Source organism: Carassius auratus, chromosome 49, assembly GCF_003368295.1.
Source record: "Carassius auratus strain Wakin chromosome 49, ASM336829v1, whole genome shotgun sequence".
NCBI classification, from domain to species: Eukaryota; Metazoa; Chordata; class Actinopteri; order Cypriniformes; family Cyprinidae; genus Carassius; species Carassius auratus.
Genome location: NC_039291.1, coordinates 2480213 through 2552301, shown reverse-complemented (window position 1 = coordinate 2552301; position 72089 = coordinate 2480213). Strand labels below are relative to the sequence as shown.

The 72089-nt window shown below is 38.6% G+C and overlaps 4 protein-coding genes across 5 annotated transcripts; 1 reads left to right on the top strand and 3 right to left on the bottom strand.

Moving 5' to 3' along the window:
• Positions 1-6083: 6083 nt before the first annotated feature.
• On the bottom strand, positions 6084-8706 carry LOC113066038 (transcriptional regulator Myc-1-like). The gene is made up of 3 exons (XM_026237617.1): positions 8473-8706; positions 7512-8128; positions 6084-7075 (listed from the first exon to the last, which is right to left on the bottom strand). The coding sequence occupies exons 2-3, from the start codon at positions 8119-8121 to the stop codon at positions 6513-6515; spliced, it is 1173 nt and encodes a 390-aa protein (XP_026093402.1). The 5' UTR covers positions 8122-8128; positions 8473-8706; the 3' UTR covers positions 6084-6512.
• A 5273-nt stretch (positions 8707-13979) lies between these two features.
• On the top strand, positions 13980-34392 carry ankha (ANKH inorganic pyrophosphate transport regulator a). The gene is made up of 12 exons (XM_026237615.1): positions 13980-14683; positions 18334-18550; positions 18628-18746; positions 19191-19274; positions 22950-23120; positions 23200-23334; positions 23410-23502; positions 24281-24373; positions 27400-27529; positions 27615-27738; positions 28100-28199; positions 33924-34392. Exons 1-12 carry the CDS (start codon positions 14588-14590, stop codon positions 34050-34052), a joined length of 1491 nt encoding a protein of 496 aa, XP_026093400.1. The 5' UTR covers positions 13980-14587; the 3' UTR covers positions 34053-34392.
• Positions 34393-36349: 1957 nt separating this feature from the next.
• Positions 36350-51750, bottom strand: LOC113066034 (fibrous sheath CABYR-binding protein-like). Of its 2 annotated transcripts, XM_026237613.1 has the most exons (11): positions 51401-51728; positions 47065-47483; positions 45471-46556; positions 43444-43614; positions 42270-42539; positions 41762-41847; positions 40337-40443; positions 40076-40219; positions 38869-39000; positions 37847-38116; positions 36350-37742 (listed from the first exon to the last, which is right to left on the bottom strand). In XM_026237613.1, exons 2-11 carry the CDS (start codon positions 47214-47216, stop codon positions 37527-37529), a joined length of 2634 nt encoding a protein of 877 aa, XP_026093398.1. In that variant the 5' UTR covers positions 47217-47483; positions 51401-51728; the 3' UTR covers positions 36350-37526. The 2 variants fall into 2 exon arrangements, with proteins under 2 accessions (XP_026093398.1, XP_026093399.1); XM_026237614.1 differs by lacking the exon at positions 43444-43614 and having other exon boundaries at positions 37509-37742; positions 51401-51750.
• Positions 51751-52489: 739 nt separating this feature from the next.
• Positions 52490-55444, bottom strand: otulina (OTU deubiquitinase with linear linkage specificity a). Its single transcript, XM_026237616.1, has 3 exons — positions 55165-55444; positions 54796-54917; positions 52490-53377 (listed from the first exon to the last, which is right to left on the bottom strand). Exons 1-3 carry the CDS (start codon positions 55273-55275, stop codon positions 52945-52947), a joined length of 666 nt encoding a protein of 221 aa, XP_026093401.1. The 5' UTR covers positions 55276-55444; the 3' UTR covers positions 52490-52944.
• Between the last annotated feature and the right edge of the window lie 16645 nt (positions 55445-72089).

Sequence of the window (72089 nt, the reverse complement as noted above, 5' to 3'; positions counted from 1 at the left end):
AGCTTCACTTAAAGGGGGGGGGGGGGGGGGTGAAATGCTATTTCATGCATACTGAGTTTTTTACACTGTTAAAGAGTTGGATTCCCATGCTAAACATGGACAAAGTTTCAAAAATTAAGTTGTACGTTTGAAGGAGTATTTCTGTTCCAAAAATACTCCTTCCGGTTTGTCACAAGTTTCGGAAAGTTTTTTCGAGTATGGCTCTGTGTGACGTTAGATGGAGCGGAATTTCCTTATATGGGTCCTGAGGGCACGTCTGCCGGAAGAGCGCGCGCTCCCGTATAGCAGAGCACTGAGAGAGCACAACAGGCATTCGCTGATCAGAGCGAGAGCGTCGCGAAATGTCACAAAAGGAGTGTGTTTTTGGTTGCCAGGGCAAGACAACCCTGCACAGATTACCAAAGAAAAAACAGCATTAAGGGACCAGTGGATGGAGTTTATTTTTACAGAGCATCAACGGAGTTGTGCAAGTGTTTGTGTTTGTTCCCTGCATTTCTAAAATGCTTGTTTTACAAACAAAGCCCAGTTTGACGACGGATTTGCGTATCGTTTATTTCTTAAGGATGATGCAATCCCAACGAAAAAGGGTGTTTTGGAACCACAGGCGGTGAGTAAAACTGCTTAAAATATCTCTGCCTCCTTGTTAGTGCGTCCGCCTCCCATCGGAGACCCGGGTTCGAGCCCCGCTCGGAGCGAGTCCTTGCTGCTGCTGCTCTCGTTCAGTTTCAGCCTTCACAGCTGTCACAGCTTCCAAACGCTCTCAAAGCAACTGGCGCTCGTGATTCTTTAGCTCCGCCCACACGTCACGCCTCCAGGCGCTCATGTTTTTCCGGGAAAAATCGGTACAGACTATCTTTCTCTTATGAATATAATAAAACTAAATACTTTTTGGAGTTATGAAGGATGCAGTACTACTCTATAGGTACTCAAGATTAACATGATATTGAGTGAAAACGAGCATTTCACCCCCCCTTTAAATGAATGTGAAAATGTGAACAACATACTTTCCTCTTAATAACACAGTAAATGCAACAGCAAAAATGACAGCAGTGTTGATGTTTGCTGGTCACATTGCTTGTCATAGCAATGTGGATGTTTGCACCAGCTCTGCAGTTCCAATCACATCGTGTTTAGTTATATAGTGCTTTATACAATATATTATTTTAAAGCAAGAAGCTGTATAGTATTAAACATGATAAAACAGTGTCACTGTTAATTAGAATTAATTCTGATTCTGATTCTGCTATCAAGCAGCTCCACACTGTGTTGCTTCTGTTTAAGTCTGACAGTGTCAAAGAAAATGAAGCCTCAGAGCACAGCTATGAATTCGTCAAGGACCAATGTTATTTTGAAGATGTTTCTGAACCAGAGTGAACTTTTCCATTTAGTTTTCTTTGGAAAGCTGTTTGGAACTCCTGGAATTAACTTTTTATGGTCCGTCGGTCTGATCAAATAGAATAGTAATGGCACACCTTTCCTCAACAAGCTACAGGATTCACGGCATCATTAATGTCCATATAGCACAAAACCTTTTAATATTTTCCGTTAGGTTTGTTCAAAGTTTGAGAAAAAGTAATAGTGCAAGTACTACTCTTAATTATGTTTAATTTGCTACATAAACAAAGAGAGTTTAACAAGAAAACTCTAAATGTGCCAAGTAAAGCAGGTCACTTGAAATAAAGTGTCTGCCAAGAGGTATTATCCACTACTTAGAAAGTTTATTAGTGATTACTGGTTCCATTTGTGGGTTGCGATAATTATATAATAGCTTACTATTTCAGTCCTATATCAGAGGCCCCATATATTTACATTTATATTCATAGCAAAAACATTTGACAATGTTAAGCAAGTTCTTCTGTACTGCATCGTATACTTTTGTCTCAGACCAACCCTGAAGCCGAGACAGACCTTGACTGTGTGCTAGTGTGTGGTCTACCTCCCTCAGTCAGACTTGTGCTGTGACTGCCAAGGGGAACCATGTGAACCTGGATGGGTCAGGCCAGGGGAACCAATTTCTTTTACTGCTTACAAGCAGCTGCTTACTTGTGCTGAAATAGAATACTTATGAAAGAGCCTTACTGTAAATGTATTAGATGTGGTTTTGCTTTTGCAGTCAACTTCCATGTATACAACGGTTGTTTAATATTGCATACATTGCATACTGAATATTAAAATGGGTTGTACATACCAATCTGAGCTGACCTGTGCACAACACCTTAGCAATGTACAGCTGTTTGCAGAAAAAAAGTCTCTGCATACATTTGTCAGGTGACAATACAAATGAAAAAAATAAAAAAGATAGCCTGTTTGGGTGCATGCTATATGTTCTGCAGAAATATTATTTGTTTATAAATATTATGGGCTGAAGACGAAACATGCTTTGTTCATACCTTATAAGAAATATATTTACCAATGCAGAATGCTTTCAACCATTTCTTGCAATAGTTGATGCATGCCTAATAAAGGTATATGTTAGGAAGGCTTAAAAAATAAATAAAATCTGCCTATTGAGTTGCTATTGGAATAATATTTTAATAGAGGGTGGTCCTTTTATATAAAACATTTAAGGTGTAGTTGAGCAAAGTGGCTGCACACTATCTCTATGTGAAATACAGACAAAGGAACTCAATCTGAGCGAACTCATTGCAGCTGTTTTCTTAAGAACAATGGGTGCATGCATGAATTATGGCAGTTAAAAGATACAAAAGTACTTTTAACATTCTATAATATAGACAAGACGATACGTAATGGATTATACATTTAATTCATCAAATAGATGATTACCAGACATTAGATAACATAAAATGTAAAATGATAAGATAAACTACATTTAAAATATTGTTACCAGAATAATAGCCTTCCTTTTATATTTGGCAGGTGGGAATATAACATTGTTCTTTGTTTCTATTCAAGCAGACTTACATAATTACTTGATTCATAAACGATGCATTCCTAGTTGCATTCTGTGAATAAGCATTATAAAGCCATTAACGTCAGCATATATGTAATATATCTAATACCATGCACATGTGCCCTATTGTCAAAGCATCAATTTTATGCTTCATTAATAAGATGAACACATGTGTTCTTCTAAAATAAAATCAAAATTATAACGCAAGGTAAGGGAAAATAATACAACACCTACCCCCTTTACTCCAGATTTGAATAATTTGTTAATGATATTCCATTTCAGGTGTGGAGTATTTCTTTGGGCACTTCGTCTCGAGCCCTTTTCCATGTGCTCAGAGCACGCGCTCCGCGGCACGCGCTGCGTACAGTCACTTACAGTCCATGACGTCATATTGCCCTAATACAGCGGCGTCGGGAAATATCACAGCTTTGTTTAGTCGACTTGGAAATAGATTCGTGCAGAAGCCAATCAATGCATTCAATTGCACTAAGCACCGAGCGTTTTGAGTAGACAAAGCATGCAAAATGATTAAATGCAAGAATTGTTGTTTGAATTGGCAAAAAATATCATAATCACATATAATGTAGATTTAGATATGATAGATGTAATAATGATATATAATCGGCTAGTTATAGACGTTTAGATCAGCATGGGACTGGTAATTCGCTATTAAAAAACACTTTACAGTGAAGATGTGTCCACACAGAGTGTCTGTGTTCTGTGATCTATCTATCTATCTGTCTGTCTATCTATCTATCTATCTATCTATCTATCTATCTATCTATCTATCTATCTATCTATCTATCTGTCTGTCTGTCTGTCTGTCTGTCTGTCTGTCTGTCTGTCTGTCTGTCTGTCTGTCTGTCTGTCTGTCTGTCTATCTATCTATCTATTTTTGCACATTATGCATGCCCTACTTTACCATATGCCCAATTTTCAAAGCATCAATTACAATGCTGGGTAACCGAAAATAATACCATGATGCGATTTCTGTTCGTGATTTAGGCTAAGGTCTACAAAATGTTAACAATGATTAACGCAAATGTGACGATGAAAGAAAGTGGCAACCCAAAGGCCCACTTGGAATTTGTGCTCCACATTTAACCCATCCAAGTGCACACACACACAACAGAGTGTTGAACACACACTCAGGGCAGTGGACAGTCTTGCTCAATCTTTTCACATCAGTCATGGTATCAGGGGATTTTCTGCTTGACCTGAGACTCAAACCCACAACCTTCAGGTTGCAAGTTTTACTCGCTAACCATTTGGCCACAACTGCCCCAACCCAATGCAACTTTGTTACCAACAGTCCTCAAAATACCATAATTTATGTTGCGCAAAAAAGGGTCATACAAGTTTGAAACAACATGAGGGTAAATGATGCCATATTTAAAATTTCTGGGTAAACTATACCTTTCAATTTTTTTATAAACTCTAAATAAGAAACTAAAACTGCCAGCAATGGCCTGCCTATCAACTTGTCACAGTTAACATCCTCCACATATTGGAGAGAAAAGAAGTAGCACGTTGATTTGCGAGCCATGGGTCTTCATGCAGAGAACTCCGCTCGTAATTTCTGCATAATGATGCATTTGAAAATTAGCGAACAAACAGATGTTTATAAAAGTTACATTGCTGTTGCAGATGAAATATAACACAGATAACATTAAATATTTTTTACCAGATTAAATGTTGATTATAAGTAACTCAAATCCCTTTATCTAAACCTCTGCACTTAACCATCGGTCACGCGTATCTACCATGTTTTTTTTGTTTTTTTTTAATGCTTCTTTTTATTTAATGCTTTTTATTCAATCATTCAACAAAGCACAATGGATTGTGGGAAATATTAGCCATTTAGAGTGTGCACGGATCCACACTTCAGATATCAACCTGAAATAGTAGACCATCCAGGGTCTTATTTTTTCAACATAATATGCTTTGGGGGACACTGATGGACCCTTTTCACAAGATTCTGATGATGCATTTAACGGTCATCAGCATCATAAATCCTCAGTTTTTCATATTTGTATTTGAAAAAAGATATGTACATTTATAACACTATTATTTGCATTATATTACCTTTGCATCAAATGACTTATGTATATATATATATATATATATATATATATATATATATATATATATATATATATATATATATATATATATATAACTAGTTTACGCTAATGTGCAGGTGTTTCTAATACAGCATCTATGGGAGGGACAGTAAATTTGACATGGTTGTCTCTTCTGACTGTCTCTCTCAGTTTTTTTTTCCCTTTTATTGAAAGACAGGAAAACATGATCATGGCATTTTTCTTTTGCTTTTTGAGCAAATGGGAATGCAAAAAAATATATATTTGTGGTACTCTCCCATTCACTGCTCTTCAAGTTAAAGCAACTATGATGACTTGCTGAGAAACACAGAAATGTTATATATATATATATATATATATATATATATATATATATATATATATATATATATATATATATATATATATATATATATATATATATATATTTGTATACATTTTTGATAGCTTAAACATATTGGACCCTAAAAAAATATTTTAAAACACACTCTTAAATTCTAAAAGCATTTGTATAATTCAAGTCAACAATACACCTGACACTGCACTGATTTCTGAGTGGTTTGTATCTATGTAAACACAGCTCTATGAGCAACATGAGCCCAGCATCTAGACTAGATTGAGGACTGAGAGGCATCAAATTGGTGTATCATCTGAAAGTGTATCTTTTGCTGTCAAAATCCCCTTTGTTGGATTACCTGGCAGCGGTCCTCACAATAACTTTGCAATGCCTATTATTTTTGGGCAATGCTGCTTATTATTTCAATGCCAAATATGAAGGAGTTCAACTTTCATCTAGATGGGGATGTAGTTGAGCATTTTTGTCTTTTCTAAGCCTTTCTTTACTGATATCATGAGATAAAGTGCAATAACAAGCAGTTGAAAACTTAAACTGAAATCTACTGGGAAAATCCCTGAAATAAGTACCAGTTTGTCAAAAAAAAGTAACAGTATCATGCTTGCTGGACTAACAAGCAAATATCAGATTTCTCTGAATATTCCCCAAACTTCTTTCAAAAGTGTCTAATCTATATGTGTTAGGAGCTCAGTCCAAAGAAACCAAGAGACCAGAGTCAAGTTCAGAAAGAAATTCATTTATGATTTAGTGAAAACATGAAGAAAACCATATGAAACCGAATATGGTTTATGAGAACATGTAGCTGATACAGATCCAAAAATATCTTTCTTAGGAAATCTTAATTCATTATGTACAAAAACATACAAAAATGTTTTACTTTAGGGTTGTGCAGCCCTATTTTTTCTCATTTTATTAATAAAAATAAATGACTTAAATACAAATTATTTTAACAACCTTAAATTTTAAACCGTGGCAGTTTCAAACATGAATAAAAAACTGGCAGTATTCAAAGAGAGAGAGAAAAAAATGCATTGGACATGCAACATCAACAATACACAGCAACAGTCTTAAACTTGCATAAAAAAGCAGGGGGAGGGGGTTTCTTAAAAAGTTTTTTCACTTTGACTCTTGTGTAACAGATCCATTAATGTGAACTTCGCAGCAGCTGCAGCTTGTGTTTTAACTGTTCACTCTTTCGCCTCAGGTGTTCTTTGACGGACAGCAGTCTTTGCTCATCCAACCGCATGCTGCGGATGCACTCTGTCGCCTTTTTTAGGATAACCACTTTAGCAGCTTTCTCATTATTTGCAACTTCAGGGATCTCATCCCGTAATGCGAAAAAGCTGAGTTTGAGTTCGTTTCTGCGTTGGCGCTCCAGCACATTGTGAGTCTTGCGTTTATCATTGTCCTCAGAATCCGATGTCCGGGGACTTGTGCACTTGCGTTGTTTCACATGTCTGCTGCTGTTGTTGCTGCTGGCCTCTAGTCGTAGCCTCTTGACAGCCGGCTGGTCATGTCGTGTGGAGGGGTGGGCGGCGTAGTTGTGCTGGTGAGTCGAGACATGACAGCGCTTCAACACCAGAGGACTGGGGTACCTTGAATCTGACGCCTCCGTCTCGTTCTTTTTCTGTCGCCTTTCCACAGTCACCACATCAATTTCTTCCTCTTCCTCGTCTTCATCCTCCTCTTCCTCCACTTCTTCATCTTCTGCAATTGAATTAAAACAAGAAAAATAATTAACTTAATTAAAACATCAGCTGATTTGACACCTCATACAACAGCGCAGTGAGAATTGAATGGAAATTGGTTATTGGCAATCCACAAAGGGTGGGGTGTGGGGTTGGGGTCTCTGCTTTCCAGTCCCCGCCTACTTTCCTCGTCAGATGATATTTGAACAGTGCAGTTTTTCATACAGATCTGACTCGGGTCTAGCAGAGGGGAGGTGGAGGGAATTTTATACAACTACAACTTGCACCGATCAGTGCATCAAGTTTATGAGGAAACAGTCAGGTGACTAGTACTCCACCTCACACCGGTGGTCAATTATTAAGGTCACCTAAATAAAGCAAGCACTTGCACATGTAGTAACCAGATAAATAAAGATAATGCATGTCATAAGTAACAAAACATATGCATAACATACCAGAATCGCTGCCACTGCTGCTGCAGCTGTTAGGTGGAGTGTCCAGGACAAGCATGGGCTCTGATGGAGCAACCTCACTCGATTTGACGGACTCAGGGAGGGGATACGGGAAGACCACAGAAGGGTCTATGCATTCTGATGCAGAGGTGCTCAGATCCTGCAAATAACTTGAATTGGGTCGATTTGAGCTGCTATCAGACACCAGTTCCTTTCTAGCAGCGTGCAGGGACGCTAATCTCTCAGAAACCAACTTGGCAGCAGCTGAGAAGCCGCTCCACATGCAGTCTTGTATGATGATGGACTTGATGAAGGACTGGGAATAGTCCGCGTCGCAAATAAAGCTCTGGTTGACCACGTCGTCTCCCAGGAACTCGCTGACCATCTCCAGCTGTTCGGCGGTGGAGAGCGACTGTCTCCGGCTGGGAGAGAGGGGCGGCGTGGGCAGCAGCTCGAATTTCTTCCAGATGTCCTCGCTGGGAGCTGGAGGTTGAGTCTGTCCTTGCTGATGGTGATAGAAGTCCTCATCGTCGTTGTCGAAGTAGAAATAGGGCTGCATGGAGTCGTAGTCGTAGTCGTAGTTTTTATTCGCCAAACTCGCACTCACCAGCATTTTGACACTTGTGAATAAAATACACATCAGATTTATTATCGTGCATATGCAACATCTAACTATACATCACAACACAACGCTTTACTTAAAATGCACATATTTAAACTACCCATAACACGCATGAGGTGGATAAAATAGCTAAATAGTGGAACTAAGTTATATGACAGCATGTGTAAAAACGGAGCGATTAAACCCCAAGGCAGGGTTACTATTAAAACATTAAAAAACAGCCCTGTTTCAAGTGTATTCTATGAGCGTGCAACATGCAAACTCCCATTTAAAAACATTTGAAAAAACAAAAATTTGCATTCATATTAAAGATTCATGCAGCATCAAATGCCGGTTCCTTACCGTGTATTTAACGAAAGCAGTTTCAGAATGATTTCTTTCGAGACGCAATGCAATGAAAAGAGAGCAAAAAATAAGGAACAAAAAGTAGAATCCAACAGTTTACTCCGGTCTCTTGCAGCATAAGTGTGATCGGAGTCCTGGCCAAATTGAAAGTAATGGAAAACGTAATCAACGCTACACACTCGTGCGGCCCTCAGATGCTGGACAGACTAATAGCCTGTGTGTCACTGTAGGACGAATATATTCTGTAGCTCCCGCGAGTTGAAGAGCAGCGCCCACTGACAGTATGACTGCGCGTCTGATGTTTCCCGCTAACAAAAAAACCCGAAAAGACGCCACCGCCAGGCTCACACATAAGACATAAAAACACAACGAACTATTTGAAACTATAATTAGTCTTTAGTGGGTTAGCAGACATGTTACAGCTATTTTTCTGCATCGATACTGTGGAACTATTTTTCTCGCGGATGCACCGGTTTCTGTTCTCGCATGAGCAGAATCCGGTGGGCGGGGATAACTTTTTTGAAAAAGATTAATTTTCATCTTAGTAAACAACGATACAACAAAATAAGATCGTGTATATTAATGTCTGTCTTATTCTGTTTGAATAGGACAAAGATAAGCAAAATAGGTTGAAAAAAATCACCCTTTTATTGTTTTAAATATTATTTATATGTTGTTGGTTTGAAGAAACCAAACCAAAGCACTGAGCACTGTTTCAATGTGAAAAATATATATCTTCTTATACACTTGTTTGTTTTTATTTCCTTTGTTTATTTTTATCTTATATTTTCTGACTAGAAATTGTTTCTGTGACAAAGCATATAAAAAGACCAGTGACAGCATTGGTTGTAGAAAACATGTTCGCTGAAATCAACAAGTTTATAAGCATGCAGACGTAGGCTATGGATTATGCTATTGCAGCAAAACAATCAAGAAATGTAACCATCATCAACTACCAACTCAGCATGTCACAAAATGTTAATCATCCAGAGCAGTGTCTCTGAACCAGGGGCCCGGGATCCACTAGAGGGCCTCAGTAAACATCCAAGAATGTTGCAAAATGAATTAAATTATTAGGCTATATCATAAGAATACAAAACTATCCATTACTGTCATAGAAAATGTGTGTCCTTCAAGACAAAGAGTATAAACCCAATACAACGTTGGAATGAAATTTGTTTCAAATAAATGAGGGCTAACTGAAATAAAATAAAGCCAGTAATGGGAAATAACTTCTGGGTTTATGCCTAAAAATTATAAATAATGTGTATAATCTCGTGAAATGTGAGAGTGATTTCTAGGTTATACATTCAAACTGATTTATGGTGCTTATTTTTTTACATAAATTATAAAGTAGTATTTATTTTTTTCAGAAACCATGATCATTTAGGAAAAGATTACAGATTGTTTCACTTCTAACTAATATGATATAAAAGTTTTAGTTTGGTATAGTGATCTGTGGATAGAATTACCAGTTGGCTATAATCGGGCTACTGAAGGCGTTTAGGATTACAAAGACCCCACAACAGGACGGTTGGTATAATAAATTGGTATGTTGCGCCATCTGCTGTTAACTACTATTTTGAACACGGTGATCAACTTGATAATTAAATAAATGAATCTCCTTTTTTTGAATAGCGCTTTATTCAATACGAATTGTGTCAACGCAGCTTTACAGTGTTAAACAGGAAAATAATTTTTCAATGTCGCAAACAAAATTCAGTTTTGCTGTAAATAAACTCTAAAAAGAGGATAATAGTAAACGAGTCAATTCAGTTTAATAACTGTGTCAAGTCCATCGATTACGGACTGATTTCAACTCATCTATAAAGCAGCTGTGTAGAAAATAGTGTTGTCGTCACCCAGCTCAGTTGAGCTCTCGTCCAATAGTGTCTGTGTAGTCAAGTTAATAATATAGGCCTACCAAAGGTTAAGTAATATAAAATCCCCAAAGAAGCAAGCCAAAAGGCAACAGTGTCAAGGAACCCAAACTTCATCAGTGACAGAAAAAAAAAAAAAAAAAAAATCCTTGGGATAAACAAGTGCCAGGTCTTGTCTAGTTCCTGAGGATTTGTGCCAATGATCACCTGGTTGTTAAATATATATACAATCTATAAATACTAGTTTTTGTCTGAAATATTGTTAATATTCATTGCTCAGAATTTGAAGGAATATTCGCTGGTATATCACTGTCCAATAACATGTTTGACAAAAAAACAAGACATTTCAACAAAAACAAAAAAACAGTAACCACTGTGGCACAAAAAAATTCTTACAGCTTAAATTTTGTAGGGTCATAGCTGTCAGAAATTATTAGGAAATGTAGAAACCCTTGCTTTTAGTGACTTCAGCACATCTGCGGCTGCTGGACATCATTATTTTCTCACACTGCGCTGGTGTGATCCTGGTCCACTCTTCTTCCAGTCTCTTCCATAGTTCAGTAACTGAAGTGGGTTTTTTAGCCATAACTTTGCCACTAAATAATTGTCCAGAGATTTTCAGTTGGGTTTAGATCAGGATTCTGAGCTGGCCATTTCATTATTTCAATATTCTTGACTTCAAGGAACAGCTTTATCCCTTTTGCAGTGTGACAATAAGGACCTGTATAAATGACACTTCCTCCTCCATATTTCATGGGCTTCAGTCTTTCCCCAGTTCCCCACACAAAATGTTTCCCATCACACCCAAATCAATTAATCTTGTTACCACTAAAGTGAACTTTGGACCAGTTCTCCTCTCTCCACACAACATGCTCCTCAGCAAATGTGAGCCTAGCCTTTTGATTATTTCTTCTAATGAGGCTGGGTGACTGCAGAATGTGCTTTCAGTCCGACTCCTCTTAATCATGCTGAAACAGATCCATACCCTGTTCATATCTGATCCAGCTGCATTGTTGAACCAGCATTATTTTGTCCTCCTGTGCACTTGTCTAACATGGACAACCAGCCCTTTGATACTAGAAAGTCAGATGTCTAGATGTCAAAGATACTAGAAAAGGTAGTTTCCTCAAAACTATGTTCTTTCTTAGAAAAAAAGGTCTCTTTGACGATTTCCAGTCAAGATTAAGAACATAGTACAGGCTACTCTCATCAGAAATTGCCTGCTCTTATCATCGAATAATGGTTGTATCTCTCTATTAGTGCTACTGGATCTTAGTGCTACTGCTGCATTCCATTCTATCGACCATTCTTTTCAATAGACTAGAACATTTTGTTGGGATTTGTGGAATTGCATTGGCATGGTTCAAATCATTTTTATCTGACCATCATCAATTCACAGCAGTGAATAAAGAAGTTGTTCACAAGTGCAGTATGGAGAAACACCAGGCTTAGTAGAAGATCCGTGTTTTTTTTTTTTTTTTTTCACGTTTTACATGCTACCCTTGGAGGATATCATCAGCGTTCCCTGTTATGCTAATGATACTGAACTCTATTTATTCGCAAAACTAATGCATAGTTGATATAAAAAACATGATGACTAATAATTTCCTACTGCTAAATTCTGGAAAACATAAAAAAAAAACAAACAAAAAAAAAAACAGATGTGTTAATTATGAGACCAAAAATCTCTGCTCTGTCTGTTATAATCTAGAACACTGTCTATCACTTGATGGATGTGCTGTTCATTCTTCATCATCAGTTAGAAACCAGGTGTAAAACCGCATATTTCCAATTTCAAAAATATATCTAAATTAAGACCTATGCTCTCAATGTCAGATGCAGAATTGTTAATTAATTTGTTCATGACCTCAAAGTTAGATTATTATAATGCTTTTATCGGGTGCTTGCTCTGTCCAACTGATAAAAAAAAAAAAAAAAAAAAAAAAAAAATCCAACTAGTCCAAAATGCAGCAGCTAGAGTTCTTACTAGAATCAGGAAGTATGACCATATCAGCCCGGTTCTGACAATTTTGCACCAGCTCCCTATTAAATATTGTATACATTAAAATCTTACTAATTTCTTATAAAGCTCTGAATAGTTTTAGCTCCTCTGCATTTGAGCAAGCTCTTTTAACATTATAACTCTTCACGTCTGGAATCTCAAAAATTCACCCATTTGATAATACCTAGACTATCAAAATAAACTGTGGGCCCAACCTGGAACAATCTACCTAGCATTGTTCGGGATGCACACACATTCTGATAGTTTAAATCTAAATTAAATACCCATTTCTTTAAAGGGGTGGGTGACTGTTTTTTTTTTTCTTTTCTTTTTTCTAGGCTTGATTTGTGTTTATGGGGTGCAGTCTAACATGTGTTAATGCTTCGTTTAATTTATTTTTCACATTGTTTATGCACAAACATCAACACTACAAACTAACTAATGTCAAAAAAGTGAAATTTCAATCAACCACCCCTTTAAACTTGCGTACACATAAAACATGACAACTTTTCTATAGTTCAGATCCAATAAAGGATTGCTAGGCTGCATTAACTACAGTAGTTAGTTTATCGTAATAAGAATGGCATCTACGCTAATATTAGACTGTTTTATGCTTATTCTGAGGTCAGCGTAGCCACCCAGATCCAGTCCTTATCCAGATCAGATGGTCACTGCAGTCACCTGGATCTAGTATCATCCAGTCCAACTAGACGAACCCTAGAGACTGTGAAGACTTCATTGTCCATCAACACAAGACCACAAGTACCAGTCCAGATGACTCTTCTGCTCAATCTGATGTGCGTTGCAGCCTGGAATTAAACCACACTTTTTATTTTTACATTTCTGTCTGTTGTGGTTCCTTTCCACTGTCGCCTTTGGCTTTCTTAGTTGGGGAGACAATTTCTGGCAACACTGTTGATTTGACTGCACAGACACTGTTGGAAGAGTACTGAACTGAGCTGGATGATGGCATCACTGAATCAACAAGTTTCCTGTTTAACACTCTTAAACTGCTTTGACACAATCTGTATTGTATAAAGTGCTATATAAATAAAAGTGACTTGACCTGACGCAACAATTACAAAACTGATCCCAGTTTATATTAATACCAATGATTTCTTAATGAGGCATACTCTTATTTAGGATACAGTGGCTTAAATTAAATTAAATTAAATTAAATTAAATTAAATTAAATTAAATTAAATTAAATTAAATTAAATTAAATTAAATTAAATTAATGCATTTAGCAGACACTTTTATCCAACGTGACTTACAGTGCATTCAGGCTATCAATTGTTACCTATCATGTGTTCCCGGTGAATCGAGCCCCCAACCTTGACCCTTGACATGGCAATGCTCTACCACTTGAGCTACAGGAACACTTAATAAAATAAACTTAATTATAAATATAAATAATATAATATGTAATATAATAATAATAATGATAATACTAATAATAATAATAATATGCTTAATGAACATACTTGCAAATGCTGTAACAAGGGCACTATATACTGCATTAATTCACTTCTATGATATTTTATGAAAATGTTGAAGGTACTGAAAACCTTTATTAGAACATCAGGCTGTGTTTGCTTACACTTAGGATGGCAGGTTGATTTATAGTTGCCTATGTTGCCCCGGTCTGTCTCTCCACATAACATCCAGAAGATGGAAGCAGAGATTAAAAATAATATACACATAACTTTTCATTTTAACTTATTAAACCATTTCCGTTGACATTATAAACCATTATTCCGTTGATATTATAATAACATTATGTTAAGACGAAGACAAACTGATGTTCCACAAGAAACAATGAATCAGTCCTCATCATTTTTGGTTCCATCCCAGCAGACTGACGCGAACAGCTGGAGAAGGGAAAAGGGCTTGATGTTGTGACACCCCACGTGTGTTCTGCACGAGAATAAATAGCACACACGGGCGAGAACACACGGCCGAGAGCACTTCAGCCTGTTAGACACAAAAATGCTGAATTTCAACGGGTTCCTGCTTCAGCACTTCGTGACCAGATTTAATTCGCGGGTGACTGACATAATGATATAATGCGAAATGTCTGGATGACCTTCTCATCGGAAACGCTGGGAATGACAAGGTCTCCAGTTTTTCCAGTTTTACTTCAGGCAGCTGGAATCCGCAAACAATTAAGCGACTCTTAGGTGCAAACCGACACGGACGAATGCCTTAAACATTATTGTCATAATTTGTCATGATGGACTGTCTATCGCGCAGTGCTTACTGGCCTCTTATTCGCTTTCTGCTGCCGCTAGCCATTACTAATATAGCCATCGATTTCGGAGAACAGGTGAGTTATGATGTCTTTGAACCTGAACACTCTCCTATTTTGACATGCAGCCCCTTTTTATGGCACGCACACCAGTATATTTGTAAATATACACGTCGGGCTTGTTTTGGTGCATGGGTGTCTGGTTGAGTACAGGGTTAGTACTGATCATGAATCTTAGGGTGGCATGGCATAGTGGTGTACTAATAGGCTAATGAGTTTTAGGTTCGAATCTTGCTAGGTTTGATCCGTGACGTGCCCTTGTTTCCGGAGTAGGTTTTCAAAGTTGATCTGTGTTGGTTGTTTTTGTAGCCTTTGTTATCTTGTACATTTGTATTATTAATTGTTTTGTCCTTGGTACTTTAGCTGAAAAGGTTACAATCTAGAATTTTGAAAGTCTAGAATTTCCCGAAATGCAGCTGGTTTCAAGTCTATTTTTCTTTTCCCTGACAATGATAGTGGAAATCTTCAACAGTTAGGCCGTGTTTTTCCAGATTTTAAGGTATGCATCTGAATTGACTTAAAAACATACCATGAACTTGTTTAAAAGTGTGACAGCTAGCCCAGACCTCCCATAAGTCTAAGTTGCTTTGAAGCATCAGCCAAATTATTAACCAAATTGACATGTTGTCCAGATGCCTTTTGTCAGGAATCACTTTAAATAAAACTATGTTCTTACTGCATGGATAACCATTTGCTTTAATTATTGATTTAATTTCTCTGAATGCAATGAGCTTTAAGTCATTTAAATCACTTTTAGTGTTCCTGTAGCTCAATTGATAGAGCACTGCGCTATTAAGCACAAGGTTGGGGGTTTGATTCCCTGGTAACACATGGTAGGTAAAAATTGATATCCTAAATGCACTGTAAGTCACTTTGGATAAAAGCGTCTGCTAAATGCATAAATCTAATAAGTCATTTCTCAAGAGCGTCATCTCTGTGTATGAGTATTCCCTTTGCATAATGTTACCAAGACTGCCACTCTTTATTAAAGTAAAACACTCTAAATCGCAGGTTATGTTCTGGTTATTGAGTCAGAGGAAACTGCAAAATACTTCAGCTTAGAATAAAAACCAGTTACAGTAGATTCCCTAAGTGAAGTATGGGGTCAAGACCTACTTTTATCTTTAAGGGGTGTGTTTTTTGTATGCATTGATTACAAAAGAAAATTCAGGTAACAACAAATACATAGTGCACAAAAAATATACATGCATATATATATATATATATATATATATATATATATATATATATATATATATATATATATATATATATATATATATATATATATATATACTTGCATACATACATACAATTTGCATAATCTTTACCCTTTTCAAACTACAGTTAACCCTGTGATAACATCATTTTGAACCTGTTGTTAGGACCATAAATGACACAAACTGTCCTTGTATAATGTCACTACTGTTAAACCACCATGGATATATGTGGAAAGGCATGTTAGGAGCTCTGTTATGTCTTTGTTGTTTGATTATATATATGACACAACTAGATGCTTCTTGTCATACTGTAATTTACAGTGGGCCATATTTAACTGAAAGACTGTGTACCGGTAGATAATCTCTGGAATTTTTTAAGGATGGCCCAGGCATTCAGTATTAGAGGGTATTAGTTTTATGCTATCAAGACGTTCTGCAGATATACACTGAATGGTTAGCAATCAAAGGATGGTTTATCAAGTTCATTTGGGTGCAAAGCTCAACCAAGTTGGGTTTGATAAATAGTTTCAGGCAATATTTTATTTTTGCTCTTTCAGTCTGTGGTAAACATTGAAGTTAACCATGTGTCTATAGGCTTGTGTCCTTTAGTGTTAGCAAAGTGACAGTCTTATAAAGTACCTGTGTGTGTTCATTTGAGCGAGGAGTAGACGGGGTAAGGATTAGTCTTATGTAACTAACGTGTGAGTGTATTTATAGCGGCACTCATTATCTCTTTTGTTCTTGCTCCGCTATAGGCAGCTACATAGATAGAACTGAACAGAAACTGTTTTCCATGAGTTTCAATAAAAGTTGAGTTTTTATATACACACTGCTCAAAAACTTAAGGGAACACAAGATTCTCACATTGAATCTTGATAAACAAAGTTATCAAAGTATTACATTGTGTAATTTTTTGAGAACAAAATTGTGACAATAGTCAGTGTAAGCCAAAAACATTAACCCTTTGAGAGCTTGATTCAAAATCACACTGAAAATCTAAGTAAAAAGTTACAGACCGATTCAACTTGAATGAATTCTGTATTCTGAAAGTCTGTATTTTTTTGGCCCTACTGTATGTGTCTGCAGTATGCGTTCCTGATAATGGCTGGGCATGCTCCTGGTGAGATAGTGAATTGTTTCCTGCAGGATCTCCTGCCAGACATGGATCAGGGCATCACTAAGCTCCTGGACAGTCTGTCGTGCTAATTAGCAGATTTGGATGTTCCAATACATAACATACCAGAGGTTCTCAGTTGTATCCAGGTCTGGGGAATGTGAGGGTCATTCAATGCCCTCGTCATTCAGGAGCTGCCTACACACTCTTGCCACATGAGGCCACATAAGATTTGACAGTGGCTCTGAGGATTTCATTCTAACAGTTTGGTCAAAAACATGCACACAAGTGGCCAGCTGGAGGTAATTTCAGAAGGCTGTGTGCTGCTCCTGTTCCTTCTTGCACAAAGGAGCAGAGACTGGTCCAAATGCTGGGTTGTTGCCCCTGTCCTGCTCTCCTTGTGTAGCAGCCTGTCTCTCGGAATTTCCTCCACAATTTCTTGTGGGCATTAGTTATATTATTATATTATTTATATTATTATTAATTATATTGCTGCCATAACTGCTGTAGAACTGCATTTTTTAACTACGTGCAATCCTGCACCACCATGGCCAAAAAAAAAAAAAAAAAAAAAAAAAAAAATTGTATGTACAATGTTGGCAAAGATACATTGTTGGGTTTTCTGAGGTACATGTTTTGTTAAGACTGTTACACCGATGAAGGTATTTTATTGACCTATTTAATTTTTTTCCAAACCATTGATTGATCAATTACATGAGACTTGATTGCATTAATTTTATTAAATTGTTCTGATTTTTGTCAACATGCCTGATATTCATTAATGTTTATTTAGTGCTATAACTAGTAGAAAAGAGGAAAAGATGACTGATTCATCGCATGAACTGAGGTGAATACAATGATCTCAAAAACATTAAAACACATTATTTGTTTGTAGTTTGTGATAAAAATAACAGGATTTGCAATTTTTGGGTGGCCGACGCGCTACTAATAATAAATGGATTTCAAAAGGTTAAGTTATATTTCCAGGCATTTATATTATCAATAATACAGCTTGTGTCAATAATTTATATACATAAAATACATAATTTTTTCACAGAAAATACAGCAATAAGCTAACTTAAGACAGGAAGGACAAGGAGAGGGCAATTGTCTGTGACCACCACCTGCAAAACCATTTCCTTGTATTGTCTTGCACCTGTTGTCACTTGCACTAAAGAAGATAAAACTGATTCAAAATCACTTCTGCTTCCTTTCCCTGTTTAATTGTCTGGTGTTATACTGTGATAATCTTAATTTTTGAGCTGTCGTTGTACATGTACACACACACACACAGCAATGACATGTACCCTTTCTCTTTCTCATGCCTGATTCAGGCACTAAACAGGGGCATCGCTTCTGTGAAAGAAGACAGGGTTGAGATGTTGGCCAGCTATGGTCTGGCATACTCGCTTATGAAGTTCTTCACTGGACCCATGAGCGACTTCAAAAATGTGGGACTCGTGTTTGTCAACAGTAAGAAGGAGAGAACAAAGGCGGTTCTCTGTATGGTTGTGGCTGGGGTCATTGCCATCATCCTCCACATCCTAATAGGTGCTGTGAATACAGTTTCTAGATTACTAGGTTTCATCAATGGAAAGCCTTTATTAAAAATGGTCACATGTCTCCAGCTTACACAGATCTGGGCTACTACATCATAAATAAGCTCCACCATGTGGATGATTCAGTAGGAAACAAGACGAGAAGGGCATTCCTGTACCTCGCAGTATTTCCATTATTAGATGCTATGGTGAGTATGAACTTCATATTATAACTTTAATACGAGATTCAAGATCATTGTTTGGATTAGAATTGGGATTATTTTTTCAGCATACTTTTCTTACAGATAATTATTTAGTGATATAGCATGGGCTATGCAAAGAAAATGATTTGTGTAAAAATACAGTTAATCCTGCAACCAGAGGTGTAACAAGATGTGTAAAAATGGCAGCTAATACTACTTTTTTAATTATAAAATGCAAACAGAAGGTCACAGTGAGTGCATTGTATTGTGGTATAGAGAATTTTGAGTAATATATTCTGTATACTGCAATTGTTGGCAATTTTATTATAGTATAGTTTCCATGTGGTATTCCATGCAGGCAGATAATACACAGAATGCACACTGCAGAAATAATCAAAACAGAATGGTGCATACTTTTTTAATTTGTCCTAATTTGATTTTGCTCAAAAGGCATGGATCCATGCTGGAATCCTCCTGAAGCACAAGTACAGCCTGCTAGTGGGATCTGCCTCCATCTCTGATGTTGTTGCACAGGTTGTATACTCTATAAATGGTTGTATGCTAAGTTCCTGTCATCACCCCTTGTGCCACAATTGAAAAAAAAAAAAGTGTTGTATTGAATTTTTTATTTTTTTTATTTTGGTCTGATATTTAAATGTTAAACGTAGAAGCGTAAAAGTATCTTAACATAAAAGAGGCAGAGAAAATGAATTAACTTTTATTTGTATATGCCCACACTGCAGAATATAGAGTTCCTCACTGTTTGCACATAATAACCACTCTCCTTCATGGTTTATTTATTTGTTTATTTGCGCACACATCAACCCAATCACTTAATTTAGCGTTCATGTAAACACTACATTAAGATTCATCAATCAAAATGAGTACGATTGAACCAAAAATTGTGCATGTAAAAGATCTCAATGGCTTTATCAATGCCTAGAAGCACAGTAAAGTCTATTATTAAGAAGTATAAGCTATTTGGTACAACATAGACCCTCCCTGGATCAGGACGTCAATCCAAACTGGATGAAGGAGCCAGGAGGAAACTGGTCAGAGAGATGACCAAGAGGCCAAAAGCAACTCTGAAGCAGTTGCAGGAATTTATGACAAAGAGTTGTCATTGTATGCATGTGACAACAATATGAACATTTTTCCACAAATCTGGCTTGTATGAGAGGGTTGCACTAAAAAAAGCGGTAACACTTTAGAATACTGTTTCTTACTTACTACATAACTTGTAAGGAATTATTGAAGAACTAACAGGTGATTATTAATTAACACTTAACTCACTACTGTTAACTACTAAGGAAGATGTGTTAATTAATCAGTATGTAATATAATTTTATGATTATGTTAAGTAACAGTTAGCTAATCAATAACTAATGTATTCTGTCATACCTCCTGAAGAACTACTATTGATTAGGGTTAGGGTTAGGGTTAGGGTTCAAGAAAAATAACTATGAAGTAACTACTAATGAACAGTTTTACACAATTACATTGAATTGTGACCCTTTCATATAAATGCTATTAGCAATAATAGTAGTAGTATGAAAATGCAATATTAATAAATGCAATACATTTTATAGAGGTTTTGCCTATGTAGTAAATTGTTTTGTGAGTCTGTTTTGTAAGAAATCACCTTCCAGTAGGAACCCCACTCCAGTGCCTTATGATAACTTACCTTAGTTTTTATATTTTATAAACAGTAATGTATGTGTGCATCCTCAGCATTTACCACATTATATATATATACCAGTAAAAGTGAAAATGCAGGTACCCAATTTTTAATTAATAAAGAATTATAAAATAATTATGCAGGACTTATTTTGAACCTGAAACATTAGGCCTATTCTAATGTGAAAATATTGGTAACCCATTAGTAATTAATAAAGAATTATCAGATAATTCCTGAAGAATTACTTAGAATCTGAAACAGTATTCTAAAGTGAAAACATAGGCAACCCATTATTAATTAATAATTAATTATCAAATAATTCAGCAGGACTTATTTTGGACCTGAAACATTAAACCTATTCTAAAGTGGAAATGTTGGGAACCCATTAGTAATTAATAAATAATTATTAGATAATTCCTCAAGAATAACTTAGAATCTGAAACAGTATTCTAAAGTGAAAACATAGGGAACCCATTAGTAATTAATAATTAATGATCAAATAATTCTGAATGACTTATTTTGAACCTGAAACTTTTTGCAATATTTTGCTGTGTGATTTTCTCCTATCCAATGAGTGGCATTACAACCATAGATACACAAAAGCACAGCATAAAATTACAAATCACATCCATTTTATTTGTTTGCTGTACTCCATATCTTTAGAATCCAGATGTTTGCAATCAATCGATCTTCATTCTCAGTAACAGCGACCGTCACATAGTCAAAGCCCGCACTCGTTATGATATGATTTGGATATGATTTTTTTTTTTTTTTTTTTTACTGGTATGTTGATGTTTAATCTGTCACTTGGATTATATAAATTGCACTGAGTAAATACAGCTGGATAAAACAAAAACATTTTTTCATCTTCAAAATGTGTGAATCAACAAAATTTGATAATTTTGAAGGGGGTGATTCTTTACAACTTTCATATTTACAGAGCTCAAAAGAAAACACATACGTTTAGTCGTTTTAAAAGCGTTTATATATTAAAACGTATTTATACAGTATGTTTACGGCTGAATTAATTTTGGAGTTTGGAAGACAGCGTTTACATTATCCAAATGAACCGAACTCTGATGTCAACTGAACCCGGGTGTGCACCAAAAGTGTTAGTGTGGAAGCACCATTAGTGTGCATATTTTGTATTTCATACAAAAAATTTATTATAATTCGTATACCATAGATATTACAATAACTAATTAACAGCAAAAGAAGGGCAATTTTGGCTGTGTTTACACTTGGCATTAACATGCAACCTGTTTTCGGGTGTTGTCCACATACACATTAAAAAAAAAAAAAGAGTAAATGTGCTTCTAATCGTAATGTTATAAGATCAGCGTGTCCTGGTCCAGAAGTCAAGGACGCATTGTGATTGGATCTCAGTGAATTGTAAACTCAATCCAGCCGGGTGGATGTCACACAAAACCCCACCCCCTGTCTTGCAAACTGTCCCGAAGAGAAACATAGAACATCCGTGTGGAGCACTAGTTACACTCCTACACTTGTCTTAGATTTGCAGAATGTCCCGCGACTGAAAATGCTTTTCAACAGAAAACCCACTCTTCAGGTCTGCAGGCTTATTTAAATATTGCGTGGGAAAGACAGATCCGAAAGGTTATCCAGATAAAGAAGTCAGCTGATGTCGCCAAGTGTAAACGCATCATGTTCTGATTGACTGATGATGCGATCTGCCTGATCAGATAACGGTGATCGCATGTTAATGCCAAGTGTAAACGCAGCCTTTGTCTCTAAAGTTCTCTCACTGTAAACTGCTTTAATTTGAAGCAAAATAAAGTATAATTTATTCCTTTGATAGCTAAAAAAGTAAAATATTTATCATCCATTACTTCAGTCGTCAGTGTCATATGATTATTCCAAAATTATTTCATGCTCAAGAAACATTACTGTTATTCATTTTGAAAAGCGTTTGCTTAAGTTGTTGTTAAATACTTTTGTAACATTATTAATGTCTTTACTGTAAATTGTAATGCATTCTTAAGTATTCATTTTAAAAAATTATTTACGGACCAAACTTTTGAATGGTAGTATAAATAAGTAAAAGTTAAAATATGACATTAGTTTTAAAAAAAATGGGTAATTGTAAAAACAAAAATGTAATACGACAGCAAAATACGCAAAACACAAATCAAAACAAAAAATAAGACATGGCATTGAAACATTTTAATGTAATGTAATGTAGCTTAAAGATAAAGATTATCAATAATACTATTTATTAACCAACATTATTTAAACTAATATTAAATAGTTTAACATACATCTTTTTGCACATCATGTACAGTAAATGCAAATCTTGCAGTATTTATTATTTTTTTATGTAAATGTGCTACTTGCCAAAGGACTATTTTGAGCACTCATTTTGCATTGCAGATTTGCATAGCATGTAGCAGCAACAGTGTATCTCTTTTTTTAACTATTGGATACATAAATATTTTTGCAGGTCATGCGTTGAAACGTATTTAAACTTGCCCAATATTTAATTGATTCTTGACTCTTCTGTTCGCCTGCAGATAATATTTGTGGCGATTCTTCTCCAGAGTAATCTGGAATGTTTAGAGCCTCTTCTTATTCCCATTCTGTCTCTGTACATGGGAGCTCTGGTGCGGTTCACTATCGTGGGACTGGGTTACTACTGTAATGTCCATGACAACATTCCTGAATCAAGCAGCCTCGAACAGGGGGTATGTTTATCAAAAAAGATTTTTGCAGACAGATCAGAAAGTTGCTTTCTAGATTCAGAGTACTTTTGGTCACTTCCAGGGCGATGTCACCGTAAGGAAGATGCTTAAGTTCTGGTGGCCACTTGCCCTCATTTTGGCCACTCAGCGCATCAGCAGGCCCATTGTCAATCTGTTTGTCTCTCGGGATCTCAAAGGCAGCGCCGCATCAACTGAAGTGAGTACTGGTGAATTACAGTATGCACTACAACACACAGCAGCCAGTTCTAACCAAATAGTTTGTGTTTGCTAGGCGGTAGCAGTACTCACAGCAACATATCCGGTTGGTCATATGCCCTACGGGTGGTTAACAGAAATGCGTGCCATCTATCCAGCTTTCGATAAGGTAGGTGAAGGTTTTGTCTAGCAACTGCATATTAGCACCCTGGCAACCATCATGAATGTCACAGCATGTTTTTTACAGACAAAAAAAATAATAAAGAATGTGTATGTTGCTATTGGTGCTGTCCAACTTCTTAATGTATATTATTGTCTTTTGTTGTTTGGTAAGAGATTTATGTAAGACCTTAATAGCTTTTTTTTAGTTTGGTTTGTCCTGAGGCTTTGGAATGTTTTTTAGTCAACACCTTATGGCTAGATTTCACAATAAAATGCCTCGTCTTCCAGATAATTATATATCATTCAAAGCCCTACAACTGTCAGACTAACATTTTTCTGATTCCGTGTGTTTAGTTTTTGCCCCTTTCTGATTAGAGACCAGTATCAGCTTTCTGTTGATTAAGAGGAATTAGGTTTTAATTTTATGATAGTGTTGGTGGGATTGAGTGAAAGATTTAGTTTGGGGAGAACTTGTCTTGTATCTTCTACTCTACTCAGTGTTCTCCTGCTAGACACGAAAGATAACAACATGGTTTTCACTGTTGATGCACATAGTTGTGTAGTGAGTGTGAAAACATCTTTCTCGTTTTCGATGGCCTGATGGATGGTGCCAGATTGTTTTAAGCGTGCATTTGAATGTATTACAATATCTTATTTTTCAATTAAATCTTTAATTTTGTATTTGTATTTTTTTTTTCAACACAAGCATAATGGCTTAGCTGTATTATCTTAACCTGTATCATTTAGAAGATAAACAATATTATCTGTATTTCTTTTTTTAACAGAATAACCCTACTAATAAATTAGCCAGTGGTCTGACTGTCACCAAATCACATATCAAGAGGTTCACACTTTGCTGTTTTCTCCTCTCCTTAACGGTAAGATCTATTAATCGTTGAATTAGTCATTACAATATATATATATATATATATATATATATATATATATATATATATATATATATATATATATATATATATATATATATATATATATATATACATACACACACACACACACATACGTATTATATGCATACATTTATTAAAAATGACATTAAAGGCACCTTGTGTACATATTTTGAGTATCATATCAAAGTATCCTGAAAAAAAATATGTTTATAGCAGTACAGCAGTTTCATCAATGTTATTAATAAGGAATAAGTTACACTTAATTCTATATTTAAAATATATTATTTTAAACTGTAATATCATTATTATTACTGTTATCACTGTATTTTTGATTGACTATAGGCAGCCTTGGTGTACATAATATAATTATTTATAATAATTATAATATAATTATTACATAAGATAATTATTTTCAAAACCATTAAAAAGTTTTACTCACCCCAAACTTTTAGATTGTAGTGTAGGGCTTTTTTCTAAAACTTTAAGATAAATCATACATTTTTAGCTTTAGGTATTTATTACTACCATCTTAAATTTAATCGTTTACAGTATCTTTTATAATTTAATCATTTACAGTGTCTTTTTCTAAAAGAAAGTGTCAGAAATTCTGCATATATATATACACACACACACACACACACACACGCACACACACTAAAGTGCGCAATATCATGGCACAGTGGTCACTGCTTAAAAAAAACAACAAACAAAAACAAAACAAATACTGAACCCGAATTGCATGTAGGCCTACTCAGAGGATATTTTCATAATGTTTTGCATTTCAATTGGTATGTCAAGTCTGAGTCTGTTCAGATCAGGTGCTCAAGTTCCAACATAAAACATGGATCCTCTCCTGCACATGAAAACAGTGTGCATTTTTCACATTCCATACAACCAGTAAACACTGTTTTCAGTTCCCACGTTGGTCGTAAACCCATTTTTCTTCTGTTTACTTGTCCTCCTCTGACCTCAAGACCTGCAGACAAAAACAACAAAAACAAAAAAAACTACAGGTTAAAATGAGTCACAATTTATGTACTGCAAGTCCAGCGATTTGTGTCTCAAAACACCAGCAGGTTTTTTGGAAAGTAGATTGAAAGTAGAAAGAAAGTTTTACTTTATCACGGGCAAAAGATTATATGTAAAATCAAAATTATTATTACTTTTTTAAGATGCAATGAGAATAAACAATGTACTTATGTTGGAAACAGAAAACTAATCTCAGAAAAAAAGAAACTGACAGGCTTGACTGGACAGGTTGTAGATTTTACCATTTGTTTTTTTATTCCTGTCACATGATTTATAGGTGTTTGTTGTGTAATTATGGGTTAGAGTAGTGATCCTTAAATCTGGCTAACGAGATGCACTTTCCTGCAGAGTTTAGCTCCAACCCTAACCAAACAAACCTACCTGTGATTTTCAAATGAACCTGAAGACACTGATTAGCAAACTCAGGTGTGTTTGATTAGGGTTAAAGCTGGATTTGAGGAATGAAAAAAATGTTAATTAAGAAAAATATGTGGGTAGATCTTACACACCCACTTTTGTGAATGGAGATGTTAACACCTGTGCCACCTGAAGAGCCTGAAGACAGTCTCAAAACAGCCTGAGGATCTCTGGCAGCTTTCCTGCTTTTGTTTCATAATGACAGTGGAGAAAACAACAGGTCAACTCACAATGTTTGCATGTTTGTCTTTATAGCTCAGGTTGAGTATGCACTGATGTGCTGGTCCTTGTCACATTACACATTTTAATGTTTTTGAAAGTGCAGAAACATCCCTCCACACATCCATCATCAGTTCATTCAGTAAGATTGGTTTGGATTTCAGTATAGAAGGCAGAGGAAAAAAAAGAAAAGTATTAAAGTGTTCGTGGCTTGGCCTGTGGTGAGGAGTGAGCAATGAAGGTCAAATCCAAGTGCACATACTGTACAGTAAGATGACTCAAGCCCATGGCCTTTAACTCGGTCAGATGTGGAGGATCTCTGTAAACAGGCATGCTAGGCCTTTGTCAGACTCTATTGTTCCAGAAAAGAGGAATGTCTGTAGGCAGGGCATCAAGCGTGAGACAATTACATAATCTGGTCTTGCTGGAATTTGAAGGATCTCATAACAAAGACACAGTCAAAACTGACTGGCACATCCAAGATTAAGGATAAGATATACTAGACGTAACGCATATGATGGTGCACATTATGATTTAATTAGTGGCACTACAATAGTTTCACTTTGTTAATATCAGATATGCATTGCCATTTAAAAGTTTGTCAGTGTTTTATTTATTTATTTATATTTATTCAGCAAGGATGCATTAAACTGATCAGAAAAGACAGAATTGACAATACTGTTACTTAATCTCCAAGTAAGCATTTAATATATAAATCCAATTTATGACCCATTTTAAGAGCTGCACAAGTAAAAGGAACACCATATGAAAGGTGTTGTCTATGGTAACATACAGTATTGAGCCATAAAATTATATGATTTATAGTTCAGATACAGGTTTTCACAAAAAAAAAAAAAAAAAAAAAAAAAAAGATTTCTTATACAAGAGCATTTCAGCCTTTATACGTTTTTTTAGGGGATAAATCAAGCTTATAAATTATGTCAGTTTAAAACATATATATTACTGTCTTAATTTCTAGAAGGCACATTTAACTTCTTTCTCATTTACAGCTCTATGTGTTTGCTGCGTAAAAACATGAGCTGATATTTGCATTGCTCATCTGTCCATAACCATATATATATATATTTCTGTCATGACAACTCTCAGAGCGATTGGTATGGTAATGAACATGACAATGCCATTGTATTTGTTCTTTGTGGAATAAATCTGCTATGCTGCAGATATATATATATATATATATCAACTGATATATATAATATATATATCTGTGTGTGTGTGTGTGTGTGTGTGTGTGTGATATGATGTCACATTTTGACACAAAACTGCTAAATCGAGTAATGTAAAACCTACCTGTATCTGTTTTCCAGATGTGTTTCATTGTATTCTGGACCCCTCATGTTTCTGAACGCATCCTGGTGGATGTCATTGGGGTGGACATGGCCTTTGCACATCTCTGTATCATTCCACTGAGAGTCTTTTCCTTCTTCCCTGTGCCTGGTACCATAAATATTTTCTTTAATATGATTTACAGTGCATTATGTAAATCAAGGTCTATGTGACCTTGTGTCTGTGTTGCGATCAGTTACAGTTCGAGCTCATCTGACGGGCTGGTTAATGACGTTGAAGAGAACTTGTGTGCTGGCACCTAGTTCAGTCCTGCGCATCGCTGTGCTCATCACCAGCCTTCTAGTGCTGCCTTACATGGGGTTAGTAGTATACAGGAGGAATATACAAATATGCTAAATGCATCTCTTTTAAATATCTTCTGAATGTACTTCTCTGCTCAGTATGTGATCTGTGAAGTAATTAGCTCTCATGCTGCCTCTGAATTTTTAGTGAGTCTAAAAATAAACCATTTCAAATCCCTGTCTGCATTTTGTGAATTAATTATGACTCCACTCCTCAGCTAATGCAGACTGCTGCAGAAACTTTTAATATAAGCTCAGAAAAGTTATTTAATGGGTGTTTTGATCATAGCAACACTGCGCTTCAACTGTACAGCATTAAATTCAGTTGGTATTATTTTGAAATCACATTTACCATGTTGAGGGTTTTGTCTATGTGCAGAGTGCATGGTGCCACACTGGGAGTGGGGTCTTTATTAGCAGGATTCATGGGGGAGTCCACCATGGTCGCAGTGGCTGCCTGTTACGTATACCGAAAACAGGTGAGGAGCCATCGGACTGCAGAAGTCAACGGTTCTGCAAAATTATTAAAGCTAGTGTCATATCTACCTTATTTTTCAGTGTGAAAGTAAGCTATTTTCTGTGAATGGGCAAGACTTCAGATTCATTAGGCTCTATACATAAATAAATATAAGAATAAGTGCAGTAAACATAATGCTGTTTGCTGTTTACATGTTTATGATAATAACAAATTAGTCTCCAACATCAAGCAGCATAACGGACTAAAATATCTAAAAGCAGATGACACTGGACGCCTAACACATTAAAGTTAAAAATTTCAACAAGATGGTTATATTTGTGTGAGGATTTTGCTATTCTCTTAATACCAGAACAATTACTTTAGAATTACAAAAACTTTAGATTACACATATTTGCTATTACCTATGAGTTCCCTTTCGAGGGAACTTCAAACTGCATCCTCTAGGGGGCGCTTTGGGGAACACCTCGTCGTGACCTGTGTCTGAAGCATACATTGAAAAAAAAACACCAACTGGTTGGCCGGCGACAGCCTCCGACGTCACTACGCGTGACTATAAATCAGCACCGGGAGAGCACATCATTATCTTCTTCATCTTCACTGTTTTGTTTGAAGCGTGCATCTGAAAGAACCAGTAAGGTCGATCTTTCTCTGTCTATCATGTCGACAACTAGCAAGTGTTCAGACGATGTGTGCATCCGTGTTGGCGTTATTTGACACCCGATGACAAACGCGATCTTTGCGGCATTTGTTTGGGTAAAGAGCACGTACGCGATGTCCTTGAGGAGGCAATCTGCGTGCATTGTGAGTGTTTTTTCAATGGAAAAAGCTACGCTCTCGTTCGTCTCTCTTCTGGAAAAAAAAAAGGCAGCCATCTGCTTTCCGCGGTTCAGGATCTGTCCGCGGTGAGGCGTGGAAGAAAATGAGCTTGTGAGAATACAGGTGGATCTGTCTGAATGGTTTAAAGAGGGACTTTCCCTTTCGCGCTTGTAATAAAAAAAAAAATAAAAACAATAAAAAAAAAGGGTGGCGGACGAGAGAGAGCCTCGGGAGGATGATGTTATATCTTTAACACTTTCTAATACTGAGGTTAGTGCTCTGCTGGGTTTTTACCCAGGAAAAGCAGGAGATATTTAAGGATGGTGAAGAAGCTGAGGCTGAGCCTTCTCAATTCTCCTGCCCTGCGTATGAAAAGCTGTTGGAGGTTATTGAGCGAAAATTACCTTTTGACCATAGCCCTCGAGCTCAGGTGAGCCTTTCATTTGTGCATGATCTCCTTTCAGAGATTAAAAAGAAATTAAAGATGCCGCTTTCTTTTCGCATCCATCGGTTTTGGCATGAAAGTAATCTGCCAACATCGAGGTGATGCGCGAAAGCGGCTAGGAGGGAATGCCCCCTGTAGAAAGAGCTAAAATTTTTATAAATAATTTATAAATAATTTTTATCTGAGAAATGTTTTTCTTTCTACATGGGAAACATCCTCTCTTAATCTCCCTCCTTGCCATCTAAGCCCCTACAGAAAATCATCTCGCTTAAATGGCAAGGCATATGCAGTAGCAGGTCAGGCTGTGGCTTTATTACAGCACAATCATGGTGCTTCAAGCATATCAGACTGATTTGCTAAGAGACCTGGATAGAGGGAGGGACCTTTTTCTGGTCAGGTAGCTGAGCTGCGCCGCACCACGGATCTCTCTCCGTGCTACCAAGCAGGCCGCCTCCACCATGGGCAGGACTATGGTGGCCATGGTGGCAGTGGAGAGACTTCTGTGGATGAACATGGCAGAAATAGGGAGGAAAGAAAATGCTTTCTGCTCGATGCTCAGGTTTCGCATTCTGAACATTTCTGTATTTCCTTTGAGACGGCGATTTGAGAAGTTCAGGGAGACGAAGGCGCGCTCTGATGCTTTCAGATCCTTCATTCCCACGAAGGTCCAGGTCTGAGACCGAACAACATAGGGGTCCTGGCCTGTCTCGATCTGAGGATCAAAGATGGGCACAGAAGGCTAGTGTCGCAACTCGCACTCCTCCCCCACTTGCGGGCAGGGGTTAGAGGAATCGTTGGTCATGAGGAGGTAAGCAGAACCTAAGGGGTATGATCTAGACGAGGCAGCGTTCTCGTCCGAATCGGAGTGATACCGAGGTATCTACTCATTCCCTTTGGGGATTTTTAACTTCTGCTTTTATCCTCCCCTTCCTAATTCCCCTGTAACCACCAGCTCTCCACCTGATCGAGGTGAGGTGGAAACCTCTCGCATAACAGTCTCCTATGCTGGACCTATAATGTTTTTATGGTTCTATGTTCATAGCAACCACCTGACTGATGGTCCAGACTAAAAGGAGGTGCCCCTTGAGCAGGGCTCCAGCGCAGGAGGGTGGGTGAGTAAATTTAACACTCTTTGTATATACTTATGTGTACTTAATTCTCCTATCAAACCTACTCGCAAATGGCATCTCAGGAACCACACTTCAATGGTTTGAGTCTTACCTATCAGATAGGTCTTTCAAAGTATCTTGGAGAGGTGAGGTGTCCAAGTCTCAACATCTAACTACTGGGGTGCCTCAGGGCTCAGTTCTTGGACCACTTCTCTTCTCTGTCTACATGGCATCATTAGGTTCTGTCATTCGGAAACATGGCTTTTCATACCACTGCTATGCTGATACCACTCAACTCTACCTCTCATTCCATCCTGATGATCCGACGGTAGCTATTCGCATCTCAGCTTGTCTAACAGACATTTCTTCCTGGATCATGGACCATCACCTTCAACTCAACTTTGCCAAGACAGAACTGCTTGTGATTTACAGCAAACCCATTGTTCCATCACAATTTCACCATCAAGTTAGGCACATCGACCATAACTCCTTCAAAAACAGCTAGAAGCCTTGGAGTTATGATTGATGATCAGCTGACTTTCTCAGACCACATTGCTAAAACTGTTCAATCCTGCAGATTTACTTTATTCAACATCAAAAAGATCAAGCCCTTTCTTTCGGAACATGCTGCACAACTCCTTGTTCAAGGTCTTGTTCTGTCCAGGCTGGACTATTGCAATGCTCTCTTGGCAGGTCTTCCAGCGAATTCTATCAAACCTTCACAATTAATTCAGAACGCGGCAGCAAGATTAATTTTTAATGAGCCAAAAACAATACATGTCACACCTCTGTTTATCAATTTGCACTGGCTTCCAATAGCTGCTCGCATAAAATTCAAGGCATTGATGTTTGCCTACAAAACTACCACTGGCTCTGCACCCATTTACCTAAATTTGTTACTTCAGACTTATGTGACCTCTAGAAGCTTGCGTTCTGCAAGTGAACGTCGCTTGATTGTGCCATCCCAAAGAAGCACAAAGTCACTTTTACGGACTTTTAAATTAAATGTTCTCTTCTGGTGGAATGAACTCCCCAACTCAATCCAAGCAGCTGAGTCCTTAGCCATCTTCAAGAATCGGCTTAAAACCCATCTCTTCCATCTTTATTTGACCCTCTAACTTTAACACTCACTATTCTAAGTCTAGTCTTTAAAAAATCTAACTACCTTTCTAATCTTTTTGTATTCTATTTTCTTTTCATTTATTATGCAATTGTATATATATATGTGTGTATGTGTAAAGATCTCTAACTAGCTTGCTCTATTCTTTTATTTTTTTATTCTATCTGTTTTCTTTTTATTTATTCTATTATTGTTTTTGATTGCTTCCATTGTCTTCATCTGTAAGTCGCTTTGGATAAAAGCGTCTGCTAAATGAATAAATGTAAATGTAATTGCTGGTGGTAACGTGTCTACTAATAAACTCTGTGAGTTTCCTTTGCAGTGGGAATTAGATGGATGTCCGGCCAGGTCACCCCGAGGGGTATCCTGGCCACTTAGGGGTGCTGTCGCATCTAGGGAAGTGGAAGTGGCAGTTACAGAAGTCTTCTTGTATATGCTGCCTCAGGTGATGCTCCCCACGCCCGAGGTTTGTAAAATTGAGCTTGCAGTGAGATTCAGCACCTGCTTAGGAACCTTTAAATACACACGCTAAGCTTTGAAACCACTCAAAACCACATGGTGGTCAGTGTGCACGTGAACACTTTGCGTACTTTCTAAAATTCCACAAGTGGTAAGTTTGCACGTAAGACTCTGCAAACTTTCTGAAATCTTGTACGATAAGGGTTACGCACTCCGCTTCGTTCCCTTTCTTGAGATGATTAGTCCTTGGTTCCTTGGGCTCCATTCAGCTAGTGTGTATTTGTTTATACACCTCAAGCATCGCTTCCCTCAACATGAGGGGCTATTTGGGTGATTCTCGTGGTAATTTAGCAGCACTCCCCTTTTTCCAAAAAAGGGTCGCCTATGAGCGTGCTACTCTGAGCCTGGAGTTCTTCTCTCGTATGAGACTGAGTTCTCTGTTTTTTCATAAGAGCGCTCAGGTATTGTTTCCATAGATCGAGTTGATGACTCTCAATCATACTGTTTGGAGATACACTATTCCATCTATGAGCTGCTCAATGGTAGTGCCACGAGAGCCCCTCCTTAGAACAGTATTTTAAAATCCATGCTATGGTAAGTGTGCATGTGAAGTCTTTGCACACTTTCTGAAATCCACACTGTGGTAAGTTCGCACGCTAGTATTCTGCGTTCTTTCTAAAATCCTATATGGTGAGGGCTTTGCGCAGTTGCTTTGTGCCCTTTCTTGAGTTGGTAAAAGCCCGTTCATCTTGGGTGCCACTCCACCTATGTATCCTCGGATACCTATCTAAACAGGGTGTTGCTACTAGAGAACTATTGAGACAGCTCTTTCAGCAAGCTTATGCGTAAGCTAGCGGTAGCCCTTGTGTGACAGGCAAGACTTGGTACAAATGCTAGGTTCTTAGCCGTATCCCTTTAAAGGAATCTTTCCTGATTCCAAGCCTTCAGCTCTACCCTGGGCCGAGGCCCTAACAATTAAGTTGGGTATGTAGCTTAGGCCTTTTGGCTGTAAGGGGTACTGTCACGGACAGCCGTCTAAACGTCCCAGGGGCAACTCCCATGGAAATGGTAGAGTTGGTACTTAGTGCTCACCATGATTTTGGCCTGCACTCCCCTCAGCATGGCGGCGTGGGTATACTGTTCCCCAAAGCACCCCCTAGAGGACGCAGTTTGAAGTTCCCTCGAAAGGGGACTGTCTCAGGTTACGTATGTAACCATAGTTCCCTGAGTAGGGAACGAGACACTGCCTCCTCTAGCTCCCTGCCATGGTTAGGACGCAAGCTTCAGACGAAGAAGATAATGATGTGCGTTCCCTGTGCTGATTTATAGTCGCGCTGGTAGTGACGTCAGAGGCTGTCGCCAGCCAACAAGTTGATGTTTTTTTTCAATGTATGCTTCAGACACAGGTCACGACGAAGTGTTCCCCACAGCGCCCCCTAGAGGACGCAGTGTCTCGTTCCCTACTCAGGGAACTATTGTTATTTGCGTAACCTGAGACAGTTTTCCCTCAGTGAAATCCTGATTTTCTGTTAACTGATATGAAGATAGTTGTTGTTGTAATTGTGTTTAGAGTTAAGGGATCTAGAATATGGTTATGCAGAATAAGGCTAATATGTTCTTTATAAGTATTAATTACCAGCCAATATGCTAGTAATATGCACGCTGATAAGCAACTAGTCAATAGTGAATAGTGATCCCTAATATAAAGTGTTACCAAAATATGCCTTTTGATCATTAAATGTTTCATATCTATTCGGCAATGCGGTCTGTTTTCAGAAGAAAACCCCAGAAGCAGAAATGGTTGTGGAGGACAACTCTTCCCCGATGAATGAAATCACCTCCAGGACAGAGTTAGATGTCATTGAAGAGGCTGAGAATGAGCAGATGGAAACAGAAGATGAATGAATCTAGGAATGAAAAAAAAGTGGAAGATGCACATTTTCCTTTCATTTGCAGTACAATGTCTTGGTTCTTTTACAACGAGAGTCTAACTAGTACTAGTACTTTATCATTATAGAATTATTATTAGTTTTTTTTTTTTTTACATTTCTACAATCTCTCCATTACCCCAGTGGGACTGTCAGATTGATCGATGCTTGTTTGGGGTAGTAAAAGCAGATTTGCATGTCTACATGAACTGCACTCCTGCACTTTTTGCACTGAGGCATATTTACACAGATGTCTTTCAATGATCCTGTTCTGCAGCCTGTTAACATTTTTGCCAAAAATAGACCCTTACAATCAGGAAAAAAAAAATAACTGTACTGTTAACTTTTACCCTAGGAAATGCCATCTGCTTCCTCTTGCCTTGAGACGCACAATGAATAGTTACACTTGAGTGTATTATAACTTGTTCACAAAGAATTTGTTTTACTGACTTTGGGCACGGAATAGATTTGATTGTACAGTATTGTTCAAAATAATAGCAGTACAATGTGACTAACCAGAATAATCAAGGTTTTTCGTATATTTTTTTATTGCTACGTGGCAAACAAGTTACCAGTAGGTTCAGTAGATTCTCAGAAAACAAATGAGACCCAGCATTCATGATATGCACGCTCTTAAGGCTGTGCAATTGGGCAATTAGTTGAATTAGTTGAAAGGGGTGTGTTCAAAAAAATAGCAGTGTGGCATTCAATCACTGAGGTCATCAATTTTGTGAAGAAACAGGTGTGAATCAGGTGGCCCCTATTTAAGGATGAAGCCAACACTTGTTGAACATGCATTTGAAAGCTGAGGAAAATGGGTCGTTCAAGACATTGTTCAGAAGAACAGCGTACTTTGATTAAAAAGTTGATTAGAGAGGGGAAAACCTATAAAGAGGTGCAAAAAATGATAGGCTGTTCAGCTAAAATGATCTCCAATGCCTTAAAATGGAGAGCAAAACCAGAGAGACGTGGAAGAAAACGGAAGACAACCATCAAAATGGATAGAAGAATAACCAGAATGGCAAAGGCTCAGCCAATGATCACCTCCAGGATGATCAAAGACAGTCTGGAGTTACCTGTAAGTACTGTGACAGTTAGAAGACGTCTGTGTGAAGCTAATCTATTTTCAAGAATCCCCCGCAAAGTCCCTCTGTTAAAAAAAAGGCATGTGCAGAAGAGGTTACAATTTGCCAAAGAACACATCAACTGGCCTAAAGAGAAATGGAGGAACATTTTGTGGACTGATGAGAGTAAAATTGTTCTTTTTGGGTCCAAGGGCCACAGGCAGTTTGTGAGACGACCCCCAAACTCTGAATTCAAGCCACAGTACACAGTGAAGACAGTGAAGCATGGAGGTGCAAGCATCATGATATGGGCATGTTTCTCCTACTATGGTGTTGGGCCTATTTATCGCATACCAGGGATCATGGATCAGTTTGCATATGTTAAAATACTTGAAGAGGTCATGTTGCCCTATGCTGAAGAGGACATGCCCTTGAAATGGTTGTTTCAACAAGACAATGACCCAAAACACACTAGTAAACGGGCAAAGTCTTGGTTCCAAACCAACAAAATTAATGTTATGGAGTGGCCAGCCCAATCTCCAGACCTTAATCCAATTGAGAACTTGTGGGGTGATATCAAAAATGCTGTTTCTGAAGCAAAACCAAGAAATGTGAATGAATTGTGGAATGTTGTTAAAGAATCATGGAGTGGAATAACAGCTGAGAGGTGCCACAAGTTGGTTGACTCCATGCCACACAGATGTCAAGCAGTTTTAAAAAACTGTGGTCATACAACTAAATATTAGTTTAGTGATTCACAGGATTGCTAAATCCCAGAAAAAAAAAATGTTTGTACAAAATAGTTTTGAGTTTGTACAGTCAAAGGTAGACACTGCTATTTTTTTGAACACACCCCTTTCAACTAATTGCCCAATTGCACAGCCTTAAGAGCGTGCATATCATGAATGCTGGGTCTTGTTTGTTTTCTGACAATCTACTGAACCTACTGGTAACTTGTTTGCCACGTAGCAATAAAAAATATACTAAAAACCTTGATTATTCTGGTTAGTCACATTGTACTGCTATTATTTTGAACAATACTGTATATGTCAGTTGATTTATTTTTGTATTCACTGCACAAATTCAGGGTTTGTATACTTTGCAAATATCATTATGGAGACATTTAGGTCTGAAGATAACGTCTATATAATATTCCATATTCTAATCAGATCTGATGTGATCCAGTATTTTGTGCGTGGACCACATTATATTTTTTTTCATATCTTAGAAATTTATGGAACGCTTCACTTTTAATGTCTGTTTTGCAAATTACTTAATGGAATGTAGTTTAGGCAGTTTTTAGCTCCTGTTTATTTTAGGTGCTCATGTTACTCAGTGCTTGTGGTCTAACTGAATCTCAGCACATACAAATAAACCAAGCACATTAAGAATACATTATGGCTATTAAACAAATGTTGTGCTAAGATATTCTTTTAAGTATTTCTTGTTTTTGCGCATATTAAAATGAAAGGCTAAATTGAGTCATGTAATATTTTATTCATATTTCCTCGAAAGATTTTGTCTTCCAGTTCTTGAAAAATGAGTATTATACATAACCAAAATACTGTATAACATTGTATGTTTGGCAATAAAGGAAGTCAGTGTTAATCTGTCGGTCATAAATACAAAAACTCAGATGAGCAGAAAAAAAAAATAACACCAAAAAAAAACACACTCCACACTTCACTCCACAATGAGCTGAATATTAAGCTGTCTTGAACTCTTCTTGGCATCTCACCAGTGAGTTACTCTGACTTCTAGAGTCTAAGTGCTCTAATTTTAAAACTTACAATAATGTGTTCAGAGCATCATTTAAATATTATGGCCAAAAATATATGTATTTGCCATGTAAAAAAAAAAAATGCTTCAAACAGTACCCAAGGCTATTTTCTAGACGTTTTATATTTTGAAACAACATAAATAAGTATGTAATGAATTAACTTCCAGTGAGTAGACCACTATCTTATTTTCCCATTCTATACCCACAATACATTCTTTTGAATAAAAAATTCTCTTAAGTAAACGCTTTAGTTTTTTTTTTTTTTTTTTTTTTTTTTTTTACATTGACAATGTAGATCAACACAATTTCCAACAGTCCATAATACAAAAAAATAAGAGGTTTAAAGTAAAAAGGCAGTAAAGGTTGTTCTTTTTTTCCCCTTTCTGAACCAGTGTTAATCACAGCATTTCCTGACAGTCTTATGTTAGCTCTGTGATTCATTTAGGGGAAAAACCTGAGCTCTTCTGCTTGTACGGTATTTGATCTTTTCGTAGATTGCTGTAAATTCCCTTCATTTTATTTTTATTCACGGGATGACCAACAGGTCATTATCAAAAAACAAACATCATGCCACTTTGTAGATCAGATTTGTTCTCTGAGGTCTCTGTTAGGATATCGTGATATCTTCGCTGTGCTGGTGTTGAACGCTCCTCCTGACAGGGACGTTATAATGGCGATCGTCCTCTGTGACGATACACACGCAGGGCCACTCCTGCTTGTGGTCGTCTGGGTAATGCGTCACAAATTCCTCTGTGTCAGTCATATATAGACGGAAGGCTTGAATGGTGTGCTTTAAGGCATAGCCCAATAGAAACATCTCTACCTAAAACAAAGCAAATTTTTTTGCCAGTATATATTAAAGCAGGAGTCTACAAATTGAAAAATAGAGAAACAGAGTCGTAAGTTTGTTGATGTCATCATACTTGCCTGTTCTACCCCTCCACTGAAGCCGATCTGGCTCAGGTGATTGGCCAGAAGGGTTTGGGGGTTTTCTGATGTGTCGCGGGCAAAAAGAAGCCAGCAGAACACAGGCACTTCTTGATCTGCCATCATGTTTTGATGAAGCTCAACAGCTTTGGCTAGCATTAGAAACTTTAGTGCTTCCAGAAGACCATACTCCTCTTCCCCACCTTGAAACACACACTCACACAAATTGTGCTTCTCCTCTGGGCTCTCACAGGCCACTGCTGCCTGCCACTGAATAAAAAGCATATCAAATATACAAATGCATGAAAACAGAAATTATCATGATATTTTCTCTAATTAAACTAAAAAGAAACATAATTTTACTTGGTAGAGGATAATGTACACTAATTGTTGTAACTGACCAATCACTACCAGTTGTGTAATACTGTAGTGTATATGTAATAATACACTACTGTTTATTTACTATTAAATTAATATTTTATATTATTGCCTGTCCGATACAACCAAGTGATGTCTGAAATCTGTATAATACTACATCAATAATGAATCATGAATACATTTTGACTTCAAATAAATGAAAAAGTAGTTTGATTTTCTTGAATTTGGCAAACACAAGGGACTGTATCAATCACAAAATCCATTTCATGTGCAACATATTCATTTTTGAAAGTAATATTAGATTGCGTGCATTCCATTTGTGAATACAACATGGAATGGAATGTACAAAATGTCCGAAAACTATTTTTGGGTGTAATGCATTTGTGATACAGACAGACCCTTTTTCCATGAAATCAGGCACCCTTCAAAATATATAAACAATACAATTTTAGAATTGCCAGATGTAAACTCACAATGGTGAGCAATATAAAGTCAGAATTGTGAGTTAAATGCTTTAATTACCTTTTTCCATGGACTTTACTGTCACTTTTGATTAATTAAATAGAAAATTACTCATTTTGTTTGAATATTATATATTTAATGTACAGCACAAAAAAAACAAAAAAAAAGAGAGAGAGATTCACCTTCTTCTTAAGGAGATCCAAATAACATTTCAGTCTCTCCACAGAACTTTCCTTCTCATTCTCTGGCTTGCATTCTGAAGGAAACACCCATCGAGCAATCAAATGCTCCTGAGCTTCAATCTTCTCTGGTAACTGTGAGAATAATCAGCAGCTGTTAATCTGAGCTAGAAAACAACACCCACATTAGCTACATTTACACACATCCAAATAATCTGTTTCTAATCAGATTGATAGCTATACTATATCAAAAATATAGTACCTGTGTCACAATGTGTGTTTATTTCCGGTTTATGTTATAAAAACGTGTTTATTTATGTTTCATGTCTTGTGAACTGCTCAAGTTCATGAAACGTAATATTTACTTAACATTTGTCCAAAAAAAAAAAAAAAAAAAACCTTTTTTTTTTTTTTTTTAGCTGTGTCAAGGCAAAAGCTCATGTTCATATTCGCTCTGGTGACATTATATGGTGACGTTCTTTGTTTCTGCATGCAATAACTGGGCAATACGCATGCAATTTAGTTTTGTATGAAATACAAGTAATGCACATGTAAACGAATATGTGAACTGGATTGCTATGTTTACAGTTCATATAATCAGAACTATAAGAATATAAAATCAGACTGGATTCATTCTGACTGATGAAAATTGCATGTTAACTTGTCTACTGTCAGCTTATAAACCTTGGTTTGGGTAGAAGCCATAACGAACAATCAGTACTCTTTCTCCATGTCACCTGCACCCAGGATCAAGTTGCTTATTTGTCAGCTAAAATCTACAGAATGTATTGCAGTCAAAATTCTAAATATTGGAGAGGGTTTTGTTCACCCGGCCCCTCCTCATCAGACTAGACGCATACACAGGTTGCCGACACCAACAAGAACGAGCGCACTTAACAATCAATGAAATTAAATTAAATGCGCTGTGTTTTCCACCAACTGGCAACCCGGGGAGCCAAAATACAATTGGGTAAACTGGCAGTGGGCGAGTTTCACAAACCAAAACAAAGATCGACATTCCGGCCCGGAAAGAATATATTTGAGGGAGAATAACTGACTTTAGCAGTGTTTTTCAGATAAACAGGTGTGCTATTATGGTATTTTTTATGCTTTAGCAGTCATATACAGCACCTTTAAAGTCACTTTAAAGTCGACTTACATTTGGAATCTACCCTGACTGAAGTTATTACAAGTACAGAGGTCTCCTCACCAATAGAAAGTCTTCATCCTGCAGCCAGGTGGGCATATTTGTGCTGTTTGCCAGCACCTGAAACAGTGTGGCTCGTAGTGCACAGTAGTTATCGCCTCTGACTCTTCTCAGACCGCTAAAGCTACGGGACATCTCACTGTAGCCCTTAAAGAAACACACTGAAGCAAGTCAGACTTCTTAAACAAGCATGTCAATCAAAATTGCAATAGCATACTTTAAACACATTTTGGGGGGAAAATATGAAAAAGTTAGTTAGGTCACCTTTCTGATGAGAGTGCTTTTGGTTGTGTTTCCTTTCCATTCTCTCTCACTGTAGGCCAGTATGTCCACAGCTGGTGCTACACTACATTGGGTCTCTACACCAGGAACTAGACAAGAAGAAAAACAAATCATGACAAATACCCAATGAGATGTTCATCGGGTTGCAGAGAACCTTTGGACCTTTTCACATTTTCATTATGATTTGATTGTCTGTAATCCAATTACTTGAAGGGATAATTTACAATAGCTTGTTTGCAATCATGCGTTTCTGATGACACGTGAAATTCAGATTGGAGGGCAGGAAGTGAAAAGCAGAATGGATGAGATGGAGGAAAGTACCACTATTACAAGAGAAAGGTATAAACAGAAAATCACAACATATGTTGGACATGATCCTTCTGTTATGAAGAGGAGCCATTGCATGTCATTGAAGCAGTGGATACAGGCCAAGGAACTAACCCTGATTGCAAACAAGCTATTTCTAAAGTGAATCCCGCATATATACGAGGCATGCAGGATATATGTCACTCCTGAAACTTTGCTGCATGTACAGGTATGTGGTTCTGTTAACAACACATTTTACAAAACAAAACTTTTATTCAAATTCTGAATTGATTATAGCATAGAAAGTTAGCGAATAGTTCTGCTTACGTATAATCATTAAAAAGCTCACTCACTTGTCGCAATCTCACTATGTTCTGCTTTCTAATCAATGAAGCTCTATAAGCTGCACATATTGTATGATATCTAATTTACATCGCGTCTACGTGTGCTGTTTAGCATTGAGTATATTCTGACTGTCTCATGCTAAATATCTGAGAGTTGACAGCCCTGTATCTATGTATATATTTAATTATTAATATCTTATATTAACCATTTGCACACATGGGCCTTATCCTACTCGGTTCCTCCCAACTGCAGAAGCAGCTTTAAAAGCCACCTTTTCCTGCATTTTTCAGTTAATTTCTAGCCTTTCCCCTCCCTTACGAAATATATTAAAATATATAAAATAATTGCATTTAAAAAAAATAAAATAAAAATACTGTTTAAAACTGTAAAGCTATTTAAGCACAGTCTGTATTGTAAAAAGCACTGTATGGATACAAGTTACTTGACTTGAAAAGTAAACGATGGGGTGAAAAAAACAAAAAATACAGATGGACCAGAACTCCATTTGTCAGAAAGGTCTGTATTGCTAATAAGAGTATCAAAACTGCGTTACATTGATAAGCCCATTTTTAAAGAATTCAGTTTTTAAATTTTTTGGTTCCAAAAAATAAAGAAGGGTATATGGCATTAGATTAACACCAGGGGTGAATAAATGATGACTTCATTTTCAGTTTTAGGTAAACTAGTCCTTTAACTGCTATTAGATGCGATTAGATGGTCTTGATACCATGACATAAACGAAAAAATCATGAATACTTATGAGCTCCAGCAGTGGTTTGGATGGCTTGTTATTGCTGGCTCCCATTTCAATCTCCTCAGCTCCCAGATATAGGTCTGCACTCCTATGGGATTAAGAGGAACAGTCATGCATATGATGTTAAGTATGATGAGTAGTCATGAGGAGTCTAGCTGGAAGAGCTGAAACTGTTATATTAAAGTACAACATCTCAGATGATAATGATTCATCATGCAGGGCAAGTCTTACTGGACCTAAAGAGGCTTTGTGATGATTCTTTAGCTCTTTTATGTCAGTTGTTCACATATAGTTTGTGAAAATCACACTATTATAAATTGTATGGTTCGATTATTGTAAATATAGTTCTGGTTGAAGGGGTTGCAAGACTAAGCATATTCCTGTCTTGTCATTCATTTGTCTAATTAACAACTGATTCTGGTGTCCAAATGCTTTGACCGTCTGCTTTCCAAACTAAAGATATTGCTGGAAATCAGAATAAAAATAAAAAATTTAAAAAGACACACATACTCATCCAATGCCCCGTGCACTTCCTCCACACTCTCTTCCGTATCTTTCTGAATCAGCTTCACCTCTACTGTGCTACTGCTGAAAAGGATCTCTGATTTTGGGGTGGCAGAAGTGTCTTCTTTTCCTTCGTTTTTCTGTGCAACACTAGCTTCATCTTCCGTTTGTTGAGGACGAGTTTCTGCAGCATTTACAACTTCCTCCACTAATTTTACCTCGCTCAACACAGGAACATCACCAATGGCCTCAGTGTCTTCTACAGCAACTGAATCACTGTGAACGAGAAATTATAGAGTGGTTATTGGGCAATTCTGACATATGTGTGTGTGTGTCTGTGTGTGTGTGTGTGTACACTTATACACATTATATATTACTTACATTTTGCTTTCTTATTTCATAGTCTTAAAAATTAGGCTCACAATGCTATTGGGAGTCACAATATTCTCTGTAATTAGTTTGATATGACACTTCTGCATGAGCTCTAAATGAATAAATATATCTGAAATAAATACATGTTGGGAATAACTAAATAAAATTAATATATTTAAACAAATAAATACATAAATTTATTAAATATAAAAAAGAGAGAATAAGTAAAATGTAAAAAAGAATAAAAATGTATGTAAAACTAAATACATAAAACAATTTATTACATAAAGGAAAATCATAATAAAAAATTTATTCGGAGCTACATTTTAGTACAAATATATATATATATATATATATATACACACACACACACACACACACACACAAATGAACTATATTTGTTTTTATCAATCATGTATTTTAATATTTACTCTCATGTTATATTATCTGTCTATCTATTTTTTATTATTATTTATGTAGACTTTGAAAATTTTAACCACTGGCCCTTAGCATTGAGCCCTGTAAACTTTGCCAAAGGTCACCATAATCTACAATCATAAATGTGTTTCCAAAATAAAGTTGAAACGAATGTTGGTCAGACAGCAATTCTCTTGTAGAATTGCTTGAAGAACTTCTGTATAAATGCTACTTAGACATGATAGACATGATACACCATATATATATATATATATATATATATATATATATATATATATATATATATATATATATATATATATCTCTGTGGTGAACATGAGAGTTTTGCACCACCTAACGGTAATAATAATGTATAGCAGGAAGTACTAACCTTGGTTCAGGGAGTCTAGTTTTCTCAGTGGGGCTTGATGACACTGAATGACTAGAGTCCAGGCCATTCTGAATGGGTTCTGAAGTCTCGTGCTCTTGCTCTGCTAACTTTTCATTCTTCTCTAGATCTTCCACAGAATTCATTACTTCAGGTTTGTCCATATCAGTAGTGCTTTATTAGAATAGAGAAATTAACTAGGGTTATTAGTTAACTAACACTAAAACCATTATTAAAAAAACAAACAGACAAACAAAAAAAACTTATTTAAAATAAACTGAAAAATATTTAACTGAAATAGAATAAAATATAAAAACCTAAACTTATTTTAATTCCCTTAATTGCCAAAGTAGCATCTCTCATTTTCATTTAGATTATAAATAAAATCAATTTAAAAATCCAAATAAAAATAATAAAAAATATAAAACTAAAACTATAATAGTATCTCGATGATAGTAAAATAAGACATACATATATTGCCATATAAATATACAGTAGTCCGACCCGACTGCATTTATTTTCGCACCCAAATTTTCGGACCCGAGCGATAAAGGTGCAGTAAGAGATCTTAGAAAATGCTAACATTAGCCTGTTAGCGCTGAAAGCAAACATCCCATCCTCCCTGAAATCGCTGTCCAAAGCCATGCCCCAGCCCAAACAGATTTATGCTCACAGACCAGAATACCAGAGACAACGTTACTACAATATGCTACATCAGCAGTTCCCAATTCTAGCCCATGTTCCAAAGTGAAGTAAATGCCCAGGGAGTATGGAGTTATGAACACGGCGTAGGGATCATATTGATCAGAACACAGTTCATTCATATAGCTCACTTCTAACAAGTTGATAATCTAAATTAATTAAGTGGGACATTCAAAATGTGAACCACTGGGCTACATCGTGTGTCATTCACCCGTGAGAAAACTTTACAGGTACTACAATACCAGGAAGGAAGACCGGGTTGTTGATGTTTGTCTGCCATTCTAGCCATTCATTTTGATTGGATGTACATTTCTTGGTCCTACACCTTCCACAGAATATATAAATACAGATAAATACATGTAGAACACTTAACTTAATGATTGCTATTGGGATGTGAAGAGACTTTCAACCAGCATAACAACAACAAAAAAAGTTTCTGAAGACAATCAACTATTGCACCTTTAACAGGGACATATGGCCATCGCAGTCAGTAAAGAAAAACCCTGGTGTCCTGCTGACGGATTTGGCAGCATCTCCATTAATTGTATTTATTTGAAATGTATTTAATTTATTATTACTTTAAGTTATTGTCTACCTGAAGCCGCCTTCCGCCTATCTCTGACAAACGATTGACCACAAGTCATTCATTTCCAATAGAGAGTAGTGCGGGAACTGCGTGGACTTCCGATGCGTATGTTGAAAATTCTGATCCAATTTGAGATTTGGATGCATTTAGCCGCCTTTCCACTGCACACGAACATTCTGACATGACTTTGGCATTTCTCCCCCTAGTGACAGTTGCACAGAACTTTCAAACTGCTTGTGCAGCAACCGTTACCACAGCATATTCACCATCGTAAAATTAATCATTTTAATGAATATAAAAAAATGCACTTAACATCAAATTGCAAGAAGTAGCTACATTAAAGTGATTGAGTCTTATCTTAAAACAAACAAACAAACAAAAACATTTATTTTAAATTACACGAGACACAAGGCAACTTAATACCAAACTCAACCCGCGTTCGAGGCATTTGTCGAAGTTTTGGACCCCAACCCACTAGGGTTTCTGGTCAGACCTCAGGTTTTCGGCTCTAAGTAGGCCCGTAAAGATATTTATGCAGTATTTCAGTGTCACATGATCTAAAATTTCTACTGGTTGCAACATTTCTAGTAGTTTTTATTGTGTCTATCTGTATGTCGCCCGCCCCAATATGGACACTTAATTCCAGATCTATAGAAAAATTATGTGGAATTTTCCAATTTTATTGATATTTTAATTTAATTTGCATTTAAATAATTAATTTACTCATTCATTCAATCATTACCTGTCAATTTGTGTAGAGGTTTTAGATGACAGTTGCTCTTGACTCTCAGTTTCCAAGGCTTCTTCATTCACTTCCTGGACTATGTCTTCTTTTTGAGGCAGCTTTTCCACCTCCATGACATCAGCATTCATTTCATTCTCAACTTTCAGACTCCCAGGGTCCTTCACTAGACCATTGTCTATGGCAGGAGAGAGTCCATTGGTAATATCTACATCTGGAGATGAAGCTTCCTGTGAATGTTCCTGAGTTTGTGAAACTTCAGATGCCACTTGTTTCTGCTCTGCCATCTCAGAATGAGTATCCTCTGAACTTTTGTCCTCTACGTCATCTGTTTGCTCAGTGATGGGTTCCTCAGCAGTCACTTCCACTACGCTTTTCTCAATAACATCCGACTCATTAGACTGACCTAAACTGGATGGGTCAGGTTCTGTGCTGCTGTTGTCCATCAGTGAAATGTCCTCAGTGTCATTAAGACCAGCCTCTTCATGTGTCACTTCATTGCTGTAATTCAGATTTAGTTCTTTACTACGGATAATTTCCTTCTCATCTCCACCTGTCATCTCCACAAGTGTTTCTGGCTCTGGTTGGGAGGAGTTCTTCTCAGATTCTACCTGAGCAAGCGCAGTTGCCTCTTGAACAGGTGCTTCCTTAACAGGGGTCTCAAGAGCAGGTGCAAGTGTTGAGTCTGAACTTGTTGCGGTAGCACCTGCATCATCTGTCTGAGCAGCTGTGATGTCTACCTCTTCAACTGACTTGTCTTGACCCTCTACCTCCCCTTTCACTGAGGCAACATTCTCCGCAAGTGCTTCATCTGAAGATGCTTCTGAGACTTCAGCTGCAATGTTCTGGATTTCTTCAGTGATTTCAGTCTCTGGTTTTGGTGGTTCTGTAGCTAAGATTACAGTTTCTGTTGGAGCCGTTTCAAGAGAAACTTTTTGATTAACTTCAGCTGTAGGATGGACATTAGTATTTAATTGTGACATTGTTGTAGAGTAAGAGCTCTTTGGTTCAAGAAGTTGGGCATTTGCATTTGGCTGTTTGGTTATAACTGATTCACCCAGCTGTGGTTTTGTTTCATTTTCATGCCTGTTGGGAGATTTGAAATGCATTTATAAGTCAAATGTGGATGTTATGGAAAGAACATGAAAAACAGGATTTACTAGTTTGATGTACAGCACTCAAACATTCTCAATGAAATGTTCTCTTTAGCCCATGTATGTAAAAAATAAGGCATAAAATTAGTTGAAAATGTAAATAATTCAGAATTTGTTAGTACCGTCATCAATATTATGAGGACATAACTATATGACTTTTGTGTTTGCATATAAATACCTATTCAGAATTAAAAAAAACATTGCCCATCCAAAAGAACAGCAGCACAAACTGCACCAAGTGTTTAGCTTAGCTAATCAAAAGTAGTCAATTACATATAGACGTCTTAAAGCTAGAGTACAAAAGCACCCTGCTTAATTCAAGGTGTCAAAGTGACATTGTAAGTGGACTACAGTCAAATGCGTGATCTAGAATATTTTAAAAATAAACCATCCACGATAGTTCTGTTTCATGCCACGTTAGTTAGAAAGTAAATCATTACCTGTGCTCTTCTTCTGAAGTTGGACTGGTGCAGACATCCGTTCCTGCCTTAGTTGATGTATTTGATTCAGAACTATGCAGTAAACCTTTAGTCTCGTCTTCTGTATGGTAACAAGGGTTTTTTTGTCCACAACAATCCCAAACGCTCCCCATGCTGGCACAGTCTGAAGTGATAGCTTTCAATAAATCCACTTCTCTGGGTTTAAGTTCAGACCAAAGGATGTGCCGTTATCTAAAGCAAGCCGCTTCCGCTTCCAGAGGGCTAGCCATATACAAATATTATTTCTCCAGACAAGATTCTATATACCTCGTACCAATACATGTGAGCAGTGTCTGTAAATATCGTGTATCTGTAATGACTTGTTTCTACATGAGCTGACCATAAACTGCACTTTGGAGTATCTGGTCATCTGCTCAAACCTGCAGATTGAAAACAAACACAAAGACCAACATGAGCATTAAACATGCCATTTCTGATCATCTAAAGACACAAGTTGCAGGAAAATAAAAAAAAATTGTAAAACTCTAAAAGGTTCTTACATTTAGGGGATCTTATATTAACAATTAGTAATTTTACAGTTTTAACAATAACTGTAGTAAATATGGAGACTATGTTTTGGTCGAACAGGTGTTGTTGAACAAATCTTTTAACTGAACATATCCTTGTTCACTTCCATGCATTGATTCCTTTTTCATTCACAGAATTCTATTTATTTTGATACTGTTTTATGAGCCAACTATTATGAATTGTTTTATCTTCACAGACAAAGCCTACAACACTAGCGAATAGCATTCACGGCTTAAACTCCCTATTGGATTTTTTTTCCCCCAAAACCAAGGCAACTGAAAAGTTGACAGGCACTTTTGCACTCTGTAAAACTTGTTTCCACTGACTCTGGATTTTGTGCCCTATTTGAGTGGTAAGCCATTTGTGGTGGTTTCCAAAAACATAGTGGACATTATTGGGGCACCCTCAGTCAATTTGCTGACTCACACTCACTTCTAAAACATTAGTGCTCCTCTTGCTGGATCTGTCTGTTGCTTTGGACAGTTAACCACCAGGCCCTTCAGGGTCTCTCGGAGGGGTGAGATGTCTAAGCATCAGCATCTAACTACTGGGATGCCTCAAGGCTCAGTACTTGGACCAATTTTCTTCTTCATCTACAAGTCATCTCTTTAATCTGTAATTCAGAAATATGGCTTTTCATATCACTGCTATGGTGATGACATAACTCTACTTTTCATTCCAGCCCAGATGATCCAACAGTAGCTGCTCGCACCTCAGCCTGCCTGTAAGCCATTTCTTGCTGGATGAAGGGCCATAACCCTCAACTCAACTTTGCATGACACAACTGCTTGTGGTATCCGCCAACCCAACACTTTACCACAACTTCTCCTTCCAAATAGACGCATCAACCATAACTCCTTCCAGGACAACCCGGAACCTTGCAGTTGTAACTTGTGATCAGTTAACTCCTTGTCCAAGCTCTTGTTCTATCCAGGCTGGACTATGGTAACTCCGTTTTGGGCAAGCCTTCCAGCATGTACTTTAAAACCTCTGGAACTGATCCATAATGGAGCAGCAAGAGTGGCCTTCAACAAGCTGAAGAGAGTGCATGTCACACCTCATTTTGCATTGGTTGACAATAGCCGCTTGCATTCAAATTTAAGGCACTGATGTTTGCCTACAGAACAACCCACTGGCTCTAGAGGAAGGGCCAGATAGCCCTTCAAACTAAGATTTTTCGGGACCACACTTCAAACGAAGGGGTATGAAATATCTCGGAAACATGGCTACTACAGCGAACAAAAAGACACATAAATGTAAGCTTTTTTGGCATAAATAAAGATTTTAACGAAAAATAATAATTTGTTTTGTTACATTCAATTGTGAGTCCATATTAACGGTCATGTTACTGAAAGAAATGTTTGCAAAAAATCGCTAATATTTGCTAATGTCATATTACAGACTGCATGATAGTGCCACAGCATACAGTATGGTAGACATTGATGGGGGCTAATCCCCCCAATAATTAGAAATCACTAAACCATTTTCTCAAAAATTACCTATTTGAGAGACAGAGAGAGAGAGAGAGAGAGAGAGATAGAAGTTGCGTGTATTTGCATCTGTGCATTTATCTTTTTAGAGTGAGTTTACTTAAAAACAGCGATTGTATCCTTTCGTCGCTGGAAAATATAATGTAGCGATTCAGTATTTAAACCATGGTGCCACAATCCTTAGGAGAATATTTTCTCCTACCCCTTGACACTCTGTTTCAAAGGACAAAAGGAAGGGGTAGGCGGAGGGGTAGGGGTAGGGGAAGGGGAAGGGGAATAAAATAGAATTGGGATTGGGCCTTGGACTTGTCACAGCACTTACATGTTGTTGTCCTTTTGTTTGTTTAATTGCTTCTATTATCCTCATTTGTAAGTTGCCTAAGTTAAAAGTGTCTGCTAAATTATTACATGTAAATTTCAAGTTAAATGAGTCAGCTGAATGAATTCAAATCCCTAGTTAGGTAAATTTGTGAAGAATGAAGAGTTTCCATTCTTTGCTGAATTTATTTGAAATACTGTAAAATAACCCAAGAGCAAATTCAAACTTAAAGGGGGGATTGAAATGCTCATTTTCACTCAATCTCCTGTTAATCTTGAGTACCTATAGAGTAGAACTGCATCCTTCATATCTCCAAAAAGTCTTTAGTTTTATTAGATTTATAAGAGAAAGATAGTCTGTACCGATTTGTTCCGGAAAAACACGAACCGCTGGAGGCGTGACGTGTGGGCAGAGCTAAAGAATCACGAGCGCGAGTAGGCTTTTGCGTTGAGAGCATTTGGAAGTTGTGACATTACCGTGAGGAAAAAAAAAAACATCATACAAAACAAACCATGGCTAACAGTCAGATTCAGCCATTTATTTATGATCCAGAATCAGATGCCGAGGCTGAAACTGAACGAGAGCAGCAGCAGCAACGACTCGCTCCGGGTCTCCGGCATGGCGGACGCACTAACAAGGAGGCAGAGATATTTTAAGCAGTTTTACTCACCGCCTGCGGTTCCAACACACGATCGTGACCCTTTTTCGTTGGGATTGCATCATCCTTAAGAAATAAACGATACGCAAATCCGTCGTCAAACTGGGCCTTGTTTGTAAAACAAGCATCTTCGAAATGCAGGGAACAAACAAAAACACTTGCACAACTCCGTCGATGCTCTTTAAAAATAAACTCCGTCCACTGGTCCCTTAATGTCTTTTTTTTTTTTTTTTTTGGTAATCTGTGCAGGGTTGTCTTGCCCTCGCAACCAAAAACATACTTCTTTTGTGACATTTCGCTCTCGCTCTGATCAGTGAAGTCTGTTGTGCTCTCATTGCTCTGCTATACGGTAGCGTGTGCTCTTCCGGCAGAAGTGCCCTAGGACCTATATAAGGAAATTCCGCTCCATCTAAAGTCACACAGACCCATACTCAAAAAAACTTTCCGAAACTTGTGACAAACCGGAAGGAGTATTTTTGGAACAAAAATACTCCTTCAAACGTACAACTTAATTTTTTTAACTTTGTCCATGTTTAGCATGGGAATCCAACTCTTTAACAGTATAAAAAACTCAGTATGCATGAAATAGCATTTCACCCCCCCCCCCCCCCTTAAGTTATTAGCTTAAATACATATTACTAAATATTGTACAAAGTACTTTCTTAACTTCAGTAGGTATATTATTTTTTATAACAGTAACCATGTCATACTTGCACAGCTCAAGAGTCACTCCATGAGCCAGAATGACACGAAATATAAACAGGCCGTTTATATCAATAAGGTTTATAGTTTTCTAATTGATTTTGATTACTTTTTAAAACCTCCAGTATACTACAGCTATTTCATAAGGCCATTTGCAACAAAAATTGACTTTCAATTTTACCTAGATTTTAGCACTAGATGTTAGTTTTCCGTGCCGTACAGTATATTATTCTTAGTTAATTGTGAGTTAGTGTTTGTACATTACGCATGCGATTGAAGTTGTTTTGCGGCGCAAGGCACAAGTGTCCACAACACTCAGAATTATGACATTGTTTACCACAGATTCTATTGCAACACTCTGTCTGTCTAACATATATCTATATCCAATAAAGCACTGATATTCCCCTAAAAAAGAGGTCCACAATATTCCTTTAAGCAAACAGAATGTATTTATTTCAGATTCCCAAGCTCAGCGATTTTTAACAAGATCCAGCAAGCACATGTGAACTGTCAACACACTGCGTTAGATTAATTGATATTTTAGATCGACAAAATTTGTATGGCATGAACTTTGAAATACTCTAACATCACAATTCCTACCTAAATGTGAAGAGTTCTCCATTTGCTTGTCAAGACAGACGACCACTTTTTTGCGTCCAGGAAGATCGACGTGTATTAATGGACGTCTGCAGTTTCACTTTCGTCTAAGAATATACTCCCCACAGGAAACGGTGAACGTCTAGGCTCTCTACTGATAATATCGTTTCTTGTCTAATAACGTGCTTTGAACCAAAAGAGGGGCGGAAACGTCAAGCCAGTTCTTCCTTCATAGCACTTGAAGAGGGCAGTGCATGGTCTCAGATTAACGGAATGTAGTGAAACCTGATTCTAGAGGTCTCCATATCCATTAGACACACATCTACACAGTCCACAACTGTCCTGAACTCGCATTAACCCAGTCTGTCTAAACATAGCTAAGTTTACTTATTTAATTTTTTTTTTTACACCTTTGCATAGTTCTGTTAAAAAAAAAAAAAAAAAAGAAAAAAAAAATCTTAGTTTCAGAATTAACTTAACTGGAAAAACAAGTAAACTTCAGTGTGAACACACATGCAATGTTTTTTGGATACTTAAATACACTTGTTTTTGGACATTTATATGCAATTAAATAAAAAGTACTATTTAAATTTCAATGCAATGACTTAAATCACAACAAAAGATTAAAACAATCATATAAAATGTACTTAAACTTTTTTAAAAGTGTACATAACTGCCATGAAACAGTCATAAAAGTATACTCTTAAGTACACATATGCTGTCTTTTATTTCATTAATATAACTTGCAAGTACCTTTTTTTTTATAACCTTTAAGATTTTAAGCACACTACAAGTGCAAACTCAATACAATTACAGATTTGTTTTTTCATCAGGGCAGCCCACTTGCTCTGATTGATTACAGTTCTCAAAAAGTTGCATTTTGAAACATGCAACTTAGTAGTTTACTCATGATTTTTAACAGAGATAAGATATAAAACCATTACAATAAACACATTAGAATCGGTGTGCCTACTTAGTGACATAACATCCGAATCATGCCACGCTAAAGCTTCATTTTGTTTACATTAATAAATTGTATTTATCTAAATGGCTCAAATTAACTTCAAATAAATATGTAACTACATAAACTGATTAAATAAATAGATTTTATTTGGGGATAAATGGTAAACTCACTCAATTAGATTACAGTTCACTATAGAAAGTAAATGCATTTTATTACAATCATGGTAAATGTGTGATTAAATAAAACATAATATATGGATAGAGGTACACGGTAAAGAATATTTTTTTGTTGTTTTGTCATTTACAATCAAAAACAGGGCCATTTGGATTCAATAAGTGGCGTAGCATATATTATACAAAATGGTATTAATTTGTACAGTGTTGTGGTAGAACTCCAGCATAACGGCAGTTCAATCGAATCACAGCAATTAAAAAAATAATAATAATTAAAATAAAATAAAAATCCCCTTAAATACACTATCAGTTTGAGTCAGCTAATGCACAGGCTATTTTCTTTCCTGGAATTTGCTTGTTTCCTGCCCACGCAGGATGTTATTCAGACACTCTGCTGCAGTGGATCCACTTCAAGTGTGTATGAGCTGCTGAATGTGAAGTTTTAGTTGTTCGGGAAGCCCCAGTTCTGTTATCAAGTCCAAGCAGCACTTCATCAGCTGTTTCAGACTCTCTCCTGTAGACAAAGAACCCTGGAAAAGAGCTCTTGGTGAATCTTCACTCACATCTCTCACATTTCCACAGCAGTCATTATTCGCTCCATCTCTCCCGCAACAGTTCCCAGTGTTTGAGCTCCTAGATTCTCCCTCTTGGATCCTGTTCTCGACATTTAGGTCCTCCATGTCATCCACCATCTCAGTCACACTAGGTGGAGGCCTTAGCTGGGCTTTCCTCATGGCCTCCACAAGCCCGTCCTCATGTGTCTCCAGTCTCTGAAGCAGATTGGTAACTGACTCTAAAGCTGGGCTTCCAGGCAGATGAACCTGACACCAGCATCGAACAGCACTGCAGAAGGAGAAGACAATATGACGATGGTCAGAAAGAAGATAGGACACAATAGCTTTAGGATTGTGAACAGGTACAGTGGCCCAAAAAGACATTTTTAGATTTCATTTAAACATCACAGTCCTATTTATATAGGTGAATGTATCATGTCAGTTCTTCTGGAGCACACAAAGGGATCCTAGCAGAGTAAACACAGGTGTAAACCAGAGCTATTTTAATTAGGCCTGCCATGATAATTAAATAACGTCTAATCGTGATTATTTGATCTAACTGCAGTTGTTTCAGAACACAATGGGGAGTCATACATCAAAAGAAACAGAAGAGTTCAAGATATCATCATAATTATTTACTGAACCCTTAAATGAATCACAATTGTATAATGAAAATCATAAAAAACAAACAGACAATTAATCGTGATTGACAAAGCCCTAGAACAGACAATTAATCAAAATAACCATGACTATTTTTAGACAATTAATCGTCAGCCAAATTTCATAAATCGCAACAGCCTTATTTTTACAATTATTTAATAGTTTATAACTATTATTAATATTTGGAATTCTCTATTATTTTTCAGTTTTCTTTTTATATAATTGTATTCTTAACATAATTTTATTTAATTACATAAATTTTTTTAATTAATTTTTTTAATAGCTAATATTTAGTTAATTAAAACTATAATATTTCTTAACTAAACAAGTGTTTATTATTATTTATAGACCATTATAGTATTTATTAAATGTGCATTAGCTTTCATTCATAAATTTTCTATTTTAGCTTGGGTCTCAGTAGTTCGTATTGTGCTTATGTCAGTTGTACTAGTTTTGTTTTTTAAATATTTCTATTTGGCCTTAATGCAGTACATATAGTGAATCCTAACAATACTGCTTGACAAGCAATTTAAAATGGTCTTATTTTTGTCATTTGCAAAATGCCACTTCTTCTGATGTTTTGTTGTATAATGCCATTCTTTTTATTACCAGAACATTCTGACACTGTTAGTTTATGTTGTTAAAATAACGCACACAGAACAATCCTAGAACGCTAGTACCTGGTTTCAAAACAGAAACCATACATTATATACAAACCAACAGTGGAACATTCTGTGTTTACAAGTACTGTAGTTTAATTGTATTATCATATTATATTATACATGGAACAGTCACGTGACTGTCCCTGAACTGTGTACATATAAGGCATAATTATGAACATTGTAAGTGTTAAACCCACAACATACCTATTTAAATAGAGGTTAACATATATATATATATATATATATATATATATATATATATATATATATATATATATATATATATATATATATACGACTCGTTCTTACTGTTGGGCGTATTTTGCATGGGTTTATACTAAAAAACCCTAAAATAATGTCAGATAAGACAAATGCACCTGCTTACCTCATGATCCCTTTAAGCTGACCGATGACCGTCATCTTAGTGACTCCTTCCGTGTATCCCATGTTGAAACCAGTCTGTAGTGACGCTTCTTTCCCTGCATCACTGCCATCTCTGTAACCATCCTGACAGAAAACCACATGGCAGTCGTTTCTAGACTGCGCTGCTTTCACTAGCTACCTTATACACCCATGATTGTTTCTTTTGTATGTCACAGGTGTTTTTAAAAACTCGTAGGTGCATGAACGATCTAACGCTCATTCAGGTGGGAATAATAATAATAAAAAGATATACAAATATTTTCAGTAAGAAGTATGTTTATGAATGTGAATGAAAGGTTCAGCATTAATAAATGAATGAATGTTAAGGTACCTTTGTGCGTTTTTCCATGTTGTACTTCCATTCTTTGTTCTGCAGACTAATATCATCCACATCCTCGTCGAACACATCCTCACTAGACGCCACTGATTTCACCCACGACATGATTTTTCAAGCTATAAATCGCGACAGTTAGTCTCACAGAGTGTGAATTCAACGTGGAAACGTGTCTCATGAGTAATAGACGCTTGTTTCGGCCTTTGACAGAATCCATAAAACACATTCACATCCACGTGGTCATGTGACTGACGTCTTCAGAATGCAAATCAGCTGTTTTCTTCATCTGGTTGCTTCTGGGCGTATTTACACATCATATCGCCACCTGCTGGTATACATGTAACCCAAACAATATATAAAAACAATATATAACAATGTTCTAGAACTACATAATTATAATTATTAAAGAATATTATATTAATATAATATATTAATCAATGTAGTTCATTATTATTATTATTATTATTATTATTATTATTAGTATTATTATTATTATTACTGTTTTACCAACAGTAGGTAGAACATTCTGTGCGTTTTTCTCTCAGTGTTGATGTATTTTATGTGCAAAAACAAAACAAAACAAAAAAAAACCTTTCCGGAGTTTGCGAGTTGTCAGAGGAAAATCAATTGAATATTGTAAGTTGAAAACAGTAAAATAACAAAAGTCGAAATAAACAAGTGAAATATTAATTATAAAATGAAACGCTAATTTTATTTTATATGAATAACAATGTGAAATATTAATAGTGCACATTCATAGTACAAGTATGTGTACCATAGAGTAAATCACCGCTAGATGTCGCTAGATTCACATTAAACTGTGTCTGGTTTCAACAGACTGATTTGAGTTGATCCTCGTACACTCTCAAGTCCTGCGAGGTACAGTACGGTCAGTGTGCAGTGAATCGAGTGTATAAAGAGAGATTTATTCATGTTATGTAATTGCATTTTTGCAGTATTGATACAAATAGTCAGATAAAGGAATTATATACGGAATCATATTGAGTTTAAACGGCTCAAGCTACTGTCAACAAAAGGCTACCTTATAGCCAATAATAATAATTAGAGTAAACACTTAAATGACAATTAAAGGAGCTGACAATTGTTTCCCCCTGGTATTCTTGAACAAAAAGACAAAGTTAGAGTTGGAATATTTATTAGCCTTATAAGATCAATACATTAATTAAAATGCCAACATCAGTTAAGAAACATTACTTATTTCTCATTATTGACTTTATTTCTCAAAAAGTGCCATGTTTAATGAGAAGTCTAATTAATCTGACTAGTCTAATTCAAAGTATTATGTTACATACGCTAAATAGAGCAGTATTGCAATGTGAAGAGGATGAATCCACCTCATCAGAACTATGACCTTTATAATTATGCTAATTAAAACACCTCATTTATCTTCACTGTTATTTCTGGAAAGGAATAATATGTAGGTATGCAACTTTTAAAATGAGCTCTACGTGAGTCATTTGTCATCCTCAAAGGTGCCTTGCACGGTTGTGAATGGTACTTGATCCTGGTTATAAATTATGTCTCCTAATGGGCCCAGTTTTTACAAGCCGTGTGATGTTCAGACAGTGAAGTGGCGCAGCAGGTGAGAGTTTTATGACAAGAGAATCATCCTCTATTTGCCCAGTGGGTAGAAATGTATCCATTGAAGGTTCTTTTCCTCACCGTTAGCACTTTGTTCAGTTCTGATATCAGTGTGGAAAATCCAAATTCATCACAGGTGCTGGGAACCCTCAGGAATCCACGGTGAAATTTAATTGAAAAACCAACATGCAGTGATTTTACTGCTTAGGCTCTGTAGAAAAGTTAAACAGCTTAGCAAGTTTAAGCTCACATTAGACTTTCACAACTGAAAACATACATTTCAGCAAAAATCTAAGGTGAAATAATTATGAAATGAGCATATTTCAGGTTTATTTGAATTCATCCATCTATATTTACAGTAAACGTACAAATCATACAGTTAAACGTAATATACAAGAACAATAACTTCTAAATGAACAAATAAATAATAATTCAATATATATATATATATATATATATATATATATATATATATATTTCAGAACTGAAAGTGTACTCATGTACCTGTAAGCATCTAAGGAAAAATAATTATGAAATTACCATGCATTTAAGTACAGTACAGTAATTATGAATGTAAAACGTAGACAGACAGATGGATAGATAGATAGATAGATAGATAGATAGATAGATAGATAGATAGATAGATAGATAGATATACAGACAGACAGACAGACAGACAGACAGACAGACAGACAGACAGACAGACAGATAGATAGATAGATAGATAGATAGATAGATAGATAGATAGATATTTTATATTTATATTTATATTTATATTTATATTTATTTATTTAAAATTTATTCATACAAGTTTTAAAATAAATAAATGTATTTAAGTGTTGGTACTGCTCTCTCTCTCTCTCTCTCTCTCTCTCTCTCTCTCTCTCTCTCTCTCTCTATATATATATATATATATATATATATATAACTGATATATAAATAACTGACTTTTTTAAATAATATATAAATATAAATCAAAATAAAGAAATAGAATTAATATTACTGAAATAAATATAATTTATTTTAATAGCTTCTTTCATTTTAAAACTAGTTACAGCACGTTATACTGCTTTTAAAGCATGTTATTTCTTGTTTTTTCTTGTACTCAGGTGCAGGAGATATGCTACAAGTGATGATAAACATTACTCTCATCAATATTGCATTTTCCCTTTCTTTCGTCCGCACCACAGAGACAAAGAAAAGAGGTCCCTGCTTTATTTTAAGATGGGCTATTCTTCATCTTGCGATTTGTGGGAACACACAGGAGAGATGCAGCCAGTGGACAAATGCATTTCACCTTGCACAGAGTGCATTTGCCGGAGCCGGACAACAATGGTCCAGAGAATACTCCAGAGGCATGCGGCGAAGGCCTGAAAATGGATTCTGAGGGGCCTGTGGATCCAAGGCTTTTTGCTGCCACACCTTCCTCCAGAGCCGCACTTTCCCCCTTCCTGCGCTCTCTCTTCCTCCATCGCTCTCCAGGAGAGCAAAACAAGCAGCCGGGGCAATCACCTGACACATTTCCATCCAATTTCCACTGCCGAATGTGTTCATTTTCGGCCCTAATGGCATGTCATTTCAGCAGAGCCTTTGGTCAAGAATTAATCCTGGAATCAAAACAGATTTTCCGGGGAGCAATCTTCCATCAAGTATTGATTTTTTTACACTCACAGAGCCTGTACTCCCTAATTTAACCTGACAGCACACTGCACAATGGACTAGAGAGCACCTTGGCGACTCGCAGAGGGAACTCTCTTGCATTTTCTCTCTCTCTCTTGCTCCCACTTTTCACCCTCTCACTCTCCCTACTCCCCACCCACCTTCTTTAGAGCATCTTTTCAAAAAGTCAGAGAGAAAAGGAGAATTTTGAGGAGAGAGGTTTAAAAACAAAGGGCTTTGCGAAGAATAATGGCACATACAGTCACTGTTTTACCTCTAATTATGCTTTCAACTGCATCGCGTCCTAGAGGTGTGTAGGACAGAGAAGGGCTCTAGGAAAAGGAAAAGAGGAAAATAAAAAAAGAAGAAAAGGGGGCAAGAGAGAGGAGTGTTTTCCAGGGGCTATCAGGTATCATTATGGGCCTGTTGACATCCAGGACTCTCTGTGCAATGCACCTCTAAGATTTTCTCCTCCTCCTGCAGCCATTTTCTTTTTCTGAGTGGGAGAAAAGGGTTTCATCAGGGGCTGGAGAGGAGGAGAGGGGGCACAGGAGAGTCTGAATGTTCAGGGCACAGCTGACCACTAATGAGTGGACCCTCCTGAAAGGGCTTCCAAAAGCCTCTACCGTCAACCTGTCCCCTGGCAGAGGGTTTCCAGCTCGAACTGTCTCTTGTAGAACAGAAAAAGATGAGTTGCCATTGAGAAGTCTTTTTAAGTCAAGCCTCTGTCTTAAACAATTATATATGTATATTTTGTACATTTTGAAAACAAAGAGATGCATGGGAAATTTACTTAGAGTAGTATTTAAATAAAATGAAAAAATGACTCTCTAATTATATTATCTTATTGTGAACAATACATCTATGCATCTGTCTCTTATACATGAACATACATGCATTGTTGCAAATGTATTTAGTTTGTAAGTTAGTACTTATAGTTTGTTTAATTGTATTAATGTACTTTTAATGTTATTTATTTATAGTTGATTGGTTGGTTTGTTTGTGCTAAACAATAAATTTTAGCGAAATCCCAAAACTGACATTAACTGATGGGCCCATGAGGTAACATGAAACAGTAATAGATTATTCATAACCACACATTTCTGCACACATTTATTTATTTATTTTAGCAGCTAGATAATATAATATAATATAATATAATATAATATAATATAATATAATATAATATAATATAATATAATATAATATAATATTAGTGTACATTTATGCACTATTCTGCATTGCATCCCAGAGCCCATGCAGGTTTGTTGTTAGTCTCACCTCAGAGTTCTCCTAAACGCTAAAACGCCACTTTAACTGCTAAAGATAAATGGAGCGTAGGGCAATTGGATCTGTTGTCCCAGTCACATCTCCATCAGCATCAGAGGCAGGGACATCATTTGCTGTTAATGGACAGGAGAGTTGGACAGAAGGAGAGGATTGGGATGGGAGCCAATCCGCTGACACCTCAGACAGGCTGTGAGCATTGGTAATTGCCCCTCTGGAGGCAACAAGGTGTGCACAAAAGCCAGAGATGCCTGAGTGGCTATATATTTGTGTATGCGCCTCGGAGTGTACGAGGGGGACGCGTTTGAGGGATATGGCGACAGTTCATTTTCCTAGAACATCGTCCCTCAACACGTCCACTACTGAGGAGATAAGCCAAGGGAGCACCTCGCCCCTGATGGAAAAACAAAAAAAAACATTTTAAAATCATCGGCATAGCGCAAACACGTGCACAATCACCTACAGCTGAATATTCTCTCTCACTTTCCTTTTCTGAGTGTCTTGACTGATACTGAACAGCAATCCATTCGAGCTGCTGACATTTCGTAATGTTTTCTTCTCTCTTGTCTTCCTTCTCTCTTTCTGTCTCAGGGCAATTTCTGACACTTGGAAGTTGAGCAGAAATGTGTTCCATTGAAGCAGGCAGTAAATATGAGAGGATTCTGCTTTTGAAAAACAGCGTGAAGTCTAGCATGAGGATAATTATTGCTTTCACTGCCCTGAACAAATCGATTGAGATACGCTGCATTATCGAGACTTCTGCTTTTAAGAGAAGTTGGTTCACGACCAGGATGCACTTCCGTTTTTTCATAACGGATGAGAAAACATTGAGCAGAATGAAAACATCAGTGCAGTCTACCTCATCTTGTGCTGCAGTTCTTAGAAATCAGCTAGAAAAATATACAGTTCGCAGTCACAGGTTTGTTTCATAAAATGTTGTTTGTACATATAGGCTATCTGTATTGCATTAGACAGGATTTATGTCCATTTAACTAAGGCTTGTTTAGATGACTGGCTAACTGTACAGCGTTTCAGTTATTGTGATATAAACAAATAAATGGATGTGAAGATCTGAATTAATAATTCGATTGAATATCTTGTTATGTACACAAAATGAACTAGATACATTTGACTAGAAACATGACATACTTTCACATGTTCCTGGGACAAAGTTTAGTGGTAATTATACAAAACCATTTGACCACAGAATACTGCATTGGACCAATGAGAGACCAGTATTCTATCAAGACTTTCATGGTGAAGAAGCTCCATTTTACATTGTTAATAGTGCAGTGAAGTATAAGCACACCACCTTCATGTAAACAGAAATGAGTCGAACCAGACAAATTAAAGAGTCTATCAAAGCGATGTTTGAAACACGAGAGCCGAATTCCTCAGGAAGTCATAAATCAGTTCTAGTGCCACAAGAACCAAGCAAGATGACCAACCAACTTGTTCACACAACAGCTTCAACATTAACACCACTAGAACAATTATTTACAATTTCAATTCAAAGAAGAGAAATTTGGTGCCAAATGTGTTGTTCGTAATTGAAATGCAAGGCTTTAAACCTCTATCTTCACAGAAAAGTATTTGTCATGAGAATGGCAAAGAAACTGCTTTTGTACATATATATGGACCAGAATGAACTCAAAAAGACTCATAAATGAATCAGTCCATCGCATCACTCCATATTCATTTATGTGTAACCCACACATTTGACTATCATGTTATAATCAATTATTTTTAATAACTATGGCATAGCTTAACGATTTATAATTGTGTTTGGTATGTGTGTGATCATATCTTCTTGCTTGAATTAACCCTGACAATAATTTATTTGTCCCATGTATCGTATTCGTGTTATAGGAATCATGTCCAAAATTAGACCCTGCAAGGCAGGAAAATTCGGACCACATGCTTGGTAAGATAAACTAATGATTTATGATACCCCCCGAGCCAAGACAATATCTGATTGGTCAAGACAACATTTGAGGTGTGGCCAACAGGCCAGTTTAAAAACTGAGGACATCGTAAAATTAAATTCAATGAAATTAAATTCAAGTTTATTTGTATAGCGCTTTTTACAAAACAAATCGTTACAAAGCAACTTTACAGAAAATTATGTTTCTACAATATTTAGTAGTAGCTAGTAGTTTGTGCACATTTGACAGGATTTTAGAAAAAATAAAAATAATAATAATAATAATAATACAAGACGTAGTCAGCTAGACGATGAACTATCAATATTATTAATTAAGTTATTATACGATTCAGTCACACATTTAGCAATAATTGTTAGTTCTGTTTGTTGATTCAGGGTAAGCATCATCTGAGGTCCTCTGAGGGTCAGCATCATCTCTTCTCAGGTGTTCTGGATCCAGACTGGAGCTTGTGTAAATCCTAGTTAGGTGAAACATAGAAACAAAATACAGACATCATTAGCATAGCTGCTGATCCAACAAAGTAAAATTAGTTTAACCCAAGCTAATGAATAAAAAAGCACCTTTGATCAGATGCAACTATACTCACAATTTAAAAGATACATTATTTGAATGCTTGGCGAAAGAGATGTGTTTTTAATCTAGATTTAAACAGAGAGAGTGTGTCTGAACCCCGAACATTATCAGGAAGGCTATTCCAGAGTTTGGGAGCCAAATGTGAGAAAGCTCTACCTCCTTTAGAGGACTTCGCTATCCTAGGAATGACCAAAAGTCCAGCGTTTTGTGACCTTAGGGTGCGTGATGGGTTGTAACGTGGTAGAAGGCTAGTTAGGTACACTGGAGCTAAACCATTTAGGGCCTTATAGGTAAGTAATGATAATTTGTAACTGATACAGATCTTAATAGGTAGCCAGTGCAGAGACTGTAAAATTGGGGTAATATGATCATATTTTCTTGACCTCGTAAGGACTCTAGCTGCTGCATTTTGGACTACCTGTAGCTTGTTTATTGACGAAGCAGGACAACCACCTAGAAGTGCATTACAATAGTCCAGTCTAGAGGTCATGAATGCATGAACTAGCTTTTCTGCATCAAAAACAGATAACATGTTTCGTAGCTTGGCAATGTTTCTAAGATGGAAGAATGCAGTTTTTGTAACATTGGAAATATGATTTTCAAAAGACAAATTGCTGTCTAATATAACACCCAGATTTCTGACTGTAGAGGAAGTAACAGTACATCTGTCTAGTTGCAGATTGTAATCTACAAGATTCTGTGTAGTGTTTTTTGGTCCAATAATTAGTATCTCTGTCTTATCCGAATTTAATTGGAGAAAATTATTTGTCATCCAATCTTTTACATTTTTAACACACTCTGTTAGCTTAGATAATTGGGAAGTTTCATCTGGTCTCGTTGAGATATATAGCTGAGTATCATCAGCATAACAGTGGAAGCTAATTCCGTATTTTCTAATAATATTACCAAGGGGCAACATGTATATTGAAAATAGAAGGGGACCTAGGACGGATCCTTGTGGCACTCCATATTTTACTGATGATAAATGAGATGACTCCCCATTTAAGTAAACAAAATGGTAGCGATCGGACAGGTAGGATCTAAACCATCTTAGAGCCTGCCCTTGAATACCTGGATAGTTTTGTAATCGATCTAAGAGTATGTCATGATCTATCGTGTCGAACGCAGCACTAAGATCAAGTAAGACTAGAAATGAGATGCAGCCTTGGTCTTACGCAAGGAGCAGGTCATTTGCAATTTTAACAAGTGCAGTTTCTGTGCTATGGTGGGGCCTAAAACCTGACTGAAATTCTTCATACAGATCATTTTTATGTAGGAAGGTGCTCAATTGAGCAGACACAACTTTTTCTAAAATTTTAGACATAAATGGAAGATTTGAAATAGGCCTATAATTTGCCAGTACACTAGGATCTAGTTTTGGTTTCTTAATAAGAGGCTTGATAACTGCCAGCTTGAATGGTTTTGGGACGTGTCCTAAAGATAACAACGAGTTTATGATATTGAGAAGCGGTTCTTCGGCTACAGGTAACAGCTCTTTCAGTAATTTAGTGGGAACAGGATCTAATAAACATGTTGTTGGTTTAGATACAGTGATAAGTTTATTTAGCTCTTCCTGTCCTATGGTTGTAAAGCACTGCAATTTATCTTTGGGTGCGATGAATGAAACTGAAGTGTTAAATGCTGTAGAATCTACATTCGCTTATGTATTTCTAATGTTATCTATTTTATCAGTGAAGAAATTCATAAAGTCATTACTATTTAACGTTGGTGGAATATTTGAATCAGGTGGCGTCTGGTAATTTGTTAACTTAGCCACTGTGCTAAATAAAAACCTTGGATTGTTTTGGTTATTTTCAATGAGTTTGTGTATATGCTCTGCCCTAGCAGTTTTTAGAGCCTGTCTATAGCTGGACATACTGTTTTTCCATGCAATCCTAAAAACTTCTAAGTTAGTTTTTCTCCATTTGCGTTCAAGACTACGAGTTACTTTCTTGAGAGAGTGAGTATTACTGTTATACCATGGTACAGTACGTTTTTCTCTAACTTTTTTCAATTTGATTGGGGCAACAGCTTCTAATGTATTAGAGAAAATAGTGCCCATGTTGTCAGTAATTTCGTCTAATTCATGTGTATTTTTGGGTACAAATAGCAGTTGAGATAGATCAGGCAGGTTATTTGCGAATCTTTCTTTGGTGGCTGGAACAATAGTTCTGCCCAGACGGTATCGCTGCGACATATAGTTAATATCAGTTATACGCAGCATGCACGATACAAGGAAATGGTCTGTAATATCATCACTTTGAGGTACAATATCTATAGCAGTAAGATAGATTCCATGCGATATAATTAAATCTAGTGTATGATTAAAACGATGAGTGGGCCCGGTGACATTTTGCTTGACTCCAAAGGAGTTTATTAGGTCAGTAAACGCAAGTCCTAATGTATCATTTGCATTATCAACGTGAATATTAAAATCTCCCATGATTAGCGCCTTATCAACTGTAACTAGAAGGTCTGAGAGGAAATCTGCAAATTCTTTTAGGAAATCTTTGCTTTTAGTTCTAGCCTTGCTTGTGCTATTAGTCATGCCTGCTCTTAGCTTTTAGCTTGTAGCTTTGCTACCTAGCTTTAGCTTTTAGCTTCTAGCCATGCTGTTTAGTCATCATTGTTCTTTGAGCGCGGTTCTGCGTGCTTCAGCCTGCACGCCTGCTGCTACTTAGCCACGATGAGAAGGAACACAACCTAGTCTCGTCAAACTTTATTTCTTTTCTTTTCCGTTTGAGAGTTTCGTGTTCTGAGTTAAGTTTTGTAACGTCGAGTCTCCGACGCCTGACCTCGGGTGCCCGTTCAACTTCAAACAGCGCACACAACTCTGCACTTTCAGCCAACGCCCAACAACCACGGGCTTCCCAAGACGTCACTTTAGCCACTACTGAACTTCCAGCCAATCAGCGACAACGGGATACCCCTTTCAACGGGAGTCCCTTTCAAAGGAAACGAAGGCAATGTATCCCCAGATATTTGTTGTGCTGGTGTATCTAATATAATTTTAGTCACATTGAGGAACTCAATGCGAGGGCTAATTACGTGATTGATGGTTGTTCATGTCTATGCAATTTAACGTATTGCTGTAAACGTCTTGGTTACGTATGTAACCCTCGTTCCCTGAAGGAGGGAACGGAGACGTTACGAATGGGATCTCGCCCGAGAGCCCAATCACCTTTGAGTGGTACAAAACGAGCCAATGGTACACAAAGTACCTTGGTCTGCGGAATTTGCATCGCGAGCTCCGCCCCGCAGAGCGGGTATATAAGGAGCAACGCGAGCAACTCGCATTCAAGTCTTCGCTGAGGAGCCGAGCCAGTGACCCGGCCGTTCAGCGGAACAGCGATGTGGCAAGGGGACGTAACGTCTCCGTTCCCTCCTTCAGGGAACGAGGGTTACATACGTAACCAAGACGTTCCCTTTCAGTCGGTCACGTTCGACGTTACGAATGGGGTCCCTTACAAAACGCCACATGGCTGTCTTCCAGCGACCCGTGTGAGTGATAGCACCCTGTCGTGAGGCCAGCACGAGTGAGGGCCTACAGCTCGCACAGAATACGCTGGGTAGCATATTCCAGCTGGACATATGCTAGCAGGCTGCCTGCCCGTGGGAGGACTTACAGAAGTAGGTATCTACCAAGGTGGTGATACATAAGAACTCTGAGGTACCCAGCCCGCAGGGTGGAATTTTCAACGACAGAGCTGGCAAGGGCTTGCCAAGGGAAAGACACATGCTGCGGAGAGACTTACTGTGGACATACACACGTGGGATTACCCAGAAGGGGAATCACGACACATGGAGGCACCTAGTCCCACACATGGCTGACCAAAGGGCATGTACGCAAGTGTTGGACATCAACAGTGCTGGAGGAACCCAGGGTTCTGACTGAGGAACTCACCTGAGGGGAATAGCGCACGCATCCAGTCCACGGAGTGGAATGGCGCAACAAGCGGATTGACACCGAGCAGGTCCTTACTGGCCCGAAGGGGCGAGTATCTGGGAGGACACGGGCTCTACACGGAGATTATAAAATCTTGCGAATGTGTTAGGTGTCGCCCAGCCCGCAGCTCTACAGATGTCTGCTAGCGAGGCGCCATGCGCCAGCGCCCAGGAGGAAGCTACGCTCCTAGTTGAGTGAGCTCTCACCCCTAGGGGGCATGGCAGGTCTCGAGCCTGATAAGCCAGGACAATAGCATCCACTATCCAGTGGGATAACCTCTGCTTGGAGACAGCCTTTCCCTTCTGCTGGCCTCCGTAACAGACAAAGAGCTGGTCTGAGGTCCTAAGGCACCGAGTTCTGTCCACGTAGGTGCGGAGCGCACGTACTGGACAGAGCAGCGCCAGGGCTGGGTCTGCCTCCTCCAGGGGCAGCGCTTGCAAGTTCACCACCTGATCCCTAAAAGGAGTGGTGGGAACTTTGGGCACGTACCCAGGCCAGGGTCTCAAGATAACGTGAGAGTTAGCCGGCCCGAATTCCAGGCACGCTTCGTCAACTGAAAATGCCTGCAGGTCCCCGACCCTCTTCACCGAAGCCAAAGCCGTCAGGAGCGCAGTTTTCAAAGATAAAAACTTTAGCTCTACTGAGAGCAAGGGTTCGAAGGGAGCTCTCTGCAGTGCTGATAGAACCACTGCGAGGTCCCAAGAGGGGACTTGCTGAGGGCGAGGCGGATTGAGCCTCCTTGCTCCTCTCAGGAACCTGATGATCAGATCGTGCCTTCCAAGAGACTTACCTTCAACAGGGTCATGGTGAGCCGAAATGGCAGCCACATAGACCTTGAGGGTGGAAGGAGACAGCCTTCGTTCCAACCCCTCCTGAAGAAAGGAAAGCACTGACCCAATCGGGCACTTCCAGGGGTCCTCACGCCGTGAAGAACACCAAGTGACGAAAAGGTTCCACTTCAAAGCATAGGCATGTCTGGTGGACACGGCTCTAGCTGAAGTGATGGTAGCTACCACCTGTGGTGGCAAGGTACCTAAACCTTCCGTGACCCGTCCAGAACCCACACATGTAGGTTCCATAGATCGGGACGTGGGTGCCAGAGGGTGCCCCGTCTCTGAGAAAGAAGGTCCCTCCTCAGAGGAATAGGCCAGGGAGGGGCTGTCGCGAGGAGTACAAGTTCGGGGAACCAGGTCCGGCCGGGCCAAAAAGGCGCAACCATGAGGACCTGCTCCTCGTCCTCCCTGATCTTGCACAACGTCTGTGCAAGAAGGCTCACTGGGGGAAACGCATACTTGCGCAGGCCCAGCGGCCAGCTGTGTGCCAGGGCGTCCGTGCCGAGGGTGCCCTCGGTCAGGGAGTAAAACAACTGGCAGTGGGAATTTTCTGGAGAGGCAAACAGGTCTACCTGGGCGTCTCCGAAGTGTTCCCAAATCAGCTGAACCGACTGGGGGTGGAGTCTCCATTCCCCGGGGCGAGACTGCTGTCGTGAGAGCTCGTCGGCTGCACGATTGAGCCTGCCTGGAATGTGAATGGCACGAAGCGACCTCAGATGCTTGTGACTCCACAGGAGGAGATGGCGAGCGAGTTGCGACATGCGGCGGGAGCGTAGACCACCCTGATGGTTGATGTACGCTACGGTCGCAGTGTTGTCCGTACGGACCAGAACATGCTTGCCCTTCAGCAGGGCCCTGAAGCGGTGCAGAGCAAGACGTACTGCTAGCAACTCGAGGCAATTGACATGCCACTGAAGTCGAGGTCCTGGCCAGGAGCCTGACGCAGCATGCCCATTGCACATGGCACCCCAGCCCGTGGCAGAGGCATCTGTTGACACAACAACATGTCTGGACACCGGTTCTAGGGGCACGCCGGCCCGTAGAAACGAGGGGTCCAACCACGGGGTGAAGTATCGACGGCAGGCCTGAGTGATGGTCACTCGGAGCGTGCCCTGTTGCCATGCCCATCTCGGGACTCGGTCGTGAAGCCAGTGCTGAAGCGGTCTCATATGGAGTAGCCCGAGCGGTATGACTGCCGCCGCGGACGCCATATGCCCCAGGAGCCTCTGAAACAGTTACAGTGGAACCGCTCTCTTGCCCTCGAATTGTCTCAGGCAACTCAGCAGTGACTGCGCGCGCTCGTTTGTAAGCTGCGCGAACATGGCGACCGAGTCTATTTCAATACCGAGAAAAGAGATCCTCTGCACAGGGGAGAGTTTGCTCTTTTCCCAGTTGACCTGAAGACCCAGTCGGGAGAGGTGTCTGAGCACCAGATCCCTGTGCTCGCACAACCGCTCTCGAGAGTGAGCTAGGATCAGCCAGTCGTCGAGGTAGTTGAGGATACGGACACCCTGTTCCCTGAGAGGAGCCAGGGCCCCCTCCGCAACCTTCGTAAAGACGCAGGGAGAGAGGGCCAACCCGAATGGGAGAACCTTGTACTGATATGCCTGCCCCTTGAAAGCAAACCGAAGAAACGGTCTGTGTCGAGGAAGAATGGAGACATGAAAGTACGCGTCCTTCAGGTCGATCGCTGCAAACCAATCCATCGGACGAATGCATTCGAAAATGCGCTTGGGCGTTAGCATCTTGAACGGGAGTCTGTGCAGAGCTCGGTTCAAGGCACGCAGGTCCAGGATTGGCCGTAACCCACCTGTCTTCTTGGGTACTATGAAGTAAGGGCTGTAAAAGCCGGACTTCATGTCGGCTGGAGGGACCGGCTCTATCGCGCCCTTTGCCAGCAGGGTCGCGACCTCCGCGCGCATGACAGGGGCATCTTTGCCCACCATCGTCGCGTGGACACCCCGAAACCTGGGGGGACGCCGGGCGAACTGAATCGCGTAGCCGAGCCTGAGCGTCCGGATGAGCCAGCGGGAAGGCCTGGGGAGCTCTAGCCAGGCTCCCAGGAACCGAACCAGCAGGGTCAAGGGGACTACAGGCGTAACCACAGTGGGGCAGCGTGGTGGAGCAGACAGCCCCGGCATGGGAGGCATAGCATCCCTTAGCGGGGGCGGAGTGCGGGCACTCGTCTGACTCCAAGTGGCAAAGAGGGCATGAGAAGGCGAAGCGTTCTTGAGCCGTCTTTGCATGGAAATTGGCAAGGGGAGAGGGGAACGAGAGCGGCGAGGAAGCACGTCGCCAGCTGTCATTCGTGGCCTCTTGGGACCCGGAGTTAGAGGAAACAGCTCTTTTAGTGAAGATTTGGGTACCACTGGCCGCAGGGCCAGTGGCGGAACAAAAGGAAAACGAGAACAAAGGATTCTCCCCCGGCCCTCCTCCGGGGGAAGGAGTGGTCCTGCTACCATCTCCTGATGAGCTGACGTCTCCAACTCCAGGTAGCCCGTCTCAGGAACGCCGCTTGGCCTGGCGTTTGGCAGGTTTAGGGGCAGAGACGGGTTGCGCCGCCCTTCTGCGGCCATCTCCTCGCTGCGGCCGGGGTGAAGGCTGCTGCTGTGGCCGAGCGGGAGTGGAGGAGGCCGCAGGGGGGCGCCCTCGGCGACGAGCAGGCTGAGGTTGCGCCGGCGGCGGGGTGGAAGCAGCAGAGGGCCGCCGGGGCAGGATGTGTCTGAAGGCCTCAGACTGCTTCTGGGCGGCAGAGAACTGCTGGGCAAAGCTCTCTACTGCGTCGCCGAAGAGGCCATCCTGGGAGACCGGGGAGTTGAGGAGCTGAGCCCGATCAGACTCCCTCATGTCTGCCAGGTTCAGCCATAGGTGGCGCTCCTGGACCACCAAAGTGGACATCACCTGACCCAAGGAGCGCGCAGTGACCTTCGTCGCCCGGAGAGCGAGGTCGGTTGCAGTGCGCGCCTCCTGCAAAACCCCTGGGTCAGCACTGCCCTCGTGCAGCTGCCGGAGCAGCTTGGCCTGATAGACCTGCAGAGAGGCCATGGCATGCAGGGCAGAAGCGGCCTGGCCCGCAGCTCTGTAAGCCTTGGCCACAAGCGTGGACGAGAACTTACAGGCTTTGGAGGGCAGCTTGGGACCACCACGCCAAGCGGAGGCGCTCTGTGAACACAGTTGCATCGCAACAGAGCGCTCCACCGGGGGAATCCCAGCATACCCCTTGGCCACCCCGCCATCGAGGGCAGTGAAGGAGGAGGAAGAACCAGAACGGTTTCGGGCAGTTAAAGGTGCCCTCCATGAACTAGTTACTTCCTGGTGCACTTCCGGGAAGAAAGGAACCAGAGGGGGGTGCTGGCGATCCGCATGAGCAGCGCAGCAACGCAGCCGAACCCTCATCTCCCGAGGACTCAAGCCCGCCTTGTGATGCGGCGATCGACATACGGTCCTCTTCGCGAGCCCCGAATGAGATGTCAGGAGCCTGAGAGGGTCCAGCAAACTCATCCGGGAACTCAACCGGCTGCGGCGTATGTGAGGGGGGTGTGGCCCGAGGAGGTTCGCTCATCGGGGAAGCCCACACGGTAACCCTCAGATCACCCTGGCCACCAGCCGAAGTAGCTCTCTTACGAGAAGAAGAGCTAGAACGGGGTGTGGCAGAGGGGACTCTATACCTTTTAAGGTAATCGAGTCTCGATCTCAACGCCGAGATGGTCATGTCCCCGCAATGAGAACATGAGCCATCCACGAACGCAGTCTCAGCGTGCTGGAAGCCCAGACACGTGACACAGCGATCGTGACCGTCACGAGGAGCGATATATCGACCGCACCCAGAAACACACGGGCGAAATGACATCTTTAAAAAGACGCAAATCGGCCCGTATCTCTTTTGTGAGAGAAATTTGTCTCTTTTAGAGGTGTTGAAGCGCTCAGGGGAACGCGGGAGCTGTCGCAGGAAACCCAGACGAGCCGCTGAATCGCGCCGTCACACCAACACCAGCTCTTGCTTGTAAACACTCCGGTGATTGCAGCAAGCGATGTGCTCGGCTCCGAAGCGAAAGCTTGAATGCGAGTTGCTCGCGTTGCTCCTTATATACCCGCTCTGCGGGGCGGAGCTCGCGATGCAAATTCCGCAGATCAAGGTACTTTGTGTACCATTGGCTCGTTTTGTACCACTCGAAGGTGATTGGGCTCTCGGGCGAGATCCCATTCGTAACGTCGAACGTGACCGACTGAAAGGGAACTTGGGATTCCATATTTCCATTTTCTTAAATTCATCTTTCCCTAACTTTCGATCTTCCTGCAACTTGTGTGAATGTGTGAGTGCGTGCGTTTATGTGTTATATTAGTTTATATGTCTTAGATTTATCTAATAAAGCCTTATTCATATTGAAAAGAGAAGTATCGTGTGTTTTGTGCTTACAAGTTAATGTCTTAAACTGCCGATCTTGTTACTGTGCTAATTGATAGTGTTTCACTATAGTTTGGAAATTAGTATCCAGGGCAGATTTGATGTTAAACGGCTCGTTCACTGAACCGCAGGGCGTCTCCGTGATCAGCCGTGAAACAGTGATTCTGTTCAAATTCCCTTTAAAATCTTAAATGATTCCCTTTTAGCTAAATTGACCTGTTTCCATTACATTCATAAAGGCCAAACCAAAGCAACTTCCAAGCAACAAGCCAGCAAGGAAAATGTGTGCCAAGACTCAATTAAATTTATCAGTGTGTATTAAAATCCAACAAAACTGAACATAAAGTACAATCTGGAAAGGGGAAATTTTGAAAGTGAACATTTAATTCCTATTGACGTGACAGCATGTCAGCAGTGGAATTATGTTATTGGAAGGTAAATGACTGCACCAACCTGATAACATAAGAAAATGTAACTTTTTACAAGTTGGTATTTTCATCTTTTGATTTGATTCATACAAAAACGATAAAAAAACAAATAAATAAGCATGAAGTTTCACCCCTGACCCTTCCACTAAACCAAACCTCAGTGGGTCATAAGTAGACTGAACAAATTGATATGATTTCACCACAGATTTACCAAATTGTAAAATAGTTACGATTTACCACGAG

What these genes read in the sequence shown, in the direction of transcription:
- LOC113066038 (XM_026237617.1), bottom strand. Translation starts at nt 8,121, where the DNA reads ATGCTGGTGAGTGCGAGTTTGGCGAATAAAAACTACGACTACGACTAC. An exon ending in CAGCAGTGGCAGCGATTCTG is followed by an intron (nt 7,076 to 7,511) that starts GTATGTTATGCA and finishes ATTCAATTGCAG; the next exon opens with AAGATGAAGAAGTGGAGGAA.
- ankha (XM_026237615.1), top strand. Translation starts at nt 14,588, where the DNA reads ATGATGGACTGTCTATCGCGCAGTGCTTACTGGCCTCTTATTCGCTTT. An exon ending in TTCCATTATTAGATGCTATG is followed by an intron (nt 18,747 to 19,190) that starts GTGAGTATGAAC and finishes TTTGCTCAAAAG; the next exon opens with GCATGGATCCATGCTGGAAT. An exon ending in TCTATCCAGCTTTCGATAAG is followed by an intron (nt 23,503 to 24,280) that starts GTAGGTGAAGGT and finishes TTTTTTTAACAG; the next exon opens with AATAACCCTACTAATAAATT.
- LOC113066034 (XM_026237613.1), bottom strand. Translation starts at nt 47,216, where the DNA reads ATGGGGAGCGTTTGGGATTGTTGTGGACAAAAAAACCCTTGTTACCAT. An exon ending in ACCACTGCTGGAGCTCATAA is followed by an intron (nt 40,444 to 41,761) that starts GTATTCATGATT and finishes CTTCTTGTCTAG; the next exon opens with TTCCTGGTGTAGAGACCCAA. An exon ending in TCAGTGGAGGGGTAGAACAG is followed by an intron (nt 37,743 to 37,846) that starts GCAAGTATGATG and finishes GCTTTGTTTTAG; the next exon opens with GTAGAGATGTTTCTATTGGG.
- otulina (XM_026237616.1), bottom strand. Translation starts at nt 55,275, where the DNA reads ATGTCGTGGGTGAAATCAGTGGCGTCTAGTGAGGATGTGTTCGACGAG. An exon ending in ACATGGAAAAACGCACAAAG is followed by an intron (nt 54,918 to 55,164) that starts GTACCTTAACAT and finishes GTTTTCTGTCAG; the next exon opens with GATGGTTACAGAGATGGCAG. An exon ending in CAGCTTAAAGGGATCATGAG is followed by an intron (nt 53,378 to 54,795) that starts GTAAGCAGGTGC and finishes CTCCTTCTGCAG; the next exon opens with TGCTGTTCGATGCTGGTGTC.